The sequence below is a fragment of the Coregonus lavaretus genome (assembly GCF_964263955.1).
Source record: "Coregonus lavaretus genome assembly, chromosome: 11".
Lineage (NCBI taxonomy): Eukaryota > Metazoa > Chordata > Actinopteri > Salmoniformes > Salmonidae > Coregonus > Coregonus lavaretus.
The window spans coordinates 45,877,790-45,943,019 of NC_139998.1; the positions used below are offsets into that span (position 1 = coordinate 45,877,790).

General features: G+C 41.4%; 5 protein-coding genes across 6 annotated transcripts; 2 read left to right on the top strand and 3 right to left on the bottom strand.

The window, feature by feature from the left end:
* Nucleotides 1-9,482: 9,482 nt before the first annotated feature.
* On the top strand, nucleotides 9,483-14,974 carry LOC311137558 (prostaglandin E2 receptor EP4 subtype-like; the record flags this gene model as incomplete). Its single annotated transcript, XM_084172075.1, has 3 exons — nucleotides 9,483-10,265; nucleotides 10,360-10,677; nucleotides 14,924-14,974. 3 exons carry the CDS (start codon nucleotides 9,483-9,485, stop codon nucleotides 14,972-14,974), a joined length of 1,152 nt encoding a protein of 383 aa, XP_084028201.1.
* Nucleotides 14,975-16,031: 1,057 nt separating this feature from the next.
* Nucleotides 16,032-27,869, bottom strand: slc35e1 (solute carrier family 35 member E1). Its single transcript, XM_084172362.1, has 6 exons — nucleotides 27,262-27,869; nucleotides 25,810-25,880; nucleotides 25,019-25,156; nucleotides 24,095-24,220; nucleotides 23,230-23,475; nucleotides 16,032-18,968 (listed from the first exon to the last, which is right to left on the bottom strand). Exons 1-6 carry the CDS (start codon nucleotides 27,587-27,589, stop codon nucleotides 18,732-18,734), a joined length of 1,146 nt encoding a protein of 381 aa, XP_084028488.1. The 5' UTR covers nucleotides 27,590-27,869; the 3' UTR covers nucleotides 16,032-18,731.
* Nucleotides 27,870-29,474: 1,605 nt separating this feature from the next.
* LOC311137765 (mediator of RNA polymerase II transcription subunit 26) lies at nucleotides 29,475-42,423 on the bottom strand. 2 transcript variants are annotated; one of them, XM_084172350.1, is made up of 3 exons: nucleotides 42,021-42,423; nucleotides 33,740-33,817; nucleotides 29,475-33,637 (listed from the first exon to the last, which is right to left on the bottom strand). In XM_084172350.1, the coding sequence occupies exons 1-3, from the start codon at nucleotides 42,090-42,092 to the stop codon at nucleotides 31,976-31,978; spliced, it is 1,812 nt and encodes a 603-aa protein (XP_084028476.1). In that variant the 5' UTR covers nucleotides 42,093-42,423; the 3' UTR covers nucleotides 29,475-31,975. The 2 variants fall into 2 exon arrangements, with proteins under 2 accessions (XP_084028476.1, XP_084028477.1); XM_084172351.1 differs by having other exon boundaries at nucleotides 33,740-33,814; nucleotides 42,021-42,327.
* Nucleotides 42,424-44,008: 1,585 nt separating this feature from the next.
* smim7 (small integral membrane protein 7) lies at nucleotides 44,009-48,538 on the bottom strand. The gene is made up of 5 exons (XM_084172365.1): nucleotides 48,261-48,538; nucleotides 47,847-47,888; nucleotides 45,701-45,756; nucleotides 44,989-45,079; nucleotides 44,009-44,571 (listed from the first exon to the last, which is right to left on the bottom strand). Exons 1-5 carry the CDS (start codon nucleotides 48,284-48,286, stop codon nucleotides 44,556-44,558), a joined length of 231 nt encoding a protein of 76 aa, XP_084028491.1. The 5' UTR covers nucleotides 48,287-48,538; the 3' UTR covers nucleotides 44,009-44,555.
* A 5,173-nt stretch (nucleotides 48,539-53,711) lies between these two features.
* LOC311137776 (trimeric intracellular cation channel type A-like) lies at nucleotides 53,712-61,947 on the top strand (the record flags this gene model as incomplete). Its single annotated transcript, XM_084172361.1, has 6 exons — nucleotides 53,712-53,835; nucleotides 56,637-56,793; nucleotides 57,235-57,419; nucleotides 57,541-57,628; nucleotides 58,015-58,132; nucleotides 61,735-61,947. 6 exons carry the CDS (start codon nucleotides 53,712-53,714, stop codon nucleotides 61,945-61,947), a joined length of 885 nt encoding a protein of 294 aa, XP_084028487.1.
* Between the last annotated feature and the right edge of the window lie 3,283 nt (nucleotides 61,948-65,230).

Consider the following 65,230-nt stretch of genomic DNA (forward strand, 5'->3'; position numbering starts at 1 on the left):
GGCCGTCATGGTCGACGGGGTCAAGTCTGACCCCTTACAGTTACTTAAAGGGGTCCCTCAGGGATAATAATTGGCCCACTATTGTTCTCACTTTATATAAACAACATTGGTGATGATGTCAGATATTGTAAATTCCATTTATATGCAGATGACACAGTGATGTACTCTATTGCTCCAACAGCGGACCAAGCTTTAATGCAGTTGGAGTCTGATTTTAGGATACTACAGGGGTCTCTTTTACAGCTTAAACTTGTTTTAAATGCTCATGTTTTTTTCTAGGTCTAAACTCTCAATTAGAAACACTTTTGTAATCACTAGCTTGGATGGTACTCAAATCAAACAGGTCTCTGCATATAAATACTTAGGGGTATGGTTAGATGATAGGCTTTCTTTTAAAAAAGATGTTACTGAATTGGGAAAAAAGCTCAAATTCAAGATAGGGTTCCTTTACAGAAACAGGGCTTGTCTGTCCTCCGTAAATAGAAAACAAATTGTGCAGGCTACTTTTATGTCCGTTTTAGATTATGTTGATATTATCTATATGCATGCATCGGCAAACACATTAAAACCACTGGATGCTATTTACCATTGTGCACTCAGGTTTATCACGGGTGATAGTTACAAAACTCATCACTGTTTCCTATATCAACATGTGGGTTGGGCCTCTCTATCTGTGAGGCGAGAGCAACATGCTCTCTTGTTTATTTATAAAGCACTTCTTTTAAAACTACCTCCATATATATCATCATTAATTTCCACTAGATATACTAATTTTAAAACCAGATCACAGATGTGGATTACATTAGAGACTCCTGTGGTCTCCACAGAGTTGGGTAGGACTGCCTTCAGTTCCTTTGCACCTTATTTATGGAACAAACTGCAGATCCAACTTAAGTTAGACACTCTGGTGTCCCTTGCCCATTTAAAAAATGTTATGGAGGATCAATATGATGTTGTCTGTGATTGTTTCTGTTGAATTGTGTTTTTGTTTTGTATGTTTGAAATGTTCTTGTCTGTATGTCTAAAACTGTACATGTCAACATGTTTACACAGGGCACAGCCGTAAAAGAGATCCAGGTCTCAGTCTGTTTTTCCCTGTTAAAATAAAGATTTTTTTTTAAACATACTAAATAGAATGAAAATGTCAGGGGATCAGCTCAAAAACACACTGAAATAGTAATACACAGATTATATAGCATTTATCAATTTCAAGTGGTGACAGCATAAGGTTGGCTATATCGTGAACATTAATATTTAACTGATGTTATGGTTGGGCATCAGGTTAGGGGTATCAAGGTTAGGAAGGTTATGGTTTTTCAGAGAAAAATTGCCTAACCGGCTTGGAAAATTTTCCTAATTTGCGGCTTGGCCTGATAGTGACAGCTCGGCAAAAGGAGCTAAGTAAGGGCTGTTAATGCAATGTGTCCTTCTTTGATTTATTCAATACATTCAAAAGTTATTTTCATTGCAACCAGTCAAACGTGTGTGTCACCAAAGGCAGAAGGGACCTTTGCACCAAACAGCCCCAAGTCTAGCATTACCAGTCTTTTCGATTCCCACACAAACTGTCCCACTTCATTTCCAGTGGCACGGTATTAATAATGTTCTCCCATGAAGAGTTTTGGAAAATCTTCTGATACAGGAAGTCTTAAAGCACAATCACAACTAAAGCCGAGTTACCAGCAAAAATATTAGCTACGCATTTAATTATTTTTCAACAAAGTAATGACAATTTGTAGCATCTTAAAGTATAAGGAAGAAGGCTTATACTGAGTTTACACAGCGCTTTTAAAAAAACTCTTCAAAATGAAAGTAAACATAGACAATGATGAAACTTTAATACGGCAACTAAAAAAGTGAAGGATATTTGGCAGAGAGAACGAGGTGACCTGAGGATATGACATACGTTACACTAGTATTCAATTAAATTGTCTTATTTTTCCGGTTTCCTAAGAAGTTGGACCATGGAAAAAGGACACTTGCCCTAGTCCAAGATTAAAATGATTTTCCCATGATGTCAAGCAAAGAGGCACTGAGTTTGAAGGTAGGCCTTGAAATACATCCACAGGTACACCTCCAATTGACTCAAATGATGTCAATTAGCCTATCAGAAGCTTCTAAAGCCATGGCATAATTTTCTGGAATCTTCCAAGCTGTTTAAAGGCGCAGTCAACTTAGTGTATGTAAACTTCTGACCCACTGGAATTGTGATACAGTGATTGTAATATTTCTCAATAACCAACTCAGTGACTTGTGGTTAGAGTGTCTGCCCTGAGATTGGATGGTTGAGAGTTTGATCCCCAGCTGAGACATACCGAAGAATGTAAAAATGGGACCCCTGGTGGTATTCCCTGTTATAGACTAGTGTCATGTCCACGGGGTGTACTTGCACATCAAGCTGCCTCATGCTACAGGAACAGGCTCCTGCTCCTATCTAAACCAAGGCTACTTACTTACTGATGCCCTCATTAAGAAACACTAAGTCATTGATCACTTCATCCTCAAATCAAATCAAATTTTACTTGTCACATACACGTGTTTAGCAGATGTTATAGCGGGTGTAGCGAAACGCTTGTGCTTCTAGCTCCGACAGTGCAGTAATATCTAACAAGTAATATCTAACAATTTCACAACATATACCCAATACACACAAATCTAGTAAGGAATGGGATTTAAGAATATATACAGTGGGGAAAAAAAGTATTTAGTCAGCCACCAATTGTGCAAGTTCTCCCACTTAAAAAGATGAGAGAGGCCTGTAATTTTCATCATAGGTACACGGCAACTATGACAGACAAATTGAGGAAAAAAAATCCAGAAAATCACATTGTAGGATTTTTTATGAATTTATTTGTCACGATCGTCTTGAGAAGAAGCGGGCCAAGGCGCAGCATGATATGCGTACATAATGTTTATTGAATGTACAACACAACGAACAAAACAACAAACGATACGAAACGTGAAGTCCTACGGTTACACAAACCAAACGGAACAAGATACCACACCAAAACAATGCCAAACGGCTACCTAAGTATGGCTCCCAATCAGAGACAACGAGCTACAGCCGTCTCTGATTGGGAACCACCCTGGCCAACATAGAAATACCAAACTAGAACACAAAACAATGAAAACTCACACCCTGGCTCAACATACAAGAGTCCCCAGAGCCAGGGCGTGACATTATTTGCAAATTATGGTGGAAAATAAGTATTTGGTCACCTACAAACAAGCAAGATTTCTGGCTCTCACAGACCTGTAACTTCTTCTTTAAGAGGCTCCTCTGTCCTCCACTCGTTACCTGTATTAATGGCACCTGTTTGAACTTGTTATCAGTATAAAAGACACCTGTCCACAACCTCAAACAGTCACACTCCAAACTCCACTATGGCCAAGACCAAAGAGCTGTCAAAGGACACCAGAAACAAAATTGTAGACCTGCACCAGGCTGGGAAGACTGAATCTGCAATAGGTAAGCAGCTTGGTTTGAAGAAATCAACTGTGGGAGCAATTATTAGGAAATGGAAGACATACAAGACCACTGATAATCTCCCTCGATCTGGGGCTCCACGCAAGATCTCACCCCGTGGGGTCAAAATGATCACAAGAACGGTAAGCAAAAATCCCAGAACCACACGGGGGGACCTAGTGAATGACCTGCAGAGAGCTGGGACCAAAGTAACAAAGCCTACCATCAGTAACACACTACGCCGCCAGGGACTCAAATCCTGCAGTGCCAGACGTGTCCCCCTGCTTAAGCCAGTACATGTCCAGGCCCGTCTGAAGTTTGCTAGAGTGCATTTGGATGATCCAGAAGAGGATTGGGAGAATGTGATATGGTCAGATGAAACCAAAATAGAACCTTTTGGTAAAAACTCAACTCGTCGTGTTTGGAGGACAAAGAATGCTGAGTTGCATCCAAAGAACACCATACCTACTGTGAAGCATGGGGGTGGAAACATCATGCTTTGGGACTGTTTTTCTGCAAAGGGACCAGGACGACTGATCCGTGTAAAGGAAAGAATGAATGGGGCCATGTATCGTGAGATTTTGAGTGAAAACCTCCTTCCATCAGCAAGAGCATTGAAGATGAAACGTGGCTGGGTCTTTCAGCATGACAATGATCCCAAACACACCGCCCGGGCAACGAAGGAGTGGCTTCGTAAGAAGCATTTCAAGGTCCTGGAGTAGCCTAGCCAGTCTCCAGATCTCAACCCCATAGAAAATCTTTGGAGGGAGTTGAAAGTCCGTGTTGCCCAGCGACAGCCCCAAAACATCACTGCTCTAGAGGAGATCTGCATGGAGGAATGGGCCAAAATACCAGCAACAGTGTGTGAAAACCTTGTGAAGACTTACAGAAAACGTTTGACCTGTGTCATTGCCAACAAAGGGTATATAACAAAGTATTGAGAAACTTTTGTTATTGACCAAATACTTATTTTCCACCATAATTTGCAAATAAATTCATTAAAAATCCTACAATGTGATTTTCTGGATTTTTTTTTCTCATTTTGTCTGTCATAGTTGACGTGTACCTATGATGAAAATTACAGGCCTTTCTCATATTTTTAAGTGGGAGAACTTGCACAATTGGTGGCTGACTAAATACTTTTTTCCCCACTGTACATATATGGACAAGCAATGACAGAGCGGCATGGACTAAGATACAGTAGAATATTATAGAATAAAATGCAGTATATACATATGAGATGAGTAGTGCAAGATATGTAAACAGTATTAAAGTGACTAGTGTTCCATTTCTTAAAGTGGCCAGTGATTTCAATAGGCAGCAGCAGCCTCTAATGTGCTAGTGATGGCTATTTAACAGTCTGATGGCCTTGAGATAGAAGCTGTTTTTCATTCGCTCTGTCCCAGCTTTTATGCACCTGTACTGACCTCGCCTTCAGGATGATAGCGGGGTGAACAGGCAGTGGCGTATATTGATCCTTGAGATCAATATACGCAATTAGCCTGGGGACAAGGTTAGTGCGTAATTAGTTTTTTTTCTTGGGCATCCCTTTACTTTTGAGTAGTTGTCCCCCACGATGAAATCGGGGAGGGGACTGTGGACCGGTCTCCGTCCGTTGGTACGTTCGTCACACGCGATATCTCAGACAGCACTGGCCCAATTTGGACGAAACTTGGGTGAATGATGCGTCTTGCCATAGAGATCCAGCATTTACAAAATTAGACTGAGTGGCTATATAGTGGTGCTATAACAAGCGATTGAAAATGCTAACTTTGAAAGGTCACGCACCTTACCCCGTTTTGACCTAAAGTCATGAAATTCGGTACATACAGTTGAAGTCGGAAGTTTACATACACTTAGGTTGAAGTCATTAAAACTCATTTTTCAACCACTCCACAAATTTCTTGTTAACCAACTATAGTTTTGGCAAGTCGGTTAGGACATCTACTTTGTGCATGACAAGTAATTTTTCCAACAATTGTTTACAGACCGATTATTTCACTTATAGTTCACTGTATCACAATTCCAGTGGGTCAGAAGTTTACATACACTAAATTGACTGTGCCTTTAAACAGCTTGGAAAATTCCAGAAAATGATGTCATGGCTTTAGAAGCTTCTGATAGGCTAATTGACATAATTTGAGTCAATTGGAGGTGTACCTTTGGATTTATTTTAAGGCCTACCTTCAAACTCAGTGCCTCTTTGCTTAACATCATGGGAAAATCAAAAGAAATCTGTGGGGGTGCTTTGCTGCAGGAGGGACTGGTGCACTTCACAAAATAGATGGCATCATGAGGAAAGAAAATTATGTGGATATATTGAAGCAACATCTCAAGACATCAGTCAGGAAGTTAAAGCTTGGTCGCAAATGGGTCTTCCAACTGGACAATGACCCCAAGCATACTTCCAAAGTTGTGGCAAAATGGCTTAAGGACAACAAAGTCAAGGTATTAGAGTGGCCATTACAAAGTCCTGACCTCAATCCTATAGACAATTTGTGGGCAGAACTGAAAAATCGTGTGCGAGCAAGGAGGCCTACAAACCTGACTCAGTTACACCAGCTCTGTCAGGAGGAATGGGCCAAGATTCACCCAACTTATTGTGGGAAGCTTGTGGAAGGCTACTCAAAACTTTTGACACAAGTTAAACAATTTAAAGGCAATGCTACCAAATACTAATTGAGTGTATGTAAACTTCTGACCCACAGGGAATGTGATGAAAGAATTAAAAGCTGCAATAAATCATTCTCTCTACTATTATTCTGACATTTCACATTCTTAAAATAAAGTGACCCAAGACAGGGAATTTTACTAGGATTAAATGTCAGGAATTGTGAAAAACTGAGTTTAGATATATTTGGCTAAGGTGTATGTAAACTTCCGACTTCAACTATATGTCCCTCCTCACAATGACCCATAAGATCCGCCATTATGGATTGTCCACCATTTAGAATTTTGTGAAAAACACTTAAAACGCTAGTCATCTGGCACCGAATGACCGATCTGCACGAAACCTGAAATGTGGCATCTATGGACAAAGGTCTCAACACAATATTTTCCAGACTAGTACCTAAAACAACATTGCCGCTTTTGACCAATAAACATTCACATGGGCGTGGTCTGGCACACAAAGGCATATAAATCAGTCACAGATTTTCGCAAACAATGTCAAGACTCAACATATGCAAGAACATTCATATCGACCACATGGCAGCACTATAACGGCACATGTTTTGTTACCATCAGTATAGTCTAGTTTGAATTGTTGTCCCTAATTGGCACAAGGGAGGGGTGCTGCATCATTCGTGGGGGACAACATGTTTACTGTTGCCTTGTTTTATATTGACATGGTAAAAAGTTAAACATTTTACTATACCAACAACCAAATAATTTTTGTTTAATATTCAAAATGAAATAGAAAACTCTCTGAAGCCAGTAGCACCCAATTGTGAGTTATCAAGCTTACTTGCTATATGCACACATAGTATGTGTGGCAGTCTGGCAGACTGCCAAATGCTGTTAACATGAAAACTTAAACAATGCCTTCTAAGGAGAACTACAGTATAAAATAAAGACAATGACATGGAGTACAAATGGCTGTCATTGGAAATCTTGAACCGAACACACCTAACTAGGGAATAGGCAACATATTATATCCCTCAGATGAAACCCAGTACAGGAGTTTGGTCATGACTGGTAACACCTCATGCAGCACCAAGATGTGACGTCCAGTGCTCTATATGGAAGGAAAACGAATAGGCAATTTGGATGCAGGACGTTGATATGTCTAAAATCTAAAGAATTGGCTTGACTAATGGGGGTCAACTGCTTCTTAGTGATTATATCAGTAAGTCATGGTGAGCCCAAACAGTGCATGGTCAGTATCAACGCATGCAAACGTTTAAACAACACCTTCTAGGGAGACCTACAGTATACAGTATTATATCATCTGACAAAGACCATGAATGGAATTCAAATGGTCCATTTTCAATACTAAACTGAAAGTGAACACACCATACTGAGGGTATACATACTGTATATACCACTCAGATGAAACATAACCTAATCTGTTTATTCACTCACCGGCCAGTTTATTAGGTACACCCATCTAGTACCGGGTCGGACCCTCCTTTGCCTCCAGAACAGCCTGAATTAGTCGGGGCATTCTACAAGGTGTCGGAAATGTTCCACAGGGATGTTGGTCCATGCTAACGCGATGGCATCACGCAGTTGCTGCAGATTGGACGGCGGTACATTGATGCTGTGAACAGTCCGTTCAATCTCATCCCAAAGGTGCTCTATTGGGTTGAAGTCTGAGGACTGCGCAGGCCACTCAAGTAAATTGAACTCGCTGTCATGTTCCAGGCAATATTTTTCCACTCCTCAATGCCCACGGGAGCCACTTCTTCTTGTTTTTAGCTGATAGGAGTGGAACCCGGTGTGGTCGTCTGCTGCTATAGCGCACCCGTGACAAGGATCAACGAGTTGTGCATTCTGAGATGCCGTTCTGCACACCACTGTTGTACTGCACCATTATTTGTCTGTTTGTGGCATGCCTGTTAGCATGCACGATTCTTGCCATTCTCCTTCAACCTCTCTCATCAACGAGCTGTTTTTCGCCCACAGGACTGCCGCTGAATGGATGTTTTTTGTTTTTCGTACCATTCTCGGTAAACCCTAGACACAGCCACAAGAGCATTAGTGAGGTCGGGCACTGATGTTGGGCGATTAGGCCTGGCTCACTGTCGGTGATCCAATTCATAACAAAGGTGTTTGATGGGGTTGAGGTCAGGGTTCTGTGCAGGCCAGTCAAGTTCTTCCACAAATGTCTCAACAAACCATTTCTGTATGGACTTTGCTTTGTGCACGGGGGCATTGTCATGCTGAAAAAAGAAAGGGCCTTCCCAAAACTGTTGCCACAAAGTTGGAAGCACAGAATCGTCTAGAATGTAATTGAATACTATAGCGTTAAGATTTCCCTTTACTGGAACTAAGGGGTCTAGCCCGAACAATGAAAAACAGCCCCAGACCATTTTACCTCCTCCACCAAACTTTACAGTTGGCACTATGCATTGGGGCAGGTAGCGTTCTCCTGGCATCCGCCAAACCAAGATTTGTTTGTCGGACTGCCAGATGGTGAAGCATAATTCATCACTCCAGAGAACGCGTTTCCACTGCTCCAGAGTCCAATGGCGGCGAGCTTTACACCACTCCAGCCGACGCTTGGCGTTGTGCAAGGTGATCTTAGGCTTGTTTGTTGCTGATTGGCCATGGAAACGGATTTCATGAAGCTTCTCACGAACAGCTCTTGTGCTGATGTTGCTTCCAGAGGCAGTTTGGAACTCGGTAGTGAGTGTTGATTTTTACACACTACACGCCTCAGCACTCTGCGGTCCCGTTCTGTCAGCACTTACAGTTGGCCCGGGGAAGCTCTAACAGGGAAGAAATTTGATGAACTGACTTGTTGGAAAGGTGGTATCCTATTAAGGTGCCACGTTGAAAGTCACTGAGCTCTTCAGTAAGGCCATTATACTGCAAATATTAGTCTATGGAGATGCCCATAGCTGTGTGCTCGATTTTATACACCTGCCATCAATGGGTGTGGCTGAAATAGCCGAATCCACTAATTTGAAGGGGTGTCCACATACTTTTGTATATATAGTGTATTTACATAATTTGGGAGTTGATCCAGTCCATCCACAGTCTGGGTTTTGCTGTTGAGATGTTAACATCAACACAGACGCCCCACTGGGTATGATACATCTATTAGGACCAGATTGCTGGGCGTCACGAGTGCATTTTCAGGTTTTTCCATTCACGGGATATTTCAAAGATTGATGTCAATGTAGGCTATTGAACAGAAATCATGAACATGAAACAGCGATTTTACAAGAGAAAATACATTTGGCAACATCTGCTTGGATTTGAATGGACTCTCAAGAAATAAGGAGCATCTATCAACAACAAAAAGGAACAAATAGCGCGCATTGGATCGCCTTCTTTTGGAACGGAAAACATGAACGATTCATATAATTTCACTACACACACTGTGCCTGACAAGTCAGCTGCAGCGATGGCTTTACCTGTATTTATGTTTGCAGTTGGTGTCATTGGAAATATAATAGCAATAGCCGCTCTATCTGGATCTAAGCAAGGGCGCAAATCGTCCGCGTTCTTCGCCCTAGTTTGCGGTTTGGCTGTCACCGATCTTCTTGGAACTTGTCTGGCCAGCCCAATCACTATAGCCACTTACCTCGATAAAAATGTGCTATATGACCGTCATCTTTGTGAATTCCATTCCTTTTTGTTGCTGTTCTTCGGAGTGGCTGGACTAAGTATTATATGCGCAATGTCTGCTGAGCGCTACCTCGCAATATGCTTCCCTTACACATACCAAAGATGGGGAATTGGCCAACATTTTGCGCGCAAGTGCTTGTTTTGCATTTATCTCACCAACATTGTATTTTGTTGTCTCCCAGTGATGGGTATGACTGAAAGCATGAGCCAGCCCTCCAAAACCTGGTGCTTCATCAACTGGATGGCTCATGAGCCGTTGTCTGCAGCCTATTCGTTTTTATATGCCAGTGTGAGTTTTCTACTCATATTGATGACGATAGTCCTCAACTTTGCTGTTTGTGGCACTCTATTGATAATGCATCGCAAGAAAATCCAAAGTCCAGTTACAAGAGGGAGCACACGGGCGCGTTGGACAGCGCTTTCCTCCGGCGTGGAAGCCCAAATGATGACGGTGCTCATGGTGACCTCCGTGGTGGTTTTAGGTTGCTCAGCCCCGCTGGTGGTAAGAAACGTCTTCATATTTTATATGTTTGTTAAGTTTGTTTAAGAGGAAAGCAGTAGGTCTAATGGGCATATATTTTGTTATTCTGTTGTAGGTGCGCGTATTTGCTAACCAGATATCACGGGAAGATAATTCCCATGCAGATTTGAAGGCTATTCGGATTGCCGCCGTCAACGCCATCCTTGACCCTTGGATCTACATTCTGCTGAGAAGGACTCTGTTCAGTAAGATTGGGAGATTCTCTAAACGGGTTTACATTAGTCGAAAAGGCAAAGAACCCATGTTACCAGTCAAATCGTCACAAAGAACTTTGCACTACCAAGGAGATATTACAAACACCCATGTATTCACACACCTCCGTGAAGCACTGTGCAGCAGCACCAACATCAACCAACTGTCAGTCAGTCTCCAGGTGAGCCCACATCACGCAGGGGGGACAAACATACCTGCGGAAAGTAGGGATGCTGAGGGTGCTGCAGCACCCCCTGAAAAATCAGAATTTAAAAAAACAGTGCATTCGGAAAGTATTCAGAACACTTGACATTTTCCACATTTTGTTACCTTACAACCTTATTCTAAAATGGATTAAATTGTTTTTTCCACTCATCAATCTACACACAATACCCCATAATGACAAAGCAAAAACAAGTTTAGAAATGTTTGCAAATTTATAAAAAAAAAAAAAACAGAAATATGACATTATTATTCAGACCCTTTACTCAGTACTTTGTTGAAGCACCTTTGGCAGTGATTACAGCCTCGAGTCTTCTTGGGTATGACGCTACAAGCTTGGCACACCTGTATTTAGGGAGATTCTCCCATTCTTCTCTGCAGATCCTCTCAAACTCTGTCAGGTTGGATGGGGAGCGTCGCTGCACAGATATTTTCAGGTCTCTCCAGAGATGTTAGATCGGGTTCAAATCCGGGCTCTGGCTGGGCCACTCAAGGACATTCAGAGACTTGTCCGGAAGCCACTCCTGCATTGTCTTGGCTGTGTGCTTAGGGTCGTTGTCCTGTTGGAAGGTGAACCTTCGCCCCCAGTCTGATGTCCTGAGTGCTCTGGAGCAGGTTTTCATCAAGGATCTCTCTGGACTTTGCTCCGTTCATCTTTCTCTCGATCCTGACTAGTCTCCCAGTCCCTGCCACTGAAAAACATCCCCACAGCATGACGCTGCCACCACAATGCTTCACCGTAGGGATGGTGCCAGGTTTCCTCCAGACGTGACGCTTGGCATTCAGGCCAAAGAGTTCAATCTTGGTTTTGTCAGACCCTAGAAAATTGTTTTTCATGGTCAGTCCTTTAGGTGCCTTTTGGCAAACTCCAAGCGGGCTGTCAGAGTGACCATCCGGTTCTTGGTCATCTCCCTGACCAAGGCCCTTCTCCCCCGATTGCTCAGTTTGGCCTGCGGGCAGCTCTAGAAAGACTCTTGGTGGTTCCAAACTTCTTCCATTTAAGAATGATGGAGGCCACTGTGTTCTTGGGGACATTCAATGCTGCAGAAATGTTTTGGTACCCTTCCCCAGACCTCTGCCTCGACACAATCCTGTCTCGGAGCTCTTCGGACAATTCCTTTCTACCTCATGGCTTGGTTTTTGCTCTGACATGCACTGTCAACTGTGGGATGTTATATAGACAGGTGTGTGCCTTTTCAAATCATGTCCATTCAATTGAATTTACCACAGGTGGACTCCAATCAAGTTGTAGCAATATCTCAAGGATGATCAATGGAAACAGTATGCACCTGAGTTCAATTTAGCATATCATAGCAAAGGGTCTAAATACTTATGTAAATAAGGTATTTCTGTTTATTTTAATTTTATAAATTTGCTAACATTTCTAAAAACCTGTTTTCACTTTGTCATTATGGGGTATTGTGTGTAGATTTATGAGATTATTTAAAAAAAATCCATTTTAGAATAAGGCTGTAACATAATAAAATGTGGAAAAAGTCAAAGGGGTCTGAACACTTTCCGAATGCACTGTATACATAAATATAAAAATTATGTATTTTTTTTTTGTGGACTGATATAGACATCTGTAGCGGGACTAAAACGTTTTTTCAGTATCTCTGCTTTGGCAAAAAAGGTAGTTGTATAATTAAGAACAGTATCTTGCAGGATTCAATAGTTGGAATTGTAAGAGTTGTTGCCCTGTCCCTTTCTCTGGGATTGTCCTTCTAATGGAATCCAGAAAGAACTAAACCCTGTCCTCAAACATTTACATAAAATGGTGCAAAGTTATGGAAAAACACACAACATCCACATCAAATAAAATATTTTTCTTGATCAAATAACATGGGAAAAACCCACTTTTTGTGCAGTATTAATTTATCATCCTTACAAACTACTTAATGTAAGTTACTGTATTGTACATAGGCTGGTCATCTAGGTTTGTACCTGTAGACTTCTCCATCACCATGAAGAAAAACAATGCACAATACAGTAATTGATTACAGTGATACATCAAGTGGTTTGTGATGATGTGGCTCAGTTGGTAGAGCATGGCGCTTGCTTGGTTGTGGGTTCGGTTCCCACGGGGGACCAGTACGAAAAAGTATGAAAATGTATGCACTCACTACTGTAAATTGCTCTGGATAAGAGTGTCTACTGAAAAAGAATGAATAAACCATTTCAGTTTTCACATAGAAATAAGTTGCATTTGCAAAGTATTTCAAGCACGCCAATACTCCCCACTTCCCCCAGATTGTCCGATATCGAGTCTCACTGAATGTGTTGTGTCTAAATAATTGATGATGGTTGGAAATTCACCTGTTTTCATTATAGAACTTTCAAAAACATTAGGTAAATTGACTAAATTAGACAATCAATGTTAACATTTCAATTAAAGATAGGTCTTGTGCTCAGGCACTTGGCCTATCACAGCGAGGTATAAGTATTACACCAACAATAACTTTCACAATGTGAAGTTAAAGAGACCAAGAGTTATCCGTTTTATAAAACACCAGGTGTGATTAGTGCTGCAAACCAATTCAGACTTTCTAATCCAGGGATCATCAACTAGATTCAGTCGCGGGACTATTTTTTTCTTGAGAGGATGGTCGGGGGCCGGAACATAATTACAAATAATTTGTAGACCGCAAATTGACCGCAAGAAGCCCAAACAGACATAATGTTTGACTAAAACATAATCATTTCAAACCTTGCTTACATTTGTATACAATCATGTGTCTCTCTATTATGGTGGGAATACAGATTTCTTAAATTAAAATCACGTGGAGCTCATTTCCTGGAGTTTTTACATGTCCAACATATATATAAATATATATGTTGGACATGTAAAAACTCCAGGAAATGAGCTCCACGTGATATATATATATATATTATTGTTTTTGTTCAGAAAACTGGGGGGGGGGGGGGAATAAAAAACAGAGTTGGTCTAAGGAATTATCAGGTTTTGAGTCTGTTGAGCTTGGTCTGAGATGACCTGTTTTTCCCCATTGAGGCCCCAGAGAAGGGTATCCATTACTTGTTAAACCAAGACCCTTGCTAATAGTGTGATTAGTCACTGCATAACAGACCCTTGAGGGGCTAAGGGATCAAGCTCAAAGGCAGTTAATGCACAAGATGTAGAGTTTAATTTCCCGGATCTACCCCTCACCAACCCTAAAAAAGCACACGTTTCACAGCAGACACTTTGGTGCCTCTTCTGCAGAGATGTAAACAACCTCAGAGGAGCAGGAGGATGTAACCTGGACTCAGGGGTAGACGTAACGTAGTAAATGTAAATTTGTCTCCCTCCATCTAGTATACAAAACATTAGGAACACCTGCTCTTTCCATGATATAGACTGACCAGGTGAATCCAGGTGAAAACTATGATCCCTTATTGATGTCACCTGTTAAATCCAATTCAATAAGTGTAGTTGAAGGGGAGGACATTTAAAGCCTTGAGACAATTGAGACATGGATTGTATGTGTGACATTCAGTGAGGGTGAATGGGCAAGACAAAATATTTAAGTGCCTTTGAACAGGGTATGGTAGTAGTTGCCAGGCGCACCGGTTTGAGTGTCGAGAACTGCAATGCTGCTGGGTTTTTTACCCTCAACAGTTTCCCGTGTGTATCAAGAATGGTCCACCACCCAAAGGACATCCAGCCGATTTGACACAACTGTGGGAAGCATTGAAGTCAACATGGGCCAGCATCCCTGTGGAACGCTTTCGACACCTTGTAGAGTCCATGCCCTGATGAATTGAGGCTGTTCTGAGGTCAAAAGGGGGTGCAATGCAATATTAGGAAGCTGTTCCTAATGTTTTGTACACTCAGTGTACGTTACGTTTCATTTGGTACAGTATGTATTAATTTGTGGATGCCAATCAACCATTTCATATATGTTACGAATTACAGTTAATATGTTACAAATTCCTATTTGTTGTGGCTAACATTAGCTAGGTGGCTAAGTAGTTGCAAAGTAGCAACAAAAAAAGTGAGTACAATAGTTGACATTCGTGTTATACGCCCGACCAACCGCCTTACTTTCATTTTTGGCTTAAGTAACCTTCTGTCTTATGTAACCATACCAAACGTAACATATCATACTAATGAGTGTCCAGGATTTATGTTACGTCTAGTCTATCCCACTGGGCACACACTAGTGTAACCAATGTGGAATAGACGTTGAATTGACGTCTGTGCCCAGTGGGATGAGACCAGGCTGGATTTCCCCACGTTTCTCTCCTCTAAAACTTGACTGGACTGCAGCTATGCATCTCAGGAGTGCTGTTACCCCCAAAAAAAATCTGTCTTTGAACTTTGTCATGGGAGAGTGACTCATCCCAAGGGAGATGACTAGTTCCTCTAGGTTGTGTTCTTATTCTCTGCCCGTTCACCCAGAAGTGTGCACTTGTTCACTTCCCCTCATGCTTTAGGGGCTATATTACCAAACTGTTAAATAACAATAAAAAGTACAAGATTGGTGAAAGCAGCTGGAGGGACTGCTGTTCCTATTAAATCCATGTGAGGAAATGTACTGGTGCATTATTTGTGAGAAGGGTAGAGTGGAACAGCAGCCGCAAGTCTTTGTGTAATAGTTGTTAGATAAATGTGTGGGTAAAGTCTACACCTCTCCATTTCTGAATTCCCTAGCCCAGCATTTCCCAAACTCGGTCCTCGGGACCCCAAGGGGTGCACATTTTGGTTTTTGCCTTAACACTACACAGCGGACTCAAATGAGCAAAGCATGATGATTAGTTGATTATTTGAATCAGCTGTGTAGTGCAAAAATCAAAACGTGCACTCCGTGGGGTCCCGAGGATAGTTTGGGAAACCCTGCGCCTAGCCCCTATGGCACTGTAAACATTGGATAGGTGTCGCTACAAAATGGATACAAAGCTACATTTCCACTTAGTGGGTAGTTAATTCCACCAATACAAAGTCCTATTGTCCTCATCCAAGCAATCATCAAATACCCATGCCATGCCTGAAAGTAAGAAATGGAGGGGAAATATTATGAACTTGTGAGAATTCTATTCTTATTCTTGACACAAGAGGGAGCACTAGTTTTATATTGGATAGGCTGAAGAGTTGAGTTAAAATTCATACTAGCCCAGATTAAACAATTGAAAACAATGCATTGAACATAGATAATCATCATTATAATTACTGTCAACAATAACAATAGTACATATACGTTATAGTAATAGATTTGAGACTCACGTTCATCCTTTACCAATGTAAGCACCCACCTGTCCAAAGTCAAATTAATTTTTACTATGCATTCACCTTTATCAAGAAAATTAAATCATACATTCATTTCACAATGCATTTATTTTTTAGACATTTAAAAATAGTATTTACTAAACGTAAGAAGACAACACAGTGCATGGTTGCACTTATGTATACTTTTCTGTACCTAGACACCATAAATAAAAATCTATAAAACATTGGTTCAGTAAAAATGCAGTTTTTCAAGATCCTTTAAAACACACTTTTTTTTGCATTTATACAACTTTTACAAAGCAAACCCCACACATCCAAATGTACATTCCAGTAAATAACCTCATAGCAAATACCGTCCCAGAGCTAACAAAGTTTCTCAAAGTTCATGTTCAAAATGTTATCCATTAGCTTACTGTATAGACACATTTATGTTAAATTAAACATATCCATAATGCACATCAGAATCCATCACTCCGTGCTACTGCATCAAAAAATAAGAGTAAAACAAATCCTTGTGTTGCACTTGATCCAGGTAGCGCCTTTCATTTGGCACCTCGCATAAGGACGTGACAAACTCAACCATAGATTTAAGAAGAGACCTTGAGACAGTTGAACAAAATGACATACAATAATAAAAAATAAGTAGCAAAATAATACAATGGGATCAAAGTTTGCTTAGCACAGCTCTTCATACATCTTATGTTGTGGGGTGACAGAAAAATAATTTTGTCTAATCCAAATCGTGGCTCCAACATTTGATCTTCCTTCCACAAATAAAACATTGCCGTACTTTATAAGCCAAGGTGAAATCAACCTTTATACAAGTTATCAGATTTCTACAAATAGTTTTCCCTGTAAAGACGATTCAATAGACAATGATAGGAAAAAGTCATGTCAAAACTCATTCATGAGGACATGCAGATAACAGGCATAAATGACAGTCAAATGTAATCAAATCCCCATGGTTACCTATAGCCTAATCACCACGCCAGTATCAATTTCATTACATCACCAGACCAAACCTGCCCAACTAAATGATATGGGAGTTTCACTAAATGGACTATGATAAACTTGGAACTACCTGAGAATTCCACACAAGCTCACGCATAACACAGTTCCTCAAGTGTGTAAATACACATGGACCCTCTCTGTGCAGCCATCTATAACTATACAGCACATACCGTAGGGGGATATTCAAATACATTATTTATATTTATGGTAAACAGGAAAATTGCTTTTTCTAAATCTCAGCATATAGTTTGTTGCCGGCCAGTCGCTGAAAATGCAATAAATAAAAGGTTAGAGCCAAACTTTCCTGCCATTAGGAAACAGCAAAGAAATTATCCACTTAAAATGCTTGAATGTGGTACAACAAATTGAAACGCGCAAACTCAAATGAAAAAGTATTTATATTCAACAAGGATTACATTTAAGTTAATGGGGATTGATAACATTTTACTAGAGCTTCACACAAAAGTTAGTTACAGTCTCTGTCACATCTTTCATTGATTTACAAAGTGCAAACCTTAACCAGTTCAGGTGCTTCACACCGGCTTTGAAGAACAGCTATTGTTCCCTGTAGGCTAAATTACTCACATGCAGGGGGAAATACTATTCCTTATTCGGAACATGATTTTAAGTGTGAATATTAGGAACAAAATGACAGCCAGGCTAAACAAGTGGAGTCTGACACTTAAGCCTGAACCAATAGGTCTGCCACATTAAACTAGGTCCATCTCAGTTACCTGACCCTTCTACCCACATATTACACAGGTATTACCAGATCAGATATGAATTGATTAAATTACCGTGATGTAAATATGAAGAAAATAAATGATAGAAAAAAATATGTTTTATTGTCACGCACACTGGCTAGGAGCAGTGAAATGTGTTGTTTTACAGGGTCAGCCATAGTAGTACGGCACCTCTGGAGCAAAATAGGGTTAAGGGCCTTGCTCAAGGGCACAGACAGATTTTTCACCTTTTCGGATTGGGTATTCAAACAAGCGACCTGTCTGTACCTACAACCGATTACATACATTTTCATGCCTCCATCACTAGTTAAAGACAAACCAGAAAATGTCATCAGGTCAAACGGTTTTACATGTATAGGACAAACATTGCCAATCATTAATGTAAAATGTTCAGGTCTTCTGTGATAAAATTGGGGTCAATGTAACTGAGGGCAAGCCTGATTCACAAGGCATTATGGGCATGGTAAACATTTCATGGTCTTTGATATACAGTTAAAGTTGTGATGTATTTATTTTTAACTACGCTATTGTAGCTACAGTAACAATTATTCCCACGTTAGCAAACTCCCACAGAAAAAAATAATACAAGAACATCCCTTCCTTAGCAAGCAAACAAAAAACAAACAGATAGTTCACTCCAAAATCTAAATGTCAAACGAGTCCATGTTCCAAGCCATCTGTTACGTAGATCCAGTGGTATGCCTCAATCCCAAATTAACTGGAAAGATTGATACTATCTGCAACAGTTGACGAGGGACAGGGTTGGAAGTGGACGACTTTTGGGGTCTGAAAACATCTGACAAACTTTGATTTTGACTTAACTATCCCTTTTAAGTGTTCATATCAAAATAAATACAACACAAGGAGGTGAAGAGAAGATGTTAGAGAACGTGTTTGGGACAAAACGCTGGCCAACTCATGACTGATACTTCACTCTTCCGCCAATACGACAGTCCTTGCCTTCCTTTTTGTTAGAGGTGGTTTAAGAATGCTGCTGGAAACAAATACAATATGTCCTTGGAGGAATCCACCAGCCTAAACCACATACTGGTGGTTGGAGGCGCCGTAGTTCATTGTATAGGCCTGCCGGCTGTACTGGAAGTGGTCGGTCAGCACGTTGCTTCGACCATACTGAATGTCTGAACCTTGGGAGAAAGGCACTGAACCATTGGGCTGCGTCTTGTCCACTCCCAAGTTGTCGAAGGACATCATGTCCTGCTTGGAGGAAGGCAGCAGCTTTTTCTTAGCTTCCTTGTTGCCGTCATATTTCGCCTGTTGGCAGTGAAGAGAAGGGAATAGCTTAGTGTAGCACATAACAAAGGATAACAAAAAAATACACATTTATGTAAATTAATCTGTGTGATTTCCCAAAGTTAAATGTGGTAAACTTTCCTCAGTGGGGGAGGGTTTCAGAGCACCTTACAGAGCCACTGTTAGAAACGTTTATTTTTAATGCAGCGTGAGCACTGTGGCAGCAACAAGCACAATTGCAAGTTTGGTTGTCATTTAAGACAGTTGAGTGACTTTAAATATCAAATTGCATGATGTGAGGAGTGTAGCGCAATACATTGGGTTATTTAAAATCACATCTGGGGCTAGGTTTAAAACCAATTGGCAATAGATTTTCATGCGAATATTCAAAAATCTGCATAAAGACAATATGCACATTTTCCCACCAGTGGTGTGTTTCCACAAAATTGACTTGTTGCGGATGATGTAGTGCACATAAAAAGTGTTTCCATCGCATTTTCAACTCTACAGATCATTTTGTCACAAAAAGTGTTGCATTAATTAGCAAATGTGCCCACTCTGGTCTTGGCAGGTACACTCTATCCAACAGCTGGCAGATACAGTGCGGGTAGGCTAGCCTACATGATGACATTATTATGGATAGAGGAAGATTATTTGTATTTGTCAAATGGCAGCCAAGCATCGATCATCATGTCACCAGAATAAGAGCCTCTGTATTTATTGGAAAGCAGCATCAAGCTCATCAGAATGCACTTTCACCACCCTGTGAAGTTAATCATAATTTATTTCATCTGTAGCCTAATAAATTCAGGGCCCTATAAAATCTGTGATACTGAGACAGCGGACGGAATCACTGAATCCAGACATTAAAACGTAATTCAACATTCAAAAATGTATTGAACTTAGTAGGGAACCAACTAAATGAATTGAAAATTAATTAAATTTGCAGAAGTTTATCATAAGACATGAACAGAACGCATCAGTGATATGTATTTCCTGCAACTTTCTGTAGAGGCAACGAGAATTCCCCTGTCTGTGTATGCGCAGCTACCACTGTGTAGCCGTTAACGATGATGCTAATGAAAAATCTTCTGCTAGATGGAAAGGCTTTCCCAAAAACTACAAAGTAGCCTATGCTTGCTTACCTGGCAGAATGAAATCATTATTTGCATCAATCCAGTGGGTATTTGTTTTGCAAACTCTACCATCACATGTGCGCTACAAAAACATCACTAAATAACAGCCTCTTGCTAGGTGTGGACTGGAATTAAAGGGAACTACATCAAAAAATCGACATTTCTAAACATTTTCCCAGACCTCAAGTGGTCTCTTGGTGTGGTTTAAGCATTGTTGTGGACTTAGAACATCCAATTTAGTTGTTTTCTATTTTAAAAAGTGTGATTTTGAGTGAAAGCCTGAAAAAAAAAGAAAAAAAAAAAAAGGGTAAAACGGAAACCTGGAGAAAGCCCCCCCGGAGAAAACGGAATCAGACAAAAACTAAAACTGATTTTATAGGGCCCAATAAACGGCATGCTTTCCTGAGACATTGTGGGAGGACCACACAACATATCATTGCATGAGTCCAAGTTTACTTCGATATGATATTTGCACATAAAGGCATTTTCACCGCCATCTGTCGCATAATTAAGTTGACCGACGTAAAAAGATTCCACCATGTCTAATGAAAAAATAGTCTATTGACATTTATGAAATTGTATCGACATTTCCTGTTTCCATCAGCCCGGTGGTTAATTTATTTTATGCGTCAGGTAATTCATCCACATGAAATGGTTGGATGGAAACCTGGTTCGGGATGACATATATATATATTTTTTTACATACATGTAGCTATACAGACGCCGCGTAATACAATAGAATCTGACATTTTCCAAAACGTTGGCCACCAACAACTAATTCAACTTAGTTCATGAAATAGATGAACAATTAAATCAAACTCAGCATTAAGCATGCAGGTGCATAATATAGCCCAAATGGGAGATGTAAAGCCATGTGTGACTCTTTTCAGGAAACTAGGCGTATGTCGCAAGTCAGTACTTCACAGGAGAGGCATTTGAACGTGAATATTTATTTTTCTATCAAAATACGTTATACGCAAATACAAATAAAATTGTTAAATTACAAACCTAGTTGGTTTAGCCACGGAAAAAGACAGGAACCTTCCCACTAGCCATGATAATGGATGGGCTGGACATGCCGGGAGATGAGTTTGGATTGGTCTGCCATGTAGCATGCTTCTGTGTGTAACGTGAGCTGTTCAGTATGTGTTGATAGTCCTTTCTACCACACCGTTTTTGAAAGATTTAACATTAGCCATCGAGAACTACAAAAGTTTTGCTACTTTTCTCAACAACACTGATGCGCTGAATTTAGCAAGAGCTATCGACAGATCAGTTGGAAAAAGTGATGGGCTACCTTCTGCACACGCCACGGTCAGTGTGAACCGGAGTGACTTGACAACACTGGCCAAACAAGATGTAGCTACAAACAAGAGAGTTAAATGGTTCCAGTCTGCCGTGAAGCGTTCATCCATGTATACAGGTAAGAGTCTAACTACATTTTCAGATATAAACGTTTCTAATTTTGTCAGAAAGTCGTTGTTATTGCATGTTAAAGCATACTGTTAGTTAGCTAGCGAACATTAGCTTGCTGGCTCGCTAGCTAACATTATGTGTATGATCTGTGTAGTAACATTATTCAAATCAGAAATCCATTTGCATTGCTAGTTATAGCCTAATGTTAGCTAGCTAACATTGAACCTAGTTTGTTAGCTTAAGCTACCTTCAGATTCATACTACAGCTATGACAATGTTTGTATTGGTAGTAGTATGAGTTAGGATTATGCCGGTTCGTTGTTTTAGCTAGCTACATGTCTAAACAATAGACTCCACTTCGGCCTGATTATTGCATGACCCATCAAATTAGCCAGGTGGTTCTGGGGGTGATTATGGCCATCTATTGTATTTCATGAACATGTGTACATGTCTAGACAATAGTGACCCATCCACTTAGCTAGATGTGGCTGGGGGGGATGGTTATTGCGTTTCCTTCACGACCCATCAATTTAGACAAGTGTGTCGGGTAAGCATCATCTAATAATTATAAAATGCTTATAAAATATTTTTATCTGGCCTTAGCCCCACCCATCTCTTTAAGGATTCACATGAGGCCATGTGGTAACCATTTCAGTGTACCGTTTACACCTTCTGTATCCTGTGCATGTGACAAATAAACATATATTTTATTTGATATAGCATGTGTTTAGCACATGGCCTCACATGTGAATCCTTAAAGAGATGGGTGGAGCTAAGGCTTACGAGGGTGTGAACGATGCTGAATGGGTGTAGACAAAGAAGAGCTCTCCAGTAGGTGTACCAAAACATTCAAGAGCCATTTTCTCAAAAGTGGGATTACAAGTTTATCAACTTTGAAAGCAGAATTACTTTCCCATTGTTCCTCAACTGCAGTGTATGATATACCATTTTCTAGCTCTGAGTCTCTACTTTTATCCAATGTAAAAAACACAATTTCAAATTTTGCTACATAAGACCGAATCGAGGCGGTCGGTCGGTCACATTTGACATTTTAGTCATTTAGCAAACGCTCTCATCCAGAGCGATTTACTATTAGTGCATTTATCTTAAGATAGCGAGGTGAGACAACCACAAAAACACAGTTTTCCTCAATAAAGAAGTTATCAGCAAAGTCGGTGCTACTAGGAAAAGACAAGTGCAAGGTTATTCTTTTTATATGTGGTTGTCTCACCTTGCCATCTTAAGATGAATGCAAGAACAGTAAGTCACTCTGGATAAGAACGTTTGCTAAATGACTAAAATGTCAAATGGCTTTACGTCTCCCATTTGGGCTATATTATGCACATGCATGCTTAATGCTGAGTTTGATATAATTGTTCATCTATTTCAAGAACTAAATTGAATTAGTTGTTGGTGGCCAAAGTGTTTGAACATTTCAGATACTATTGTACTACGCTACAGATGTCTTATTTAAGATACTATTTAAAGAGGTAGGGTTTCAGACGTTTTTGAAAGATGGACTGAGTCCAAGAGTCCTTCACACTCGCACTTCTCTTTTTTCTTACTAGCACTGATTTAGCAAACAGTGACTATTTTGAAGGTTTAACTTGCAATAATTTTGATAAGTGGTTGTTTTATCCATTTTAGTTGAATGCAGTGATTGTAATGACTGGATAAGTGCGTCTGCTAAATAACTCAAACGTAAATGTAAGCATGTCAAAGAGACTCACCTTGTTGTACAGGAAGACGCCCACTATGGCTGTCATCATGCCCATGATGTTGGTGGAGCTGACAGGGTTGCGTAGCATTAGGAGCGATATGCTGATGACCATGATCCTCTTGGTGGCGTTGGCCACAGCATAGCTCAGCGGGCTGACCAGGTTGAGGACACTGAAGGCAATGACGTTCTGGGCAAAGTTACAGAAGCCGCTGACCAGGAGGAGGAGGAAGGTGCCGGTCCATTCAGACATTCCCGTCTGGAGGGGTTATGCAGAGGAGGGAGAGAGAGGAGAGGGGAGAGAGAGAGGGAGTGATTACTTGGATATTTGGAGAGAACAATGGGTTTAGTCATGAATTTCTAGGATCCAGGTTGTGGTCTCAATGGGACAACTGAATAAAAGGCAACCGGATACTACAGATTTTGTTGTGTGGAGGTAAATGTAGTATTAGGCAAAAGCAAGTGGATAATAAAAGTATGGTACATACTGTGTAAAAAAAGGTTTTATGGTACACACCAGAGGAAGCTGGTAGGAGGGAATCATTGTAATGGCTGGCATGGAATAAATGGAACCATATCAAACATATGGAAAACACGTTTGACTCTGTTCCATTAATTCCATTCCAGTCATTACAATGAGCCCGTCCTCCTATAGCTCCTCTCACCAGCCTCCTCTGGTACACACTGTATGACATCCTGTGGACTTGTGTATGGTACATATATAATATGTATGACACACACACACCACTACCAGTAGATGAAACACTATCATATAAGCCCATAAGCCGGACAACAAAATATCACATTATTTGACGCATAACGTATATGAACCTGTGCATACACTTTACCAAACTGAAGCACATATTATTTTAACTCACAAAATCCCCCTCAACCAAGAATGAGGAGAGGTCCACCAGAACCCACGTAGGCACCATGAAGAAAACAGCATTGAAGCCCAGTATGTTGAGAAGTCTCAGGTGGTGGATCCTCGTGTCCCGCAGCACCTAAAAAGCAATGCATATTAATTCATAGCTTTGTCATTTCTTAGGCCCACCATTGCAGAAAACAACTGTTGTTGTGTTGACCTTGGAAATCAGTGGGCAGCAAAATATACCTCAAGGCCACACAAAGACACATCATTATAAATTGAGAGGGCACAAATTCCTTGTTCGTTGAATGCTTTGGTTTTCTTCATCAACAGCATGATAATTAACAGTTGGTAATTAACAAGACATGGTTGTTAAAGTCTAACACTACAAATTCAAACAATAATTTAACTGCAGGGTTAGTAATATCAAAAGTCATTCTTAATTCTAGCGCATGTCAGTTTTCATAACACAACATTTAACAGAGTAATGTCTAATGGGGGAAATATGTCTTCCTCAAATATTGGTTGAAGGGAGGCCACATCAGCATAGTACAGGACACACCCATACTGCACATCTACAGTATGTAAAGAAAAAATACATTGAAAAGATTCACAAGGCTTCACACTCATAAGCCTTGCACTTGAGTTTTCCTTTCAAGTGTTTTCATGTTTAGTATGAGTGCTGTCTACTATATCTGCACTTGAATATTGCAAGGAATGCTTTTGCAGTGTGCATGATCCATTCCTTCAAGGGCAATACAGTATTCTATTAAATAAAACATCTTGAGTTTATTCTACAACTATTACCCAAACGCATACTTCATTCAAAAGTCCACCAGAGTTCAAAATGTGCTCTCCAGCTATACTTTTATCCATCATCTAACAACACATAAATAATAGCATTTTTCAAAGGGTGCAGACTGGTAAGACGTACCTTTTTGGAGAAGATGTTTTGCAGAGAGAAGCAGAGTGTGGCGGCCAGGGCACTGACTAACCCAGATACATCAAAGGACATTTCTGTCATGGTGGCCAGAAGCACTCCTCCGATGATGGGGATGAGAGATAGGTACACCTGAGACAGCCACAGGACAGGAGTGCAAAAGAGAAAGGGTCACACTTTATTTGGGCAGTCCAGATTTTCCATCTGTAGAGGCTCTACAGATGGTCATACTATCAACAAACGATCTGTTGATAAGCAACTGCTTGCTAAGGTTACAGTTAAGGTTACTTTTAGAATAAGGGTAAGGGTTAAGGTTAGGGTTGAGTTAGGGTTAGGTTAAGGTTAGTAGATTGTTAGTTGAAATGTTACTGATAGTCTGTAGAGTATCTACAGATGGACTATCCAAATAAAGTGTTACTAGGCCAGAGTCAGGAGGATTTTCCTAATCATGGAGGAGTCTCAAAAAGTATGGTTGAAACAATTGTCATCCATACACATGCAGCTGTTTTGCTCATTTGTCACATTCACCCTACCTCTAAATGGCTATGACACATAAATAGCTTTGTTATTGTGTAACACTACTACAGGCCCTGCAGTGTTAACATTATGTAAGAAGAGGAGGGGTACTTTTTCCTGCCTTAAAGCTGCTACCTGTAAATACACCTGCAAGGCTGGCAGTAATATGCGCCAACACACAGGCTCACATTGTGCCACATCACCATTGCTTGGACAAAATATCTTCCAAAGCTGCTTTATGTACACAATACGTTTCCTGAGTTACTCACTTTCGTCGTTTGCTTCTCCTTCATGATAATCCTTGATAACAACACAACCCATATTGGCATTGTGGCTTTGACTGTGGGGTGAAAATAAACAAAGAATGTCAGATTGGAAAATGGATCCTGTTCAGTGCTTGAATTGAGGACGGGTATTGATTGGAAAGGTAAGGAGCATGACTTTTGAGATACAGTGGTTTAAAGACTTCAGGCCCATGTGACTGTGCCTCACACCTACAGTTTAAGTTTCATTGTGTCTTGTGCGTCACAGACACGCCCCTGGTAACAAAACAAAAAAAACTTGGAACTTGCATATTGCATCATCACACACCTTTTTTATGACCGTGCTTCAACCATAACTTCACGTGTCAGTTAGTCTGGTGAGACAGCAATGAGTTACAGTTACACTGTATGAGGTCTTACATCATACATTAGGTACCTAGCTAATTAGGAAGTAAAGGGCATAATACATAGGGATTGACATTAAGTGTTATCGGGGGCAAGTTAACTGTGCAGTCAGGAAACAGTAATTTGGCAGGTAGAATTTTCGCCAAATAATTTCAGCCCCCTAAACGGATCATTCTGGTTCCTCACAGTTAGTTAGGTGACAGACAATGGCATTTCCGTGTGTAAACAACTACTTTACATTTTCAGTCAAGTGACCATAATCTTCGGTTAACCAAAAAATACTTCTGACTTGCCCGATGGGCTAGTGCTGTTCAGACCTCAATTCCAAATCATGACACGGTACCATGAAGTTCTGCTTTCTCATAGTAATGAGAGCATAATTCAGATACTCATTGTGAATAATCATACTATACGCTTTTATTTAAGGATGACAAACTGCAGTCACATATTCCCCTATAGGCTGTAGCAGGTAGTTGTATTAGGCTAAGTACGCTGTAGTTGTAACTATGGACATCACATGACAGGCAAGAAGGCATCATAAGGAAGAACACAATATAAAACCTACTGTGAGCAGAAAAACGATGGTAAACTCACAGGTCTAACCATTTACTTAATGATATCTGGACCAACCACAACTCAACGGAGACTCAGCCTTACTGTTCATTGCCATTGATGCACTCACTAACTGTAAGTCCCTCTGGATAAGAGCGTCTGCTAAATGACTAAAATGTAGTGTAGCTACAAGTTTCTAGCCACTGCCACTGGCTAGGTGGGGCCCTCCCCCAAACAAAAAGGTATTCAAATAACCCAGTAGTTATATTACTAAGGGGAGACGCAAGCTCCTATGTTAATCGAAACGTGGGTAATATAATTAACAGCCTCATGCAAAGGAAGCTAATTCACTTAAAGCTTGTCTAAATTGTCCAGCACAATATACCAATTCATTCCTCATTGAGGTTGTTGCTAGCAAGCTAACATTCCATATAGCTAGTTAGAATGGCAAGTAATGATTCTGAGCTAGCTAGCCTGATTCAGAGCTCGTGCAATGCTTACCAGTGTGTGCGTAGGAAACAGGTACCTTCCATATACTGAAATGGGCCGACACAGATGCGAAGTATTTTCCAAAAGCTAAAGGGAGAATATACCATTTGAAGTATCTAGTTGGTACTTCTGTTTTGGGGACTCCCCATGCCCGCAGCAGCGGTGGAAGGAAGACGACGATTGAGAATATATGAAAAAGCGAAACGGTGACAGGATAAGGGAACCCATTTAGAATAATTTTGTTAACTACGTTGCCTCCCGAACTAACAGTATACCAACAGAAACAGAGTAAAGCTATCCGGACCCCTTCCTTGACTGGGGGACGCTCCACCGCAGCCATCTTCCAGTTCGGAGTCACCGGCGGCAGTGTATGGCAGCAAGGCCAGCAGTGAGACGTGGAGCAGCTACTATGCCGCGTTTCACACCACTCGGAAACTCAGAACCTCCGAGTTAATATTAAGTGCGTTTTTTTTGTAGAGCTTCCTTTTGGTTGATTCTGATACGTTCCAAGTGGGGAAACTCGGACATTATCTTTCTACAACGAGTTTCCAAGTCATAAAGTTCCGAGTTGTCATGAACGCGGTAGTATGTACAACGCTGAGAAAATACTCCTCGAGCCTGTTCGAGAGCATCAAACCCGTGATGTGTCATGGGTAAATTCTGACTGACTGACTGACTGATCTACAAATAATAATGAGTCGTTATTTATGATGCAAGGTGATTTGTAGATCAGTCAGTTGGCAGTCGGCTGCACTGGCCGTGTTCGAGAGGATCAAACCGTAATGTATCATGGGTAAATTGTGACTGAATTACAAATAATAATGAGTAGTTATTTATGATCAGTCAGTCGGCAGTCGCCTGCACTGTCAGCTGAAATGTCGAACAAGCCCATTGTCGGCTGCAATGTCAAACAAACCCATAGATTTATTGCTGATTGCGTCACTTCCTGCAATCAAACCGCCTCCAAAGATTCCCCTGCTCAGACCATTCTCACTGGTTTTGACTAGATGGGATACCGGTTATGTCAGAATGGACTTTTCGTAGCAGCCGCAGGTTATGAGAATTTACGCAGCAGATTAGGATAATTAATGTAGCAGGTTAGGAGAATTAGGTTAAGGTTAGGAAAAGGGTTAGTTAAAATTCAAAACAAAAATCACCTTTAGAGGTCAATTTGACATACACTGTATCCCATCTAGCCATGATCCATTGCACTGAGCTATAAAATAATGGACCATCGCGGTATGAAAGCTCAGACAATGGTTGCTTCATTGACTGTTTAGTCGGGCACCAGATTGCTATGATGTGGTTAGCTGATACTTAAAATACCTGACCAGGCGTTGTAAGATCTGACATGCATAATAATTGACATAGTTCAACTATATGGCTCAAAGGCTGCTGATCTGATTGGTCAAAAAACCAAATAGTTTTTACAAAAATAATCAGAATTGAGCTTCCTGTGTAACTGCAGACATATCCAGAGGTGGCAAACTCATTCCATGGAGGGCCTAGTGTCTGCAGGTTTTTGGTTTTTCCTTTCAATTAAGTCCCAGACAAGGTGTCGGAGTTCCTTACTAATTAGTGCCCTTAATTCATCATTCAAGTAGAAGGGAGGAGCGAAAACCCGCAGACACTCGGCCCTCCGTGGAATGAGTTTGACACCTGTGATAGACATATTTACCATGCACCATTAAACACTTCCACGTGTTATCATGTTGCAGCTCATATGGCTGTGTAGCTGCCGACTGAAAGGGATATGAACTTGTTTTACTTTTTAAAAAACAAACATCGTTTATGTCTGGCTGTCCATACCAATATTTACTATTAAAGAAACCTCCAGTGTTGTAGATATTTACTGAATACAATTTTTTGTATTTATTTTGCATATTTTTTATGGGGCTAACATAACTTAAACATTTCCAACTGTAGTGCAGCGATAGTAGGTCCTCCTCCACCAGAGGACGTTCTATACCAGGGACTCAGAAACGTGGGAAATTATCAAAAATTTTCATCTGGATAGCGCATTAAAGTCACAGGTATGTTGTAGGCTACTTTGAGAAAGACGGGCTCAAAATAGTTCCTTTTACTGCTTACAATGTGGATATTGAGTTTAAAAGTAGAGCCACTGCTGATGCGCTCGTCTGTACTGAGATGTTTGCAAAAAGACAAGAAAGTGTGTCCTGAGGCACACAGTTCCACTAAAAGGGAGAGACACTCACAATTTATGCATTTTTGTATTTTTTATTAACACATACTGTATCAACTTGTCCATTTAAAAAAAGGACTTAAGTAGCAAATATGTTCTCTTCTGCATTCCTGAACACAAAAGGCAAATTTCTGTACATTCACTAAGGCTCCGTTTGAGGAAAAACATTGTTTTCCATAAGGCAAACAATATCTAAAGGAATGGTAACAAGTATATTTCCAGCATATAAACAATTTATTTTTCAGTTTTTCCTCACAATTGCAATGTTGTAGCATCATCTGCTTTGCCATTAGAATTCATATATACTACCGGTCAAACGTTTTAGAACACCTACTCATTCAAGGGTATTATATACTTTTTTACTGTTTTCTACATTGTAGAATAATAGTGAAGACATCAAAACTGTGAAATAACACATATGGAATCATGTAGTAACCAAAAAAAGTGTTAAACAAACCTAAATATATTTTATATTTGAGATTCTTCAAAATAGCCACCATTTGCCTTGATGACAGCTTTGCACACTCTTGGCATTCTCTCAACCAGCTTCACCTGGAATGCTTTTCCAACAGTCTTGAAGGAGTTCCCACATATGCTGAGCACTTGTTGGCTGCTTTTCCTTCACTCTGCGGTCCGACTCATCCCAAACCATCTCAATTTGGTTGAGGTCGGGGGATTGTGGAGGTCAGGTCATCTGATGCAGCACTCCATCACTCTCCTTCTTGGTAAAATAGCCCTTACACAGCCTGAAGGTGTGTTGGGTCATTGTCCTGTTGAAAAATAAATGATAGTCCCACTAAGTCCAAACAAGATGGGATGGCGTATCGCTGCAGAATGCTGTGGTAGCCATGCTGGTTAAATTCTAAATAAATCACAGACAGTGTCACCAGCAAAGCACCCCCACACCATACCACCTCCTCCATGCTTTACGGTGGGAAATGCACATGCGGCGATCATCCGTTCACCCACATCGCGTCTCACAAAGACACAGCGGTTGGAACCAAACATCTCCAATTTGGACTCGAGACCAAACGACAAATTTCCACCGGTCTAATGTCCATTGCTCGTGTTTCTTGGCCCAAGCAAGTCTTCTTCTTATTGGTGTCCTTTAGTAGTGGTTTCTTTGCAGCAATTTGACCATGAAGGCCTGATTTACACAGTTTCCTCTGAACAGTTGAAGTTGAGATGTGTCTGTTACTTGAACCCTGAAGCATTTATTTGGACTGCAATTTCTGAGGCTGGTAACTCTAATGAACTTATCCTCTGCATCAGTGGTAACTCTGGGTCTTCCATTCCTGTGGCGGTCCTCATGAGAGCCAGTTTATCATAGCGCTTGATGGTTTTTGCGACTGCACTTGAAGAAACGTTCAAAGTTCTTGAAATGTTCCGTTTTAACTGACCTTCATGTCTTAAAGTAATGATGGACTGTCATTTCTCTTTGCTTATTTGAGTGGTTTTTGCCATAATATTTACTTGGTCTTTTACCAAATAAGGCTATCTTCTGTATACCACCCCTACCTTATCGCAACACAACTGATTGGCTCAAACGCATTAAGAAGGAAAGAAATTCCACAAATTAACTTTTAACAAGGCACACCTGTTAATTGAAATGCATTCCAGGTGACTACCTCATGAAGCTGATTGAGAGAATGCCAAGCGTGTGCAGAGCTGTCATCAAGGCAAAGGGTGGCTATTTGAAGAATCTCAAATATAAAATATATTTTAATTTGTTTAACACTTTTTTGGTTCCTACATGATTCCATAGGAGTTATTTAATAGTTTTGATGTCTTCACTATTATTCTACAATGTAGAAAATAGTCAAAATAAAGAAAAACCCTTGAATGAGTAGGTGTTTTAAAACTTTTGACCGGTAGTGTATTTTACTACCTAGAAACAGGAATAAAGGCAAAGATAAAGAAAATGCTATTAACTCGCACATTTCCATAATGTGTCATTTTTTCCCTGTATATTAAGATGTTAGTGTTGGTGCAATAACCATTCTAGTTTTATGGTGTTATGGAATGTTGCTACTGTAAACTATTTTTTGGAGAAAATATGCAAAACTCTGTTTTACCTTATCTGACAAGCAGAACTGATTGAATAAGTGATGTGGATGATTTTTTTGTTTGTTGCACATTTATGTAACTAACAAAATAAAGAAGAGAATAAGTAGAGATAAATAAATGCATACTTGATATAACCACACGTTTCATTCTCTTTGCCAGCTTGTACCTGCCAAACAGGTTCCATACTTGAAGTTACTGGGCACCTTAAACTCTTAGCATTTGGCAGACAATGCATGGACCCATTCCACTCAAAGAACTTCAGTGATGCTACAGCTGATCTGTCTCCCATCCAACACTGATCAGCGATTGCTTTTAATGGGAGCAGCACAATAATCAGGGCCTCTCTTACACCACCTCTGCAAAGGAGTGAGCAGGTTCTCCCATTGATAATTGTCTTTTTTGCACTCAGCCAAGGAAGGTGCTATTTTTCCCTCTTGAAGCCACAGCTCATTAAACTCAGTCCAGGCAGACATATGGCAGGATGTTCAGCTTGCTCTCATCCCCATGTGAGTCTAAGGAAATGCACTCCGTCCAATCATACCAGTTGTCCTTTGTGTCATAGCAACCGTTCACCCCAGGCCAGTGCTCCTTGTGTATTCTGTTGAGATCCTCGTTTGTGACCTCTCGGCTCACCCCTGGTAAGTCCGTCTCAGGGATATTTGGTACCAGCATGTGTTTTTTTCTGCCCTCTTTGATATGATGTTCCTCATGTTTCAAGTACTCAGACATAAAGTTTGCCCCCGAGGTTTGAGCCCCAGACGATGTGAGCACATTGCTTTGACGGTTAAGGTAGGACTGGATGATTTCATTCCTCGACAGCTCTTTCCAGTTGGTCTGTTGAAAGGGACTTGGAGTAACAGGGGTATTCTGTGCACATTGGTTCTGCTTGAGCAGTTCTGTCCGAGGAAGTTCTGGTGTGACCGGAGCCACTGTAGCCTCCTGTTCCGGGTAAAACTCTTTGTGGGTCGAGGGTTTGATCTGCCCTGTTACAGGGTCAAACGTAAGTCTACGGTCTTTTAACCTACATGGCTTTGTGGTCTCTTCCGTGGGCTGCCCACCCAAGTTCACTGTATAGTCTCTGGACCTGTATTTCTTTCTCTTTCTCTCTGTGCTAGAGACAGCACCATCGCCCTCTGCCTTCACCTCCTCACTGTGGGACGAGGCTTTGGAGTTGTGCAGCGAGTCGGGTCTCCTGGTACTTTGCTGAAGACGTTGGTCCAAGTCTGATGGTCCGTCCCAATGAAGGGCGGACTCTGTAGGCAGAGGCCCAACAGTGAGGGAACCCTGGATACATGATGTTAAAAGCTGTGGAGAACGCAAAGGAGAGGGCACCAGTCTAGAGCTGTCCATAACCCTGGGGCTCTGAGCAGGGCTCAGTAGAGTCGTTGATTTGGGCGTAGACAGTTTAACTACTGTGTCCTGTTTCGTACTTCTGGGACTATACGAGTTGCTGCGGGGGCTTTTGGGCTGATGCGGCCCCCCTCCTGAGACAGCCAGGTCCATTTTGCCCTGCTGTTGCAAAACAGCAGTTTTGAGCAATGCGGAAGTGCTAGGAGGTTTGGCGAGTCCCGGTGAGCTAGGGTGAGGTTTGACGGCGTTGACAGGGATTTTGTTGAGCCTGTCAATGTCAAGATGCTCAGCACCATCCTTGTCTGATTTCAGATGTGCATGAGGGTCAAATGTGTCCGTAAAAGCCTCAGAGCTTGCCCCAATTCCATTTGTTGGCAGTTGTGAGTTTTGTGTTCTTTCATAGGCGGTTGTTTTGGAGATTTTCACTGGTATGTGATGTCTGTCCCTCTGCTCCACCTTGCGTTTTCGGTTGCCCGACTTTTCCGCTTTGGGGGAGTAACGGTTGTTGAAGTCATTTCTACTCTTGAGCTCCGGAACCATTTTACCTGAAGGTGGGATGGTAGCTGGAGGGGAGACGTCCGTCCGGCATGGATGCATACCACCGTTGGCAGCGCCTGGCGGACCCATATACGCCTTGGATAGTGACTCACTCTGCCCAGGCTCAATTAGCTTCTGCCAGGTGCGCAGGAGCTTCTTTGCACGCTTGGCGAGATCCTCATCCTTTGTCTTTTTCCTTACGTCATTGATCAGCTTGCCAAGGCGGGTTTCCTTGAGGAAGAACAGGAAGGTTTTTTTAGTACAAACCCCATCTTTACAACATATATTTCCAAGAGCTGACACATATGCATATTTGCCCCTAGCGTTACCTACCTCAAGTGCTTCCTTGGTGATGGGATATTTCTCCAAATAGGAAATGACCTCCATTACAGCCACCATGTTGCAGATCTGCTGGAAAGTAAACATCAAATCATGTTAAACTAATAAAGAAAGACATAAAATGGCCAGAGGAAAACCCTCAATTACTCTTTACAAAGACAGATGAGACATTTGGATATTTGTTGATTGATTTGTTGATCTGGACATTTCTGATAAGTTATAAATAGCCATCTAAGGCAGTGTTTCCCCACCCTGGTCCTCGATTACCCCCAACAGTACACAGTTTCGTTGTAGCCATTGACAAACACACCTCATTCAACTCTTTGAGGGCTTGATGATTATTTGTCAAGTTGAATTAGGTGTGCTTGTCCAGGGTTACAATAAAAATGTGTACTGTTGGGGGTACTCGACTGACATGACAAGAGGAAAACTAATGATACACTACCTAATTTCGAAATTGCACCTTGTGCATTTTACTATTACAACTTTCAAGAGTATGTTGAAAGCTGGACTGAGTTTCTTAAAAAAAACGAACAAAAATAGATGATGCCTAACGGATCGGTTCCTCAGATCAATGGATGTATGGATGTACCCCCCCCCCCCCCCCCCCAAACATTAGCCTACACAGCCAAAACCACTTGTACAATGCAAATAGTAGTCTGTCAGTAGCCTATCAAGATGTCCATGGTGTAGCCATCTCTGTATAACAGAATTCTCACTGATGAATTTACTTTTGTTGATTATCAAATACAAACGGCTGTTATTCAGATTAGCACCCCACAGCGATTTCCCCTGCAAAATGTGGACGACAACAGCATATAGCTAAATTTGAATGGACTTTCAGATGTGCACCTGTACCGGGGATGTAAACCGATAGCAGTTTGAGATGACAAAACTGAGAATATACATGCAAATGTTAGCCATTCTAGTCATACCAGTAAGGTGCATTATTAGGCGAATCTTACCCAATCCACTAAATCTGACTGGCTAGGTTTATTAATTTTCAAAAAACTTGGCTCATCAATAAGGGGGTTTTGTGCAAGATCTGTTCAAGTTCAACTAAAAGTGTTTATACACCATTTCAGTATATATATATATATATATATATAAAATAAAAACAGATCAAATCTGTGCTCTGAATTGGCTCAATGAATATTATGCTGTAAGCCTTGGCAGAGAGAGGTTATTTTCAGCAGTGTATGACTATTAGTGCTGAGTGATTAACCAACATTTTAGGGGGGGGGGGGGGGGGGGTTCGGTTATCATTACATTTACATTTTAGTCATTTAGCAGACGCTCTTATCCAGAGCGACTTACAGTTAGTGAATACATGTTTTTTCTATACTGGCCCCCTGTGGGAATCAAACCCACAACCCTGGCGTTGCAAACGCCATGCCCTATCAACTGAGCTACATCCCTGCCGGCCATTCCCTCCCTTCCCGTCCATTCTCTTCCCTTGCTACAGACCCCCCTCAGCCCCCAGCTATGCCCTGGACACCATATGTGAATTGATTGCCCCCCATTTATCCTCAGAGTTCGTACTGTTTGGTGACCTAAATTGGGATATGCTTAATCCCCCAGCCATCCTACAATCCAAACTAGATGCCCTCAACCTCACGCAAATTATCAACGAACCTACCAGGTACAACCCTAAATCCGTAAACATGGGTACCCTCATAGATATCATCCTGACTAACATACCCTCTAAATACACCTCAGCTGTCTTCAACCAGGATCTCAGCGATCACTGCCTTACTGCCTGCGTCCGTAACGGGTCCGCGGTCAAACGACCACCCCTCATCACTGTCAAACGCTCCCTAAAACACTTTAGCGAGCAGGCCTTCCTAATTGACCTGGCCCAGGTATCCTGGATGGATATAGATCTCATTCCGTCAGTAGAGGATGCCTGGTTGTTCCTTAAAAGTAATTTCCTCTCAATCTTAAATAAACATGCCCCATTCAAAAAATACAGAACTAAGAACCGATATAGCCCCTGGTTCTCCTCAGACTTGACTGCCCTTGACCAGCACAAAAACATCCTGTGGCGTACAGCATTAGCATCAAATAGCCCCCGCGATATGCAACTTTTCAGGGAAGTTAGGAACCAATATACACAAGCAGTCAGGAAAGCAAAGGCTAACTTTTTCAAACAGAAATTTGCATCCTGTAGCACTAACTCCAAAAAGTTTTGGGACACTGTAAAGTCCATGGAGAATAAGAGCACTTCCTCCCAGCTGCCCACTGCACTGAGGCTAGGAAACACTATCACCACCGATAAATCTACAATAATCGAGAATTTCAACAAGCATTTTGCTACAGCTGGCCATGCTTTCCATCTGGCTACCACTACCCCGGCCACCAACTCTGCACCCTCTGCTGCAACTTGCCCATGCCCCCCCCCCGCTTCTCCTTCACACAAATTCAGACAGCTGATGTTTTGAAAGCGCTGCAAAATCTGGACCCCTACAAATCAGCTGGGCTAGACAATCTGGACCCTTTCTTTCTAAAACTAGCCGCCGAAATTGTCGCAACCCCTATTACTAGTCTGTTCAACCTCTCTTTCATAACGTCTGAGATCCCCAGAGATTGGAAAGCTGCCGCGGTCATCCCCCTCTTCAAAGGGGGTGACACTCTAGATCCAAACTGCTACAGACCTATATCCATCCTGCCCTGCCTTTCGAAAGTATTTGAAAGCCAAGTTAACAAACAGATCACCGACCATTTCGAATACCACCGTACCTTCTCCGCTATGCAATCCGGTTTCCGAGCTGGTCATGGGTGCACTTCAGCCACGCTCAAGGTCCTAAACGATATTATAACCGCGATTGATAATAGACAGTACTGTGCAGCCGTCTTCATCGACCTGGCCAAGGCTTTCGACTCTGTCAACCACCGCATTCTTATTGGCAGACTAAATAGCCTTGGTTTCTCAAATGACTGCCTCGCCTGGTTCACCAACTACTTCTCAGATAGAGTTCAGTGTGTCAAATCGGAGGGCCTGTTGTCTGGACCTATGGCAGTCTCTATGGGGGTGCCACAGGGTTCAATTCTTGGGCCGACACTTTTCTCCGTGTATATCAATGATGTCGCTCTTGCTGCTGGTGACTCTCAGATCCACCTCTACGCAGATGACACCATTTTGTATACATCTGGCCCTTCATTGGACACTGTTAACAAACCTCCAAACGAGCTTCAATGCCATACAACACTCCTTCAGTAGCCTCCAACTGCTCTTAAACACTAGTAAAACTAAATGCATGCTTTTCAATCGAACGCTGCTGGCACCCGCCCACCCGACTAGAATCACCACTCTCGACGGGTCTGACCTAGAGTATGTGGACAACTACAAATACCTAGGTGTCTGGTTAGACTGTAAACTCAACTTCCAGACTCACATAAAGAATCTCCAATCCAAAGTTAAATCTAGAATCGGCTTCCTATTTCGCAACAAAGCCTCCTTCACTCATGCTGCCAAACATGCCCTCGTAAAACTGACTATCCTACCGATCCTTGACTTCGGCGATGTCATTTACAAAATAGCCTCCAACACTCTACTCAGCAAATTGGATGTAGTCTATCACAGTGCCATCCGTTTTGTCTCCAAAGCCCCATACACTACCCACCACTGTGACCTGTACGCTCTTGTTGGCTGGTCCTCACTACATGTTCGTCGTCAAACCCACTGGCTCCAGGCCATCTATAAATCACTGCTAGGCAAATCCCTGCCTTAGCTTAGCTCATTGGTCACCATAGCAGCACCCACCCGTAGTCTGCGCTCCAGCAGGTATATCTCACTGGTCATTCCCAAAGCCAACACCTCCTTTGGCCGCCATTCCTTCCAGTTCTCTGCTGCCAATGACTGGAACGAATTGCAAAAATCTCTGAAGCTGGAGACTCTTATCTCCCTCAATAACTTTAAGCATCAGTTGTCAGAGCACCTTACCGATCACTGCACCTGTACACAGCCCATCTGAAATTAGCCCACCCAACTACCTCATCCCTATATTGTTATTTATTTTGCTCTTTTGCACCCCAGTATCTCTATTTGCATATAATCTCTTGCACATCTAGCATTCCAGTGTTAATACTATTGTAATTATTTTGCACTATAGCCTATTTATTGCCTTACCTCCATAACTTGCTACATTTGCACACACTGTATATATATTTTCTGTTGTATTTTTGACTTTATGTTCTTTACCCCATATGTAACTCTGTGTTGTTTTTATTGCACTGCTTTGCTTTATCTTGGCCAGGTCGCAGTTGTAAATGAGAACCTGTTCTCAACTGGCTTACCTGGTTAAATAAAGGTGAACAAATAAAAATAAAAATAATAATAATAATACCCTGGACGACGCTGGGCCAATTGTGCGCCGCCCATGAGTCTCCCGGTCGCGGCCGGCTGCGACAGAGCCTGGATTCGAACCAGGAGAGCACAGTTAGCTCTCCACAGTTAGCTCTCCTAGTGGCACAGTTAGCACTGCGATGCAGTGCCTTAGACCACTGCGCTTAGACCAGGAGCACTGAAACAAATAATTGACCAACAATGGTTCAATAACTTCAATTCCATTTAGTTCGTTTTTTGCTCACGCCGTTTCTCAGATATGGCTAGAAAGACTCCAGCTTTTGTCAAAGTAACGTCAAAATTTGAAATGTTTGTATTTTGTCAAAGTAACGTCAAAAATTGAAGTGTTTGTATTTGAGCTAACCCTAAACCTTTTCCTAACCTTGACCTAATTATTCTAACCTGCTGCGAAAAGTAAAATATGACGTTAATTTGACAAAAGCTGGAATCCCTTCTAGCCATGACCCCGTTTCTCGTTCACGAGAAAAATTAAAGTCAAGATATGAGACGCTGGGCTGATGGGAGTTGTAGTTTTCCATAAGCAAATATTCAACCTAGTTCAGCGCACAAACGTGGTAATTAACTACAATGGCAATAATCCATTGCGGCTGTTCTTTTCCGGCTCAAAGTAAATACACTTTTACGCCTGCTCCGTTAGGTAAGATACACACAGACCGCAAACACCGCCGCATGAGAGCGGAATGTACACAACACTACGACGAGAGAGGGATAGAGACAGTTCGTGAAAGTCAGTTGTGGAAAAAGTACCCAATTATCATACTTGAGTAAATGTAAAGTTAACTTAATAGAAAATAACTCAAGTAAAATTCACCCAGTAAAATACTACTTGAGTAAAAATCTAAAAGTATTTGGTTTTAAATATACTTAAGTATCAAAAGTAAAAGTATAAATGATTTCAAATTCCTTATATTAAGCACACCTGACAGCACAATGTGTTTTTTAAATTATGGATAGCCAGGGACACGCTCCAACACTCAGGCATAATTTACAAATGAAGCATTTATGTTTAGTGAGTCCGCCAGATCAGAGGCAGTAGAGATGTTCTCTTAATAAGTGTGTGAATTGGACCATTTTCCTGTCCCGCTAAGCATTCAAAATGTAACAAGTACTTTTGGGTGTCAGGGAAAATGTATGGAGTAAAAAGTACATTATTTTCTTTAGGAATGTAGTGAAGTAAAAATTGTCAAAAATATAAATAGTAAAGTAAAGTACAGATACCCCAAAAAACTACTTAAGTAGTACTTTACACAACTGGTGAAAGTATGCCTTATCTACTTTGAAAAACTAGTAAAATTATGGTCTGACATCTCTGCAGCATACAGTACTTAGACAGTACAGTATGGTTGTCTGGCTGGCTGGCTGCTACTGCCTGAGCCGAGAAGAGATTACTTTAAGGAATGAAAAATAATAAAATCAAATAAAACGAAGTAATATACACAACTGAAATATTTTATTATTTCATAGTAATTTCCTATTTTTCTATGTAGACCTGACATAGACAATGCAATATTTTCATTTTCACTATTTTTGGCTTTGGAATTTACATTAAAAAGCTCTTATCATTTAATGTTATTATTTCATAATGCATGTACAAAATAATGTTAAACAGAAATACGTGATATATATTTTTTAATCGAACCGACTTCAAAAAGCACTAAATTGCTCAGCACTAATGCCTATGATGACAGGTAGGCTACAGACCGTAGGCAACAAGTCTTGACCAACAGACTTGGCAAGCAGCCTTGTAATGTGTTGTCACTTAAACAACACTTTTGGTTGCCTCAGCCATTTCTTTCATGAGAACACTTCGTTAATCACATAATGAACATACAAGTAGTTGGGCCTTTGTGACTGATGGCACCCATACTAAGCCTACAATACAAACTGATCCAAGTCTGGCTGTGCTGAATATGTGTTTTGTGCCCTTTCAATTTAAACATTCTTGTCTGTCTGTCAAATTCTCTTTACTGGGTAATAGGCCTAATCACTGTGACTGTAGGTGTGAATGCTACAGGTAGCTAATTACATTAACATTTACATTTTAGTCATTTAGCAGACACTCTTATCCAGAGCGACTTACAGTTAGTGAGTGCATACATTATTTAATTTTTTTCATACTGGCCCCCCATGGGAATCGAACCCACAACCCTGGTGTTGCAAACGCCATGCTCTACCAACTGAGCTACATCCCTGCTGGCCATTCCCTCCCCTACTCTGGACGACGCTGGGCCAATTGTGCACCGCCCCATGGGTCTACATTATATGTGATTACCAAAGGCATTGCTGACGTTGGTGCTAGGTTAAGGTCAGGTCATTCTTCTACTTAGTTAGCTGGTTAGCTAGCTGCAGTGCCTAGTAAGCAGCACTAGCTGGATGTCCACACTCACCAGTCTGCTTGGTCCTAACTTAAGTCAGTAAAAGGGTAGCGGACTAAACTCCAGTTAAGTGGCAACTTAAGCAACAGTACTGTTCCCAACATCTAACTATACTGAACAAAAAGAAACGCAACATGCAACAATTTCATTGATTTTACTGAGTTAAAGTTCATTTGAGGAAATCAGTCAATTGAAATAAATTCATTAAGCCCTAATCTATGGATTTCACATGACTGGGAATACAGATATGCATCAGTTGGTCACAGATACCATAAAAAAAAAAAAATGGGCCTCACAATGGGCCTCAGGATCTCGTCATGGTATTTTTGAGCATTCAAATTGTCATCGATAAAATGCAATTGTGTTCGTTGTCCGTAGCTTATGCCTGCCTGCCCATACCATAACCCCACCATGGGCACGGTCTTCACAACATTGACATAAGCAAACCGCTCTCCCACACGGCGCCATACACGTGGTCTGCGGTTGTGAGGCCAGTTGGACGTACTGTCACATTCTCTAAAATGACGTTAGAGGCGGCTTATGGTATAAAAATGAACATTCAATTCTCTGGCAACAGTTCTGGTGGACATTCCTGCAGTCAGCATGCCAATTGCATGCTCCCTCAAAACTTGAGACATCTGTGGCATTGTGCTGTGTGACAAAACTGCACATTTTAAAATGCCCTTTTAATGTCCCTAGCACAAGTTGCACCTGTGTAATGATCAAGCTGTTTAATCAGCTTCTTGATATGCCACACCTGTCAGATGGATGGATTATCTTGGCAAAGGTGAAATGCTCACTAACAGGGATGTAAACAAATTTGTGCACAACATTTGAGAGAAATAAGCTTTTTGTGGGTATGGAACATTTCTGGGATCTTTTATTTCAGCTCATGAAACATGGGACCAACACTTTACATGTTGTCTTTATATTTTTGTTCAGTGTAGTTAGCTTGCTTTCTAGTTAGCTAACATTAAGCTTCGAATGTCAAAACGAACTAGCTAGCTGTGCTAAATGACAGGTAGGCAGCTAGTTAGTTTTAATAGCATAACTGAGACAGGTTGAAAACACTGAATTATAATAACGGTTGAGAACATTGATTGATTTATACTATTGGTTGAGAACCGAATATGTCAACATGCTAGCCTTGCAAGCCGCCTGATCTCGCGAGCTTACACGAATAGTTCGCTAGCAACACAGCGGTATTGTTTATACGAGGCTATCAAGATGCTGGGGGACAGTCCAGAGTCCAGTGTGTTTAGCTAACTACCTACTACACAGCTAATTAACTATCTTAGTAACTAGTATTTACTTAGCTCATCTAACAAACTCTTAGATTTAGCTAGCAGGCTTCCAGCTAACTAACGCGCGTCAGCTAGCAGGCTACCACACTGGCTCAGATAACGTTAACTAGCTAGCTACTGTAGTTAGCTAACGTTAGATGTCGACGTTTGTCATAAAACTTCACAATAGGGAACCATTGCAATTGTGGGAACAGGCACTTAAAATTGGTTGAAACATTACGTTAACTCACATTGCTTTGGCCATCGATGGCCTGCATCAGCCGGTCTCTCATCTGCTGCGGAGTTGCCGTAGCCGCTGTCATTGCCTGGCAGTGGTGCGGATCAGTACAGTAACGTTTGACAGGGGAGAGGAATCCTCCGAAAAGACGGGTGGGTGACTTACAGACACTCACAGGCCTTTCGGGATATGTGCTAGTAAATAAAGCCCCATATTCTATGGCGCTTTATTGTTTGTCCAGGTGTATTCATGTATTTCGCAATGAATAACTATCTCCAGATAAAGGATCGTCCAAATACTCATGTGTCCGACTGCCTCTTCGGCAGTACCCAACGCTGTGGCAGTGGTCTTTCAACATCGATTTCTCTGCTGTTGAAAAACGCTCTCCTGGTGCATGGTGGGAAATTTTGTAACACAGAAACGTCAGATGTTGTTGTCACCACGTACACTGCCATCGACTGTGAATGTATCAACATTAGCAGGTATTATTTTTGAATACCTTCAGTTTCATTACTGGGTTGTCATATTGCATTATGGATGTGTAACCAAACACTAGCTGGACAACGTGGTCTCAGAGCATTTCGTATTATTCTGTATGTATACTGAACAGAAATATAAACGCAACAATTTCAACAATTTTACTGAGTTACAGATCATCATAAGGAAATCAGTCAATTGAAATAAATTCATTAGGCCTTAATCTATGTATTTCACGACTGGGCAGGGGCATAGGCCCACCCACTGGGAAGCCAGCCCCAGCCAATCAGAATGAGTTTTTCCCCACAAAAGGGCTTTATTACAGACAGAACTACTCCTCAGTTTCATCAGCTGTCCGGGTGGCTGGTCTCAGACGATCCAGCAGGTGAAGAAGCCGGATGTGGAGGTCCTGGTCTGGCGTGGTTACATGTGGTCTGCGTTTGTGAGACAGGTTGGACGTACTGCCAAATTCTCTAAAACGATGTTGGAGGTGGCTTATGGTAGAGAAATTAACATTCAATTCTCTGGCAACAGCTCTGGTAGACATACCTGCAGTCAGCATGCCAATTGCACGCTCCCTCAAAACTTGAGACATCTGTGGCATTGTGTTGTGTGACTAAACTGCACATTTTAGAGTGGCCTTTTATTGTCCCCAGAACAAGGTGCACCTGTGTAATGATCATGCTGTTTAATCAGATTCTTGATATGCCACACCGGTCATGTGGATTAATTATCTTGGCAAAGGAGAAATGCTCACTAACAAGGATGTAAACAAATTTGTGCACAACATTTGAGAGAAGCTTTTTGTGCATATGGAACATTTCTGGGATCTTTCATTTCAGCTCATGAAACATGGGACCAACACTTTACATGTTGCGTTTATATTTTTGCAGCCCTGCAAATTAGGGCCTAATGAATTTATTTATATTGACTGATTTCCTTATATGAACTGTAACTCAATAAAATCGTTGAAATTGTCGCATTTATATTTTTGTTCAGTATAGTTGCAGAGTTGCTAATTAGCTAAAATGCTTAAGTTGTCTGTGATGAGATTCAAACATGGAACCTTTGGGTTGCTAGACGTTTGCGTTATACACCCGACCAACCACCCTCCTTTCATTTTTGCCTTAAGTAACCTTCTGTCTTCTGTAACCATACCAAACGTAACATATCTAATGAGTGTCACGGATTTACGTTTACTATGTTAAGTCTAGTCTGAGACTAAACATTTTGTAGGTCTCAATTGAATACATTTAGCATGAACAGTAGAGCCCAACAAATACATTCTGATAAAATGTCAAAGCTGTAGCCTATATAGGCCTATGCACATTAATTTAATTGATGAATCAAGTCTTAATGCACAAATGTTTGACATGCTTACACAGGTGAGTGAGTGTGTGTGTGTTAAACAGTGCACGATTAAGTACAGCAACCAAATAAGGTTGAGAACCACTGAAACACTACTCAAATACCAGTATAGGAAAGGAAAAGAAGAAATGAAAAAGGTAAGATGAAAACATCAAGTGCATTTCAGAGTAAAGGTTTATTATACAGAACTAGATTATAGTCAAAAGTATGCAACAAAGCAATGATGAAATGAAGTCTTACTGCTGGTAACATCAGAAGGCCTATGTACGACAAACATCAAACGTCTAAAATGGTTGTGGATTTACATATTTTCTCATTGTATTCACAAGTTTTAGAAGAAAATGAGGACCATAAAACACAGGTCAGCAACTCAAATAAGATAGTAAAAGCCTGAAAGGAACTGAAAAGTATGAAGAAAACAGCCAAGACTCCAATGTTTCGTATATTCGAAGTTGAATAAACAAGGAGGTCCAAATCTCTACATGTAGGAATAAGTGTTATATTGTGCAGAATAATCTTCTTACTGAAAAGTACAGGCAAGACATTGAGATATATAAATACATACAAGGTAACTGCAAAGAATGGTCGTGGGTCGCAGGATCTGACATGAGCAACCCATCAAAGAATCTCAACTCGAAAAAGATTGAATATTTAGTGTGTTTTTTTGATGTTGCAGGGGTCCCCAATCCAACAACAAAGTTGATCACGATCCAAACAATCTGTAAGTGTAATAGACATGGGCAATAAATTCACAATACATTATAGTCAATATGGGGTATACCTTTTGAGGCACAGAAGCACCCCAGTGTGAAAAGTACTATTATAAACTGGGTGGTTCAAGCCCTGAATGCTGATTGGCTGAAAGCCGTGGTATATCAGACTATATACCACAGGTATGACAAAACATTTATTTTTACTCTTGTAATTACGTTGGTAACCAGTTTATAATAGCAATAAGGCACCTTGGGGATTTGTGGCATATGGCCAATATACCAAGGCTAAGGGCTGTATCCAGGCACTCCGCGTTGCGTCGTGCTTAAGAACAGCCCTTAGCCATGGTATATTGGTCTCATACCACACCCCCTCGGGCCTTATTGCTTAAATAGATTACCCTCTACAAGATGGCAGATACTTACAGAATCATGCAAAACATCATGAAGATGTTCCATAAGGCAATGAAGATCCGGAAGTATCGTAGACTCAGGAGGAACTCCCTGATGTTGTCACCTAAAACAAATACGCCATGACATCATTTCAGATCTATAGAGAGCTTCATTGTGTGTTCATGGACCTGTCCATCTAGCCCATTCGTCGATGCTAACTACCTTGTAAACGGAAGACTGACGCCACAAACGTGTTGTCACTGAAAAATACTGTTGGATGCAACTGTTAAAACAGTAAGTATATTTTGCATTTGTGAAATTAATTTGATGTGATATGAAAGTAGAGGGCTTTATGTGTCTAGAACCATACAGCAATTGAGAATCAATTCACGTTTAGATGGAGTATTTGGCTGTTTTGGCTGCAAGAGCCAATTCACCTCTAAAGAGAACATGTAAGGTTCTTGTACTATAAGGAGTAAGGTTAGGCGCCTTTAGTCCAATATTGGGCTGATGTCCATCATGCAATGGAGTGTACCAATTGTGCTTCAGACCAACTCAAAGGCTCAGAGGAAGGTGTACAAACAAAGCATAAACATCAGCCATATCTGCCTACAGCCTAATGTTCTTGAAAAATAGATGATCTATCTCAATGCAGACTTCTTGAGTGTCCCTACTTTTTCATGGATAGTTACCCTGTGAAGTTTTCTGGGGTGAGGTTTTTAATGCACCATCATGTATCACACACCTGTAGTTGGTCCACGAGGTTCATCTCCAAATCCTCCATGTGACTCCTTTCTCTTTCTGTAATAGAGGACAGTGTTGTTTGTCTTGTATTGATGAGCTAGTAAAAATAATATGGGGTCCAGCAATATTGGCTGTTACTAGTGTTAGCATGCACAACCAGCACAATGTCTTCAGGGCAGTGGCGGTTTTACACGGAGGCCGGGGGAGGCCCGTGCCTCCCTGGAAATGTCCCTGGCCACCCCTGTGGCCCCCCCGTGCTGACCAAATAAAAAATTATGAATTTATAACTATTTTACACGCGAGCGCCAAAAGCGGAACTAATGCAACGCTCTACACGGCAACGTTCTACACGGGTAAATTAGAGTGGCGCACCCGAAGGTCGAAGGTAAGCAAAACGATTTAATATCATAAGTGACTTGTTGTTCTTGCACATAGCCTACATGTTCGTTTTGTTCCTCACACATAAATCAAATCAAGTTTTTAAATGTCTGGTCTCGATTTGTTTAGAAATGTAATCATATCTAAGCAAACTCATCGAAGCAGAAGCAAATATCCAAATGTTAGTAGGCTATCCTTGCTAGGTCTACACAATGTTGTGATGTTAACCACGTAACTTCATCCGTCTTGGCTGTTGCATCGCGATAACAAATACATTTTTAGTAAAGTAATCAACAGGTTATCTGCCAGTGTTAAGTAGGGAGGGATGGTTAGGTAACAAAATGTAATGCATGCCCCTACGTTTTTTCTTCTTCTAATAGTTATCATGAAACGAGGAAGGGACATAAAGTCATTTTTTGCCCCAGCAAACAAAAAAGTTAAATAGAGTTTATGATTTTATTCTTTTGAATTATCTCTGCCAAACATCTATGTACTACAAATCTTCAAGCTCCACAGATGTTTTATGGCATCCACTAAACCTCTTTAGATATTTGTAAATTATACAGTGTGATACCTTTCAACGAAAGTTTATTTTATTTTTTACCAACTATGATTTTTCCTTTTGAAAACAAGCAAAGCAAGAAAAAAAAGAAACAAAATCACTCCAATCATTGCACACTTGTGTCGTTCAGACTTTGCAGGTCCAGCTTTGACATGATGATCTAACTAACACTAATATTGTAACTAATATTGTAACTGAAATATGTATGATCCTATGATGAGCGATTGCTTACTTCCCTTTCACTCTTAAAAAATTACTGAAAAAAAATGTGTATAAAAAGGTATATGTAGTATATGTTTGTTTAGTGAGCATTCATGCTGTCATTTTTTCCTAATGTGAACTATGGTGGAAATGTGCTGTCCTAAATGGACTTGCCCATATATGTTGTAAAGCCTTTTTTTGTACACCTGCTCATCAACTGACAGTGAAGTACACAAAGACACAGACACACACACACACACACACACACACACACACACACACACACACACAGACACCTGTAATATTCTTGTTTTCATGTTGTTGCTGATATCCATCAGTGTTGTTCATATTGCTACATTGTGTTGACATGATTGTTGCTTTTAAACGAATGTTAACTTAATGTTTATTGTCTGCATCCTATTGGACTACTGGATGTTAATGTGTAACACGTTTCCCTGTTTATGTGCTTTAGCAATACTGTATGTCAATATGGTCATGCTAGTAAAGCCTCTTTGAATTGAATTTCTTTTCTGATTTGGTTTATTTTACCTAAATGGATACAGGGTAGTGTGTTTTGTTTATAAATCACTCAGAAAGTTTTCTTTCTTAAAACAAAATGTGGAATCAACTGTCCACAGTAGTGGGGCTTCCATAAATAGGAAATGGCACATTGTTGTACCCTTTGTTGTATCCTGGAGTTTTGTTCACATTGAATATGAACCCTGTATTTGTACCCTGTACTTTTTATTTTATTTTTATTTTTTTATTTTTTCATTTTTATGGCACTATCTCTCTTGCATCTGCACTCTTGTACAAAATACGTGTTATAATAAATGTCATATGATTTTAAAGTAAAATAAAGTTTATAATCTTTGAATATCATGTGTTGCCAGTTTTTTTATGTGTGCCCCCCTGATTAAACACTGGCCCCTCCTTGGCCCCCCTAGTAAAATGTGTCTAGAACCGCCACTGCTTCAGGGCAAGACTCAAATTGTATCATACTCACAGTTTGAAGTTTAACACAGCACCAGCATTCATGAGTAACGTCCTAAAAAGGAGGACACAGAAATAGTTAGAAATGATCACTTCTAATATAGCACATGACATGGCACCGAACTCCAATTTTGGCACTAAGCAAGTCAACTGGGCTACTGTAACTAGCTAACGTTAATGAGCTGGCAAAGAAAGTAGCTAACTAGGCTTGCTCAGCCACACAGGCGTAGGTGGTAATAGCTAGCTTTCTTTTCTGCCTGCTACGTTAGTTAGCTTGCTAAGAACAACAATTAAACTACACACTGGCTGGTTGAAACAAAATACCACTATTGCTTAACATCACATTTCCTGGTTTTTCAAATAGCATTAATCTCTTCATTAAGTCGTTTGTTTGTTTTGTTTCATAATAAAAAAAGGCGAACATTACCCGAATATCAAGAGATCCCCGATCATTTTGTCCACATCAGAGGCGCTTTAACTTCCGTAAACGTCATCAAAAGATTGTCGAATGGCTGAAGGGAAACCCTGGGTTGTGTTCAGTAGAGAAAAAACGTTTTGAAACGGATAGGTAGCCACATTAGAAATATGATCGATCACGTTGGGCAGTGGTGTCAAACTCATTCCATGGAGGGCCTAGTGTCTGCGTTTTTCTTCTTCTTCTTCTTCTTCTTCTTCTTCTTCTTCTTCTTCTTCTTCTTCTTCTTCTTCTTCTTCTTCTTCTTCTTCTTCTTCTTCTTCTTTCAGACCTAGACAACCAGGTGAGGGTTGTCTACTGTACCAAGTTAGCTAGCTGAATAAACTAAGTTGGAGTCTGTTCCTAGAAAACATTGAACCGCTGTAGTTTACAACAATTAATTTCTAAAGTGGAAGTTGGGAGAGTTATATTTGAGTGTTTCAGTGACACGTAAGTGAGGGAGGCCCCGCTCTCTCGCTTTCCCAGATGTTTAGTTCATTTCATTCCGATCTCCTTAGCATTATTTTAGCCTTTTCTGTAGCCTGTCAACTATGTGTCTGTCTATCCCTGTTCTCTCCTCTCTGCACAGGCCATACAAACACTTCACACCGCGTGGCTGCTGCCACTCTAATCTGGTGGTCCCTGCGCGCACGACCCACGTGGAGTTCCAGGTCTCCGGCAGCCTCTGGAACTGCCGTTCTGCTGGCAACAAGGCAGAGTTCATCTCAGCCTATGCTACCCTCCAGTCCCTCGACTTCTTGGCGCTGACGGAAACATGGATTACCACAGAAAACAGTGCTACTCCTACTGCTCTTTCCTCGTCTGATCATGTGTTCTCGCATACCCCAAGAGCATCTGGTCAGTGCGGCGGTGGCACAGGAATCCTCATCTCTCCCAAGTGGACATTCTCTCTTTTTCCCCTGACCCATCTGTCTATCTCCTCATTTGAATTCCATGCTGTCACTAGCCCATTCAAGCTTAACATCCTTGTCATTTATCGCCCTCCAGGTTCCCTTGGAGAGTTCATCAATGAGCTTGACGCCTTGATAAGTTCCTTTCCTGAGGATGGCTCACCCCTCACAGTTCTGGGCGACTTTAACCTCCCTACATCTGCCTTTGACTCATTTCTCTCTGCCTCCTTCTTTCCACTCCTTTCCTCTTTTGACCTCACCCTCTCACCGTCCCCCCCTACTCACAAGGCAGGCAATACACTTGACCTCATCTTTACTAGATGCTGTTCTTCTACTAATCTCACTGCAACTCCCCTCCAAGTCTCCGACCACTACTTTGTATCCTTTTCTCTCTCGCTCTCCTCCAACACTACTCACTCTGCCCCTACTCAGATGGTAATGTGCTGTCGCAACCTTCACTCTCTCTCTCCCGCTACTCTCTCCTCTTCCATCCTATCATCTCTTCCCTCTGCTAAATCCTTCTCCCTCCGATCTCCTGATTCTGCCTCCTCAATCCTCCTCTCCTCCCTTTCTGCATCTTTTGACTCTCTATGTCCCCTATCCTCCCGGCCGGCTCGGTCCTCCCCTCCTGCTCCGTGGCTTGACGACTCATTGCGAGCTCACAGAAGAGGGCTCCGGGCAGCCGAGCGAAAATGGAGGAAAACTAAACTCCCTGCGGACCTGTCATCTTTTCACTCCCTCCTCTCTACATTCTCTTCCTCTGTTTCTGCTGCTAAAGCCACTTTCTACCACTCTAAATTTCAAGCCTCTGCCTCTAACCCTAGGAAGCTCTTTGCCACCTTCTCCTCCCTGCTGAATCCTCCTCCTCCTCCTCCATCCTCCCTCTCTGTGGATGACTTCGTCAACCATTTTGAAAAGAAGGTTGACGACATCCGATCCTCATTTATTAAGTCAAATGACACCGCTGGTCCTGCTCACACTGCCCTACCTTATGCTTTGACTTCTTTTTCCCCTCTCTCTCCAGATGAAATCTTGCGACTTGTGACGGCCGGCCGCCCAACAACCTGCCCGCTTGACCCTATCCCCTCCGATCTTCTCCAGGCCATTTCCGGAGACCTTCTCCCTTACCTCACCTCGTTAATCAACTCATCCTTGACCGCTGGCCATGTCCCTTCCGTCTTCAAGAGAGCGAGAGTTGCACCCCTCCTCAAAAAACCTACACTCGATCCCTCCGATGTCAACAACTACAGACCAGTATCCCTTCTTTCTTTTCTCTCCAAAACTCTTGAGCGTGCCGTCTCTAGCCAACTCTCCTGCTATCTCTCTCAGAATGACCTTCTTGATCCAAATCAGTCAGGTTTCAAGACTGGTCATTCAACTGAGACTGCTCTTCTGTGTTACGGAGCAATCAATCAATCAGATTCCAAACTCTCCACCATGGCCAAGACCAAAGAGCTCTCCAAGGATGTCAGGGACAAGATTGTAGACCTACACAAGGCTGGAATGGGCTACAAGACCATCGCCAAGCAGCTTGGTGAGAAGGTGACAACAGTTGGTGCGATTATTCGCCAATGGAAGAAACACGAAAGAACTGTCAATCTCCCTCGGCCTGGGGATCCATGCAAGATCTCACCTCGTGGAGTTGCAATGATCATGAGAACAGTGAGGAATCAGCCCAGAACTACACGGGAGGATCTTCTCAATGGTCTCAAGGCAGCTGGGACCATAGTCACCAAGAAAACAATTGGTAACACACTACGCCATGAAGGACTGAAATCCTGCAGCGCCCGCAAGGTCCCCCTGCTCAAGAAACCACATATACATGCCCGTCTGAAGTTTGCCAATGAACATCTGAATGATTCAGAGGAGAACTGGGTGAAAGTGATGTGGTCAGATGAGACCAAAATGGAGCTCTTTGGCATCAACTCAACTCGCCGTGTTTGGAGGAGGAGGAATGCTGCCTATGACCCCAAGAACACCATCCCCACCGTCAAACATGGAGGTGGAAACATTATGCTTTGGGGGTGTTTTTCTGCTAAGGGGACAGGACAACTTCACCGCATCAAAGGGACCATGGACGGGGCCATGTACCATCAAATCTTGGGTGAGAACCTCCTTCCCTAAGCCAGGGCATTGAAAATGGGTCGTGGATGGGTATTCCAGCATGACAATGACCCAAAACACACGGCCAAGGCAACAAAGGAGTGGCTCAAGAAGAAGCACATTAAGGTCCTGGAGTGGCCTAGCCAGTCTCCAGACCTTAATCCCATAGAAAATCTGTGGAGGGAGCTGAAGGTTCGAGTTGCCAACATCAGCCTCGAAACCTTAATGACTTGGAGAAGATCTGCAAAGAGGAGTGGGACAAAATCCCTCCTGAGATGTGTGCAAACCTGGTGGCCAACTACAAGAAACGTCTGACCTCTGTGATTGCCAACAAGGGTTTTGCCACCAAGTACTAAGTCATGTTTTGCAGAGGGGTCAAATACTTATTTCCCTCATTAAAATGCAAATCAATTTATAACATTTTTGACATGCGTTTTTCTGGATTTCTTTGTTGTTATTCTGTCTCTCACTGTTCAAATAAACCTACCATTACAATTATAGACTGATCATTTCTTTGTCAGTGGGCAAACGTACAAAATCAGCAGGGGATCAAATACTTTTTTTCCCTCACTGTATCCGCTGCCTTTGATACTGTGAACAATCAGATCCTCCTCTCCACCCTCTCCGAGTTGGGCATCTCCGGCGCTGCTCACTCTTGGATTGCGTCCTACCTGACAGGTCGCTCCTACCAGGTGGCGTTGCGAGAATCTGTCTCCGCACCACGTGTTCTCACCCCTGGTGTCCCCCAGGGCTTAGTTCTAGGCCCTCTCCTATTCTCTCTATACACCAAGTCACTTGGCTCTGTCATATCCTCACATGGTCTCTCCTATCATTACTACGCAGACGACACACAATTATTTTCTCCTTTCCCCCTTCTGATAACCAGGTGGCGAATCGCATCTCTGCATGTCTGGCAGACAAATCAGTGTGGATGTCGGATCACCACCTCAAGCTGAACCTCGGCAAGACGGAGCTGCTCTTCCTCCCGGGGAAGGACTGCCCACTCCATGATCTCGCCATCACGGTTGACAACTCCATTGTGTCCTCCTCCCAGAGTGCAAAGAACCTTGGCGTGACCCTGGACAACACCCTGTCGTTCTCCGATAACATCAAAGCGGTGACCCGATCCTGCAGGTTCATGCTCTACAACATTCGGAGAGTACGACCCTACCTTACACAGAAAGCGTCACAGGTCCTAATCCAGGCACTTGTCATCTCCCGTCTGGATTACTACAACTCGCTGTTGGCTGGGCTCCCTGCCTGTGCCATTAAACCCCTACAACTTATCCAGAATGCTGCAGCCCGTCTGGTGTTCAACCTTCCCAAGTTCTCTCATGTCACCCCGCACCTCCGCACACTCCACTGGCTTCCAGTTGAGGCTCGCATCTACTACAAGACCATGGTGCTTGCCTACGGAGCTGTGAGGGGAACGGCACCTCCTTACCTTCAGGCTCTGATCAGACCCTACACCCAAACGAGGGCACTACGTTCATCCACCTCTGGCCTGCTAGCCCCCCTACCTCTACAGAAGCACAGTTCCCGCTCAGCCCAGTCAAAGCTATTCGCTGCTCTGGAGACACTTGAAACCCTACCTCTTTAAGGAATACCTGGAATAGTATAAAAGTAATCCTTCTGCTTTCAAGGAATGAAATTACGTTTGAGGTTTTCAGCAAAATAGCCCCTACATGTCTCATCATTAGGCCATTTAAATGACCGAGGTCCATGAATAGAATAAAGAATACATTTATTATATTATTTTTTAGCATATGTATTGCAAATGCCTTTATTGTAGGCCACCAGATCCAGTCAGTGGAATTGTCTTTCTAAAGCAATACAAATATTAATCTGTAATAGTTTCTATAAGCATATCCATAGGATTCAGCACCGATTTTTCACATCAGGTTCTAATGCCAATTAAATTAGGCTACCCACGATTTAGGCCTATATAAAAACGTGTAATCGTAAAATAAACCGTAAACCGGTATAGTGTCATGCGCATCGTGTGTCCTTTCTCTTGGCTTTCTCTCTGTCTTTGTGTTATTTGCAAAGCACTATGGCAAATCGTCAATATCTTTCTTAGGCCAGCTGTCCTTCAAAGATTTGATGAAATAATTTATATCACTGCATATCTGATAAAAAAATCGGGATCCGAAAAGAAAAGGCTATCTGTCACGAGTTGGGGATGTCCTTTAAATGGAGCGGACAAATAAGACCAGTTGGCTTAGAAAAAATGGTCGGCCGAGAACAAATGATAAGGCTGTGCAGATGAGGTATATTAATAGGAAGGTTTGAGTGTCACAGTTTTTGCTCGTGAAGACGGGGGGCTTCGTGGCGAGTCGCCGGACAACTGACATTCTAGTTACGCGGTGATCATATACGATACATGCGGTAGCGTTATAAATCTTAAATCATGGACGTGTTGGGAGTCCTCAATTTGGGCGATGTTGCCCAAACTTTCTCAAAAATTGGAATGTTTCCAGTTTTTGATCTTGCTTATTACATCGTGTCCATACTCTACCTCAAATATGAACCAGGTAAGTGTTTTTTTTTATCCCTATAAATGCACGTTCAAAAAATAATATCAACAATGATTGTGAGGTTGAGAGTAGTTTATAATTATGTAGGCTATAGAATATAACACAGGTCAACATTGAAATAGATGGCTATATTGGCTAGGTTATACCCTATATGAGTTGTCAACCTCTGAAAAGTATAACACCTATAGATACATGCACCTATACAAGCAATACTTTGGCAACTTATAGGCCTACAATGGAAGCCACAATACACTTTTGGTAAATGAATGAAAATTGTATTTGTCCCATAAATAACATTGGCTTGGCTTATACCTTGAGGGAAGAATTAAGAAACCACAACAGGAGTGTAGTCCCGTGTAGCTCAGTTGGTAGGGCATGGCGTTTGCAACGCCAGGGTTGTGGGTTCGTTTCCTACGGGGGACCAGTATGAAAAAAAAAAATGTATGCACTCACTAACTGTAAGTCGCTCAGAGCGTCTGCTAAATGACTAAAATGTAAATATTAACCCAGTTTTCTTTAATACATCACATTTCCTAATATTTAACCCTTTAAACAGACAGGGTCTCTTGTATGAAATCTGATACCAAAGCTTTGGCCCTTATGCAATAAATAGAATGTCCTTAAATAGATGTCAGTGGGCTACACACTACATCAAGTCTCCACTGCTATAGAGTAAGCTTGTTCATAGACCTTTTTTAATGGTGCATGTTTGTAAGACCTCACTGACATTGTATTAGTCAGAAGTGAAACCTACAATACTCTATAATATTTTCAGCCGAGCCTCTTAGAAACAAAGAATATGGGCAAAAGCACTTATGTTGTCCATGTTTAATGAAATCCCAGCACTATTCCACCCTTCTGGATCTCCCTTGTTCACACACAGAACGGTAAACTGAATAAGGAATTGCACATAATAATTGTGAAATTACTTAGAAATATTTTATTATTTACTTTTTGACACCGTTTTATGTTTTATAAATAAATTATAGTGGCCTATAAAACCTTATGTTAAAATACTCTAATTCCCTACCTGGCCTCTTTAAATAAATGTTAGCCTAATTATGGGTTAGTAAAAACAGGTGGACATTTTTTCTCTCTCCAGTAATGGTTTTAAGAAGACTCATGAGTTCCTAGACCTAGACCTATGTAAACCAATCACTGAGTCACATGTTGGAAGTGATTCCCTGGTTCCCATGAATGAGTTTGGGGGCTGGGGGTGTTAAGGGTCAAAGTTAATGTCAGGCCTACCAGTTGCTTTGCGAGGCAGGAAAATAAATAGAGCAATGTGTATTTTTAGGCCACATTTCTAGGGATCAGTTTTCTGTCAAACAGCAGGCTAATCGCTCCTCCACCCAGAATCACACCTGTTCTTTTAGATCTTGACAGTTCTGGCGCCCAGTAGGGTGACTCACATATCCTGATTTACTCCACAATGTTGCAACGATCCATAGATGTTTCATTGTAGTATCTTTGGCCTTTTTAAATTACTTTGTGGTTTGTTTGGTTGTAGTGTAAGACTTGATTTCTCTTTCCTCATGACCAGTAACACTCAAGAGTAAAGTTAATTAATAAGTGAGTAATGGATGAGTTAAAGGATCAGAGACCTTCTCATGTGGTGTGTACTGCAACTTTACCCTTGAGTAACTCACTCAATGTTGGAAGTTGGTAGACATGTGATGTGGGGATGAGAGCTAAGGAAGAACCAACCAAAACAGAATTGTACACACACGTTAACACTTTATAATAACATTTAGCAGACGCCGTTATCCAGAGAGACTTAGTTAGTGCATTCATCACAGATAGCTAGGTGGGACAACCACATATCTCAATCCTAGTAAGTACTTTTTCCTCAATAAAGTAGCTATCAGCAAAGTCAGTGCTAGTATGTATGCACTCACTACTGTAATTCGCTCTGGAAAAGAGCGTCTGCTAAATGACCAAAACATTTTTTCAAAAATGTTTTTACGAAAGGCAAAACAAAATTGGCTGTGGGATTATTTAAGATACCCTTTGAAGAGGTAGGGTTTCAGATTTTTTCAGTAGATGGGCAGGGATTCTGCTGTCCTAGCTTCAGGGGGAAGCTGGTTCCACCATTGGGGTGCCAGGACAGAGAAGAGCTTGGACTGGGCTGAGCTGAGTGGTGGGCCAACATCCAAGCTGAGATATCTGCCAGGCACGCAGAGATGCGTGTCACCACCTGGGTGTCAGAAGAAAAGTAGTTGAATGTCATTCTCATAGCAATGATAGGAGAGACCATGTGAGGCTATGACTTGGTGTATAGAGGAGAGGACCTAGAACCGATCCCTGGGGGACACCAGTAGTGAGAGTACGTGGTGCAGACACAGATCCTCTCCACGTCACCTGGTAGGAGCGGCCTGCCAGGTAGGATGCAATCCAAGAGTGTGGAGAGCCTGAGACGCCCAGCCCTAAGAGGGCTGAGAGGAGGGTCTGATGGTTCACGGTGTCGAAAGCAGCGGATAGATCTAGAAGGATGAGAACAGAGGAGAAAGAGTCAGCTTTGGCAGTGGGGATAAGCCATAAAACAGTGATGAATAAGCATGAATAAACAATAAATAAACTATTAATAAATGTGTTCTTCATGCTTTACTAACATTTAGAAACATTTATAAGCATTATAAGCATTACAAATCATGAGTATTTATTACATTTCAAATAATTTATGAAGCGTTTATAAACATTTATAGGGATTAATAATGGATTATTTATGAGTTACTATAAAGTGTTACCGATGTCTGACTTTGTGTGAAGAAAATATCTAAATCCTTATTCTTCTACAGGGTCAGTGGAGGTGGCTCGCAAGAGCCCTGTGGCCTCTTGGCTTTGTGCCATGCTCTATTGCTTTGCGAGCTACATCTTAGCAGACGTTTTGCTCGGAGGTTGCCCCCTGGACTATTTTCAATACAACAGCCACGTTCTCCTAGCCTCCACTATTTGGTAAGATCTTTAAATGGTTAATGTTCTAATCTTCATCGTTGGTTTAGTTTTTGCTGAGAAACTGCAAAACCTTTGTCTGTATAGTGGCGCAGCGGTCTAAGGCATTGCATCTCAGTGCTTGAGGTGTCACTACAGACCCCCTGGTTCGATTCCAGGCTGTATCACAACCGGCCGTGATTGGGAGTCCCATAGGGCGGCGCACAATTGGCCCAGCGTCGTCCGGGTTTGGCCGGTGTAGGCCGTCATTGTAAATAAGAATTTGTTCTTAACTGACTTGCCTAGTAAAATAAAATATGCCTAGGATTGTTGAAATAGATTAAATTTGATAGGAATTATTTAGAAATTATTTTTGAAACGTTGTTGTCAAGTAACCAAACCACCACCACAACATTAAAGATGTCCTTTTTTGTTTCTCTCTTGTTCACTGAAATGTAACAACAGGTACCTCATCTTTTTCTGCCCATTTAACCTGTTCTACAAATGTGTGGCTTTCCTGCCTGTAAAGCTTGTGCTGGTAGCCTTAAAGGAGGTTGTCCGCGCTCGTAAAATTGCAGCTGGCGTGCACCATGCCCATCATGCCTACCATAACGGCTTCCTCATCATGGTAATCATCGGCTACGTCAAAGGTTGGTGTCTCCCTGTGTGTTCATTTTGTAGGGGGAGGAAGGAAAAATGAAGATTAGACCAGTGAAGCGAGATACAGACCTTTGTCCTAATTATTTGTACTTTCTATTTATATCCTCTCAGGGTCCGGAGTGGCTCTCATTTCCAATTTTGAGCAACTGCTTCGTGGTGTGTGGTGCCCCGACACCAATGAAATCCTCAACATGTCATTGTGAGTTGGTTTCCCTCACGGCTCTGTGGTTTATGTCAGCCGCCAACATTTGTCGCTGCCTCCTCTCATGAGAGATTTATTTGAGATATCTGGTTGTTAGTAACCTAAGCCGTTTCATGGGGGCTCAGGGGGTCCCAGCTCTAGTTTTTGAAGATTTTTTTTTCTATTACAGCAAATAATCTGATATTGATATTTACATCTATAACTCCTGAAGTTATCAGGTATTTACACAACTTGATTTGAAGGCTATCTATAATATATAAAATATTTGGAATTTGGGCTGGACTATCCCTCTTAAAGCTGCCAAATGGATAATAATGGATAGTTTTTTTAATCAAGAGACGGTGTGACTTTGTCTGATTTTCATAAAATGTTTCCCTCTCCAGCCCTACTAAAGCTAGTCTGTATGGAGCCATTCTGTTTACACTTCAGGAGGCACACTTGCTTCCCGTGTCCAAGAGCACCCTCATCTGTCTTTTCACTCTGTTCATGGCTACTACCAAGGTAGGTCCTGAAGTCCATACTAGTGAGTGAACAGGGATTGGGGCAAATATGCTTTAACTCAATAAGTTGTGTAAATGAATGAACAAAAATCCTTCTGGAAAATAATTGACATTTTCCAATTCATGGATTCAATGTACAGTTAACTGCCAAGACAAAAGAAACACCAACATAAAGTGTCTTAATAGGGCGTTGGGCTACCACAAGCCAGAACAGTTTCACTGCACCTTGGCATAAATGGGTTAGCTGACAACGTCACGAAAACGATGTGCGTGCTTCCATGGGGCAGAAGTCAGCGTGTTGTGTTGTTGTGATTCTGGATGACCAGATTGCTAGCAAGAATGACAAGAAACTGTCATGTGGGGAATCGTAAGTGGCTCGTTTCAGCTCCTTTCATCTTGTTTTTGATACCATGTCTTGTTTTGAGGTGTATTAACTGATTTATTTAATGTCAGTGCTAATATGGCAAAAAAAAAAATCGCTAGATGGCTAGCTAACCAACAACTCTAACAATGTATTTAAGAGACAACAAGTGTTCATTGTGCAAACTTATTTATGTTTTCAATAAACATTGAAGACGAAATTTAGCTTACATGTTGTCAGCAATCTAAGCCAACCCCGTCTGTTTTGCCCCATATTTGCACACGCGTCGGTTTTGTTGCTAAACAACCAACCCCTCTATAGATTCTATAAGTGTCTGGAACTCTATTGGAGTGATGCCACACCATTCTTCCATGAGAAAAATTCCATTTTTTAAAATTATTTTTTATGGTGGTGGAAAATGCTGTCTCAGGCACCGCTCCAGAATCTCTATGGTGACTGAAACGGCCATGGCATATGGTTTACATCGTGACCACTTGTGCCCTGTGGATGGGGGCATTGTCATCCTATGGGGGCATAGCCATGGTAGCCAAAATAATGGCTTAACCAGCATTTTTATACATGACCCTAAGCATCATGGGATGTTAATTGCTTAATTAACTCACGAACCACACCTGTGTGGAAGCACCTGCTTTCAATATACTTTGTATCCCTCATTTGCTCCCTTATATATGTCTCTATAAGCTTGGCACATCTAACCACTGGGATTTTTGCCCATTCTTCAAGGCAAAACTGCTCCAGCTCCTTCAAGTTGGATGGGTTCCGCTGGTGTACAGCAATCTTTAAGTCATACCACAGATTCTCAATTGGATTGAGGTCTGGGCTTTGACTAGGCCATTCCAATACATTTAAATGTTTCCCCTTAAACCACTTGAGTGTTGCTTTAGCAGTATGCTTAGGGTCATTGTCCTGCTGGAAGGTGAACCTCTGTCCCAGTCTCAAATCTCTGGAAGACTGAAACAGGTTTCCCTCAAGAATTTAATAATAATATTCCATGTATTTAGCAACATCCATCATTCCTTCAATTCTGACCAGTTTCCCAGTCCCTGCCGATGAAAAACATCCCCACAGCATGATGCTGCCACCACCATGCTTCACTGTGGGGATGGTGTTCTCGGGGTGATGAGAGGTGTTGGGTTTGCGCCAGACATAGCGTTTTCCTTGATGGCCAAAAAGCTCAATTTTAGTCTCATCTGACCAGAGTACCTTCTTCCATATGTTTGGGGAGTCTCCCACATGCCTTTTGGCGAACACCAAACGCGTTTGCTTATTTATTTCTTTAAGCAATGGCATTTTTCTGGCCACTCTTCCGTAAAGCCCAGCTCTGTGGAGTGTACGGCTTAAAGTGGTCCTATGGACAGATACTCCATTCTACGCTGTGGAGCTTTGCAGCTCCTTCAGGGTTATCTTTGGTCTCTTTGTTGCCTCTCTGATTAATGCCCTCCTTGCCTGGTCCGTGAGTTTTGGTGGGCGGCCCTCTCTTGGCAGGTTTGTTGTGGTGCCATATTCTTTCCATTTTTTAATAATGGATTTAATGGTGCTCCGTGGGATGTTCAAAGTTTCTGATATTTTTTTATAACCCAACCCTGATCTGTACTTCTCCACAACTTTGTCCCTGACCTGTTTGGAGAGCTCCTTGGTCTTCATGGTGCCGCTTGCTTGGTGGTGCCCCTTGCTTAGTGCAGACTCTGGGGCCTTTCAGAACAGGTGTATATATATACTGAGATCATGTGACAGATTATGTGACACTTAGATTGCACACAGGTGGACTTTATTTAACTAATTATGTGACTTCTGAAGGTAATTGGTTGCACCAGATCTTATTTAGGGGCTTCATAGCAAAGGGGGTGAATACATATGCACGCACCACTTTTCCTTTATATTTATTTTGTATAATTTTTAAAAACAAGTTATTTCTTTCATTTCACTATTTTGTGTATGTCCATTACATGAAATCCAAATAAAAATCAATTTAAATTACAGGTTGTAATGCAACAAAATAGGAGAAACGCCAAGGGGTATGAATACTTTTGCAAGGCACTGTACCTGTATATTTGTATTCTGAACAGATTTTTCACCTCACTGAACAAAAATATAAATGCAACATGCAACAATTTCAAAGATTTTACTGAGTTCAGTTCATTTAAGGAAATCAGTCAATTGAAATAAATAAATTACGCCCTAAACTATGGATTTCACATGACAGGGAATAGAGATATGTATCTGTTGGTCACAGATGGGGCACTCTGTTCACAACGTTGACATCAGCAAACTGCTCGACCCACACCACACCATACACGCTGTCTGTCATCTGCCCGGTACAGTTGAAACCGGGATCTGTGAAGAGCACACTTCTCGAGCTTACCAGTGGTCATCGAAAGTGAGCATTAGCCCACTGAAGTTGGTTACGACGCCGACCTGCAGTCAGGTCAAGACCCTGGCGAGGACGACGAGCACACAGATGAGCTTGGTTTTTGACAGTTTGTGCAGAAATTCTTCGGTTGTGCAAACCAACAGTTTCATCAGCTGTCCAGGTGGCTGGTCTCAGACCATCCCGCAGGTGAAGAAGCCGGATGTGGAGGTCCTGGGCTGTCGTGGTTACACATGGTCTGCAGTTGTGAGGCCGATTGGACGTACTGCTAAATTCTCTAAAACGACGTTGGAGGCGGCTTATGGTAGAGAAATTAACATTAAATTATCTGGCAACGGTGGTGGACATTCCTGCAGTCAGCATGCCAATTGCACACTCCCTCAAAACATGAGATATCTGTGGAATTGTGTTGTGTGCCAAAACTGCACATTTTAGAGTGGCCTTTTATTGTCCCTAGCACAAGGTACACCTGTGTAATGATCATGCTGTTTAATCAGCTTCTTGATATGCTACACCTGTCAGGTGGATGGATTATCTTGGCAAAGGAGAAATGCTCACTAACAGGGATGTAAACAAATTTGTGCACAACATTTGAAAGAAATAAGCTTTTTGTGCATATGGAAAATTTCTGGGATCTTTTATTTCAGCTCAGGAAACATGAGACCAACACTTTACATGTTGCGTTTATATTTTTGTTCAGTATACTTACCTCTGACATCCTATTATCTGCTATTAGTATTAGCAATTAAACACAATTGATAGTGATCCTACTATATGGCAATTTGGTTGTCTCAACTAGAAATTACGCAAACTAAGCAAATATTTCCACACTGATGATTAGTATTTTTTTTAGGTGATCTTGACCGCCCGCCACTCTCACGGCTCTCCCTTCGTCCTCATCGAGTCTTGGGTGTGCCGCTTGCTCTTTGGCTCCCCTCTTGGAGATGGTGAGGAGGAGCACCACACCGCCCCTGCCCCAGCCCCCGTCGCCCCCGTCTCACCAGTCAAAACCAAGGAGGAGCTCGGCGAAGGCACCCGCAAGAGGAAGTCCAAGAAAGCCGAGTAGAACGCAAACTATTACACCAGTGAAGGGGGGAAAGGTCCCCCCGACAACTAACTGCATCTGATCTCCTCTCATAGTCCAGCCTTTTATTTAGACATGATGGAGTCTCCCATTCCTTGCTGGGGAAAGTGGCAGTTTGATGTTTACCAAATGAGCAAATGAGCAAGTCTATTGAAGCAAATTGTGCTTTCTATGACATATTACACAGTATGGAGATTCTGTAAATAGCTCACCGAAGTCAAGTCAAACACTTAAATCATCCTCCCAGCCCGTACATACAGAATAAACATATTTATTTATGTATTTATTTTTCATCCGTGAATATCTCTGTTACTGTGTGCAACAGCATGAGGATAACAGTGAACTGCAAGTTACTTGATTGTTTTAGGATGGGCTTTGTTACAATGCTTCTTGCTGTAAGCTATCAATGGTTTTGGTTTAAACCCTGTCAGACCTATTTCAGTAATGTAAAGAAATTGGATCAAAAGAACAATCTGACCCTAGATCAGACAACAGAATCAATCAGACAATACAACAGAACATGAAGTAAGTAATATAATGTGAAGAATACATGGCTGCTTTCTACAAAGAAAACAAGTGAAATGCATGTCCTTTATTAATAAAGGCAAGTCAGAATTCTTACGTGGTGACACTTTTTGATTAATTTGTTTAGTATATGACATTGTTATATGTTGTTAAAGGTTACCATAAAAATAATGTATGAGGTAGAAGAAAGCTGTGCATTCATATAGAAATATATATATTTTTAAATGTGCAACATCAAATTACAATCAATTTTGTTTGCAAAAGAGAGGATCTGACAGAGCTTAATAGTAAGGAATTATTTTATAAAATGTTGTTTTTATATTGAGACGTTAAAGATATCAATGAGGGCTAATTGCCACTGTACCCATATACAACACATTAAATAAAACAAGTGACCACGCAAAAAACAACAGAAATGCAGGTATTTAAGGAGAATGTCTCAATATACTTTTCCATGAAGAAATTGAATTTATTGAAAAGTGAGCAGTGTCATTACAAAAGTATCTTCAAGGGTTGTCATACTGAACTCAAAATGGTGTTGTAAGCTGAAGCTACGTCTGTGTTTTTTATTTATTTATTTATTATTTTTTTGGGGGGGGGGGAATGGATCAGCTTAATATTGCAGATAGATTGTATCTTCTATCAATGTAATTGTCTGCATCACTTCCAATCCCCCATGTTTTTTTTATTATATATATATTTTTATATATATACTCCCCTTTATTACTTTTCAACCCCACCATCCTTTCCCTACTTGGAGTAAATTAGTGAACAACAATGCCCAGGCCTCTACTTCCGGTCTATACTTACTATCTACACCTTATGGACAGAGTTAATTTTACAATAATTCTATTATATATATATATATATATATTTTTTTTTTATTGTAATTTTTTTTGCTCCTGAACATCTTCTACTCTCAACCTCTCCGATCATTTTCATGATGTCCATCCGGTTTGCTTCTATATGCCATATCTTTCTAACTGTGCTCTTTCCCAAAAGCTCCCAACATACAACCTATATACTTATTATGGACACAGTATGCTTACATTATTAGCTATCTTTGTTATTATTTGTTGTTATTTGTTATTAGTTATTTGTTATTACGTCTGTGTTTGTTTGCACTAGTCTCACTTCCTGTCCTTTGTAGTACCACTAATGAACCATCACTGATTAACTTTACAGAAGGTCACAACCTGGTCACAACCCCTGACCCCTGACCCTTACATACCTCACAGCAGTAGAAGAGATCACTGACCAAGAACAAGCATTCCCTTTATTTTCCCTCTTCATAGAAACGCTAGCTTATTTTGTATGCACCTCAGTCACATCTCATATACAGAAAACAATGCTATTTTTCAAGTGAAACCAAAAGTCAGCACAGAGAGCTATTGAGGACACAGAAAGATTCAGTGTATTCTCAGATTCGTCAGCCTGGCTCAAAGTTTAAATGCACAACTAGAGAAAAGTATTAACGTTTTTCCAGAGTTGGACTTGGACCATCAAAGGTGACTTGTAAGGGAACAAGTCATGCATCACCTTGTTTTTCCTGCCAACCTTCGAGTCCATGTCCAAAACACCCAAAGAAACATCAACATCTTTAGAAAGAGATGCCTTGAAGTCAACCCCATGCCTTCCCTTTTTATCTACCCTCTGACATAACAGTTTGTAGAGAGAGTCAAAGAGACAGTCAAATGTAGTGTAATTTTGTTTCCCTTCTGAGATCACCATCGAAGCATTCAAGCTAGTAGCGAAGACAGAAGTCAGGGCTTCTTGATTAGTTTTTCCAGTGAGGGACCAGGAGGAGGCTTCCCTCTCACCGAGGGTTAAGGAGGGAGCTAGGATAAATGTACTGGAAGTCATGAAAGCCAGTCAGAGTGCATGCACCACAAAGCCTCAGGGGTGCCTGCACTGGAATGCAACCAACATCTGTTGGTTCCATCACTGGCAAACAAAACATACAACACAAATCCATGCTTCCCATGCAATCAGTGGTAAATCAGGGTTCAAGCAAATACTGGAGTTGATCTGTGTCCCCCCTTTCTTTTAACAAAAGTTGTGATGTCCATGAGGTGTACCCAATAGACAACCTGATCAGAAAAAATACTCAACATTCAAATTCATAATAACTTAATAGATGATTGAAGACTTGAGGCATGGTCAGTTTCAGTTCATGCTGCTTATTGGTTTCTCTCTTAATGCTTTATTTATTTGATAAGCTGATAATTTAGTTGCTAAACTGATTAGGCCTACTAGCATGATGACATCATTATGATGGTCAGGTTGTATACTGGTCATGGTTAGGTTGTATACTGGTTGTAGTAACAAAGACCAGTTGGTTGTAACAGAGACCAGTTGGTTGTAACAGAGACCAGTTGGTTGTAACAGAGACCAGTTGGTTGTAACAGAGACCAGTTAGTTTTAACAGAGACCAGTTGGTTGTAACAGAGACCAGTTGGTTGTAACAGAGACCAGTTGGTTGTAACAGAGATCAGTTAGTTTTAACAGAGACCAGTTGGTTGTAACAGAGACCAGTTGGTTGTAACAGAGATCAGTTGGTTGTAACCGAGACCCGTTGGTTGTAACAGAGTAACAGAGACCAGTTGGTTGTAACAGAGACAAATTGGTTTTAAATGTCCTCACCCCAATCCGTCATTTTAAGATAGAGATATCGTTTTTTTGCATTGGATGTCTCAATCCACCGCATCCGCCTATGTCACACTTCCGCATCTGTGGTGAA

What these genes read in the sequence shown, in the direction of transcription:
- slc35e1 (XM_084172362.1), bottom strand. Translation starts at nt 27,589, where the DNA reads ATGGCTGCGGTGGAGCGTCCCCCAGTCAAGGAAGGGGTCCGGATAGCT. An exon ending in TGTTTCCTACGCACACACTG is followed by an intron (nt 25,881 to 27,261) that starts GTAAGCATTGCA and finishes TTCACCCCACAG; the next exon opens with TCAAAGCCACAATGCCAATA. An exon ending in AGGAGAAGCAAACGACGAAA is followed by an intron (nt 25,157 to 25,809) that starts GTGAGTAACTCA and finishes TGGCTGTCTCAG; the next exon opens with GTGTACCTATCTCTCATCCC.
- LOC311137765 (XM_084172350.1), bottom strand. Translation starts at nt 42,092, where the DNA reads ATGACAGCGGCTACGGCAACTCCGCAGCAGATGAGAGACCGGCTGATG. An exon ending in CCATCGATGGCCAAAGCAAT is followed by an intron (nt 33,818 to 42,020) that starts GTGAGTTAACGT and finishes TTTACTTTCCAG; the next exon opens with CAGATCTGCAACATGGTGGC. An exon ending in TCACCAAGGAAGCACTTGAG is followed by an intron (nt 33,638 to 33,739) that starts GTAGGTAACGCT and finishes TTCTTCCTCAAG; the next exon opens with GAAACCCGCCTTGGCAAGCT.
- smim7 (XM_084172365.1), bottom strand. Translation starts at nt 48,286, where the DNA reads ATGATCGGGGATCTCTTGATATTCGG. An exon ending in GCTGTGTTAAACTTCAAACT is followed by an intron (nt 45,757 to 47,846) that starts GTGAGTATGATA and finishes CCTCTATTACAG; the next exon opens with AAAGAGAAAGGAGTCACATG. An exon ending in ACCTCGTGGACCAACTACAG is followed by an intron (nt 45,080 to 45,700) that starts GTGTGTGATACA and finishes TATTTGTTTTAG; the next exon opens with GTGACAACATCAGGGAGTTC.